The sequence below is a fragment of the Mytilus trossulus genome, chromosome 13 (genome assembly GCF_036588685.1).
Source record: "Mytilus trossulus isolate FHL-02 chromosome 13, PNRI_Mtr1.1.1.hap1, whole genome shotgun sequence".
Taxonomy (NCBI): domain Eukaryota; kingdom Metazoa; phylum Mollusca; class Bivalvia; order Mytilida; family Mytilidae; genus Mytilus; species Mytilus trossulus.
The window spans coordinates 35,428,035-35,500,123 of record NC_086385.1 but is presented as its reverse complement, the minus strand read 5'-3'; the positions used below and the strand labels follow the sequence as shown (position 1 = coordinate 35,500,123).

Below are 72,089 nucleotides of genomic sequence, written 5' to 3'. Positions count from 1 at the left end.
GTTGAAGAGCATTGAAGACCAGAAATTCCTAAAAGGTTTGCCAAATACATTGGAGGTAATATATTCCTAAGGTAGAAAAGCCTAAATATTTTTGAAATTCAAATATGATACGCATTAGTCATGCCGGAAGAATTAATAAATATCTTGACTTCACAATTAGACTAGTTATTGTAATAAGAAGGATCATGAATGAAATATTTGTTCAAACTTTTTTGAAGAATTATTCAAAATTCGTTGATACAAAAAATAGTGCTATATCAATATTGAAAGAAAACATTTGAAAGAAATGAGGATATAAATTTGAAATATCTGATGATTTGGAGAATCTTATAATAACCAATCAAAACGATTTATGAACATTTCTTTATAGAAACATTGATTCGAAAGTTATAAATAGAAAATGGTACATGTATGAGTGCCAATGAGACCACTCTCTATTGAAGTCACAATATGTAAAATGTAAACAATTAAAGGTAACACTGAAATGATTATTGCAAATACCGTCGCCTCTGCTCTTAGTTGACGACTAGACTAGGTTGGCTATTTTTCATGTACATGTGTATTTGGCACTAATGACAAATTGATGGTAATAGCTGACTGCTGAATTTGCAGAACAAATAAACGATGACCTCAGATAACCACTAGTTAGAAATTAACTAATCAATTTACTTATGTTTATCGATTTTGAAATCCTCCATACCACCATCCTCTATGTTAAATTGAAAACCCGTCTAATCTGAATAATACACAATGCTTTATTATGCAATATAAAACACAATGGCATATGCTATATTTACTTATTTGTAAGGAATACCATACGGCATATGCTGCTAATCGTAAAAAAAAGGTTACCATGCTATACTGAGGGAAAAGCCTTTGTATTCTGGAGTTCCTATTAACAACATATTTGTTGTTTTTGGCGGTGCACTTTTTTGCAAATTGTCGGATTTCATAGAGAAAAGCACTGGGAAAACTGAAAATTAAGAAAACCACGATATTGATTTCCTTACATTATTTTTAGACTTAAAACTCATATTTAACGTAGTAGGTTATTATCTGATTACAAAACTTTATTACAAACGAGTATAAGGGATATAAAAATCCCGACTCATTCGGTATTTCAAAGATTGAAGCTTCTACTCAGACTTTGTGAAACGTTCGAGTGTCCGAATGGAATAGGAATTGAATGCAACTGTCATAGACGTGAGATGTTTATAACTAGGTTTAAACCTACGTTTAATCCACCGTTTCTAAATAGGGAATTGTCTCTTACGTGTCAATCGCACAAAGTAATAAGCCTGGTACGTGTGGTAACTTGGTATTTTTTTCATCAAGCTACAATTAATTTTGCCGGTACTGTATTTTGCAAAATGTCATCTTTAACTCGGATATCAAGCACATGAAACGTTTGTCTACTGAAAGACCACATACTTTTCTTTTATTAAATAATTATTCTGATAAATCGAGTCGTAGTCAAATTAGATAGTACATATATGTATGAGTAGAGATTACTATCGAACACGTAAACGACGCAAAGGCTTTATTTCACTTTTTATACAAACTTTTTTTTAAAGTTGTGTGTTGAATAAAAGCTCAATATTTGTATTGCAATGTTTCATAGCCGGACAGCTGTACGATCCAGACACCCAGTGCAGACATATTCATAGAAACAGTTCTGGACTTTGCAGAGTAAGTAAAAAAAAACCTCTGTACAGTAATAATATTCAATAACATGATATTTATAGTTACAGACTGCTTTTCAGTGTCGTTCAAATAATATCGACGTACATATTTTTAAAATGTACCTTTCTGATACTTAACACGTTCATTAAAGAAACTATTCTGTGGATTCATTTTTTTTTCGTGGATATCAATTTTCTCGGATTGCTGAATACTTGATTTATCTGATATCGTGGTTTTGCCAATCGCTGTATACAAAGCCTATTGAAAATATAATATTCGTTGAACATTTGTATTCGTAGTTCACTTTTACCCACGAAACCAACGAAAATATGTATCCAACGAATAATAATGAATCCACAGTACATCAAATGTCCGTCCATATAACATTCATACATCTTTGGGATGGGATAAATGAAGCTACTGTTATGACTAATATATTGTATATTTCTTTTTTTAGTCAAATAGACACCATTTATCCTGTGCCTGCAAATATATAACTTCATCTTATTGAACTAATTAGGCTCATTTTGATATGTCCTTGTCGTTGTTTTGATAAATTTAGATAAGTGCACCTACAAGATACCAATGTTTAACATTTTGATGATATGATAAACAAAAAACAAATCAAAACAAGAAGCATATAAACATCTTTATAAACACATACAAATGTGAAAAGAAAATAATTTCAAGGAAAAAGAAAAGTACCAAATTACATGAACCGCATATCTTTATTCCAGATTTGTGTATGTTTGGGTAGGTGTCTCATTGTAACATATTGAACACTTTTTTTTAATTTGAAAGATATATAGTCAAAAGTCAAGTTTATCTGATCATAAATATATATTTATTCACCATAGGAAACAACAACAAGAGTGCAGTAACCCTTTGGCCCATCTGAATGCACAAGCGCCTTGAGTTTTAATTTGTATTTTTAATGCGTTGTTTGAAGCGACTTTTACGTTTAGTTACTTTTTTGTTTCTTTCTCTATTTGTAAAATTTTGTTTTACTCATGCACTAATATATACAATACCAGGTGTGTTTATCACATTTAGGGGGTGTATAAAGGAAATTTTACACCTATATGTGGGAAATTATACTGTACAGATCCAAGTAATCCAACTTCCTGCCCGGCAGAAATAGCTGAGGAAGGTACTCAGTGTGGGAACAAAAAGGTTAGTATTTTTTTTTAAAAGGTAACAGTTTTAAATAACATGTGAATGAATGTTTTGATTAGGGTATAAAATATTAGTTGTTTTCTCTTTGCATGACATAGAAGCACTACGAACAAAAATGTGCCCACAGTACTTGGATGCCTCACTCGCACTATCATTTTTTACGTTCAATGGAACTTAAAATTGGGGTAAAAATCTAATTTGGCATTTAAATTTAGACAGAGTATATCAAAGGGAACATGTGTAATAAGTTTCAAGTTGATTGGACCTCAACCTTATCAAAAACTACCTTGAACAAAAGCTTTAACCAAAAACTTTAACCTGAAACTTGCAATATCATTATCTATGTTTAGTGGACGTGAAATTGGGGTCAACAGTCTAATTTGTCATTGAAATTAGAAAAATTATATCATAGGGAATATGTGTTCTAAAATTAAAGTTGATTAAACCTCAACTTCGCCAAAAACTACCTTGACCAAAAACTGTAACCTGAAACGGGACGAACGGACGGACGCACGCACAGACGAACAAAGGGACCAACAGATCAGAAAACATAATTCCGTTTACTATCGTAGGTGGAGCATAAACTACTTTCCATACATTTGTTTCAATAGCACAAACAAACAAACGTGGGTATCATAGCAGTAGCTTTTATTGACAAATATGGTTACTTTTTTTTTGGAAGTGCTATTTCTGTGTTATTGTCAAAATTTGTCAAAGTTCTCTTCAAATTTTAATAGTTATAAATTATTTATTACTATGATTTGAAAGTCTAACCCCTCTTTCATATGTGACGTATTTGTTTATAAAGTTTTAAGCACGGACGAATAAAATCAAGTCGTGGCATACATAGTGTACAAGCTGTAATTATTGCACAATGTATAAGAATAAAAACAGTAGCAAAATAAAGTTTTGGTGATTTTAAAATCAAGAATGATAAGGATGTTACGTTTCCTTTATGTTTGCTCTCTTGGAATATTTTTTTTAAAATAGGTTAGTCAATTTAAAACATGTTACTTTTGTTTAGTGGTGTGTAGACGGAGCATGTACATCCGATGCAAAAGCACCAGCAGGCATTGGTAAGTAGTCAACATAAGTTCGAGACACAAGATTTGCTGAAATAAGTGTAGTGTTAAAATTCAACATTTGCCAAATTCGATAGATAAAATGATTGAAAAAAACCCTATTAAGATCTTTTTTTCAGATCATATGGCATCTCGAGATTTGCATTTCAAAAAGATATTGGAAAATTATTTCACCTTTTAACTTCAACTGAACAAAGGTCCGGTACGGGCCGATAATAGCCTCAAATTTCAGGTTCATCTAACGAAAGATTGTGGACACTTTTGAAACACTTGATTCAATTAGTTTATATATTTTTTTTTTAACTGATTAGGTAATTAAAAACGCTCCGATTCAAGCTTAAACATTAAATATCTATCAAGTATGCCAAAAAAAATGTCACTTTTCTGATGTTTTTTTGTCAAAAATGAAAGTGGCCCTATCCGTGTTCATCCTCAATCTTTATATATGCTATGTATTAGCATCAACTTATGTTTCAATATTATGAATGAACACAAAAGCGGGCTCGTTTAACACGGAAACCATCTAAAACGTAACTAAAATGCTAAAATTACGAAGATTTCAGTAATTTAACACGACTTAATGTTGCTGATACCAGATATTTGTGCATTGTATTGTCAAAAACAGCCCATATTTATGTAGCAGAAGCATTTCTATTTTCCAATAATTAGATTAAAGATTACATTTTCACAATCAATTTTTTAGGCCAAAAAGGGGTCTTACTGAACCTACTCCTTTCGCTTTGTTCGATCTCTGGTATTGTTAAATTTGATTTAAATTTGTAGACCGTTTTCGTCTAATATTATATAAAAAAAAACGTTTGCTAAAGGAGAAACAGAAACATATTATTTGAAGGATATACAAGTAATTATAACAAAACAGAACAAAAGGAATACAAAAACACCAAATTGACTCAAAATGGTTAGATATTTGTGATTACTGCTTTCAGTATACATGAAGCTCTTCTTTTGTATATAGATAATTGTCTGTTTGGCGATAAAAGAGGAAGTGTGTTCAGTAACGGATGGTCATGTGCAGACATGATGCGGATTGCTCCTAATAATTGTCCAGCCGTACCAATAGATTGCTGCGCTTCGTGTGCACCTCCAACCACAACTACTTCATCTTCGACAAGCCAATCACCGACAAAAAAAACAACCCTAACAACGACCACAACACCCTCTACGACCATAACACTTACAACGACCACAATACCGACAACTACGGAATTACCGACAACGACCTCAACACCTACAACGACCGCAATACCGACAACTACGAAATTATCGACAACGATCCCAACACCTTCAACGACAAAAATACCAACAACAATACCTACATCAGCCCAGATACCCACAATACCTACAACGACTACAATATCTTCAACAACTTTAACACCTACAACGACCAAAACCCCTACAACGAATACACCTTCAACAGCATCAAAAACCACGAAAACAAAAGTGGCTACTCCGATGACAAATTATTCAACGTTGAAGATAAACACTAACACAACGAGGAATATAGAAAATTACAGTCAACATGGTAAGGACATATCTGTATCTGGTAAACTCCTTAATCCTAAAGGTGTTTGATTTGAATCACTAAAATATATACTACAAACCTTTTAATTCAATTTGACAAGAAATTACTTGTATAGTATATTTGGCTTGACCTATGTTAAATATAGGTTATTTTTATTCAAAATTGAGTTCATATAGCTGTGCTTAACAGAGATAGGTACATGGATTTTTGCAAAATTTAAACCATTTTTACGTAAATCTCGTTTAACCTAGAATACAGTTATTATAGTGTAATAGATAAAACTAGAAAATTTAAATGGTTAAGTCATTATTTCAATATGAAATATAATCAATAATCAAATGTTATTCAACTATAAATTGATACTACAAAATGTGACGTTATTTGGATGCTACCAGTGCCATAATTATAGAGCCATCAGATGTTTAGAAAATTAATTTACTTTTCAGAAGGGATTTATTCTTAAATTGATTATTGTATCTTTTATTGCAAACAGCTAATTTTACGAATGAAAAAAAATATAACGTTCAATGAATTATATCGTGATTACACAGATATTGGATTAAAATTTAAGTTTGTCATCATATTTCATCCTTTGATGTACCTAACTCTTTATAAGTAATGATGGATCTTCCTCTTTAAGCATACACTATTGCACCTGTTGGTTTCACAAGTAAAACGTAATTAAAACACGTAATCACGAGTTAGACTCATGACCGGATTTGTATATAACATGAACATCATGACATGATCAAAATCTTGAGCAGGAATTGCCTACCTCTTTAAATTACTTGAATGCTGATACCTTGATTGTTTTAAATGTTAACTTATATGCGTTGAGATTTTAGACAACTTATTTTACATGAACTCATATTTAATTTGCATTACCTCTAGTATATATTAACACTTTTTCATGCTTTTCTTTCATTTTCAAAGGTACGATGCTGATAGCAGTAGGAACAGGTGTTGCAGTTTTGATATCACTCGTTTTTATTTTCATCGTAGTGTGCAGAAAAAAAATACGGAGGGCAAAAGTTGAAGATATAGAGGCAAAAAAGGTAAACAAGGGAATAAGAAAAGACTTTTATTTTGTAACATTAAAAGTAAAAAAAAAAACAATTAAAAATATCAAACTCTGGGAAAAAATCAAAATGGAAAGTCCCGAATCAAATGGCAAAATTAAAAGCTCAAGTACACCAATCCAATGGAAAACAACTGTCATATTCCTAACTTAGTACATACATTTTTTATGTGAAAATGGTGGATTCAACCTGGTGTTTTAGCTATCTAAAACTGTCATTTGTATAACAGTCGCATAATTCCAATAAATTGACAAAAATGTGTGAACAAAACAAACAGAAATAATAGGTAAAAATGTCAATGTCAGGTGTACAACAGTTAATTTTGTGTTATTATCATTGATTATAATTGTTCTTAATGTATCGTGAAAACTATTATATAACAGTTGAAAATGTTCGTTGATATCAAGTTAATTCCACTCATATATCTTTTTATATATTAACAAATGAATAATTCAAAATGATGTACGAACAATTGGTTTTAAGAATAAAATAAAGCGTCTATGTAATATCTATGTTATAAAATAAGAGAAGACTGTTAGTTTTCCTAATATGATCATTTATTTATGAGAATTTCCTATTATTTATCAGTTGTGGTCAAATAGTTCGTTTCTATGTATCATGAGTATGTTTGCGTTTGTTTTTGTAGCAGTTCAATGTTTCTGTTCTTCTGTTGTTTTCCTCTTATAGTTTATTTTTTTCCCCCGGTTTTGCTTTTTGCTGCATCGATAATTGACTATAAAATAGCGTTATACTTATAGTACCTTTATTTTACAGCAATCCAGAAGAATAAAAAGAGTTGAAGGAAAGGCGATTAGAGGAACCGTGAATAATAGAATGGTGTCAAGAAATACAACAACAATTCAAACACAACCAATGAAAATACGTTATTGATCATCAACTAAAGAAAATACTTATACATTTGCAATTTTTTTTGGCAGTTTTGTCAACTTGTACGTATAAACACAAATGTACAACAGCATTTGTTGCACAACTTATGATATAAATACTAATATTATCTTTTATGCATGTTATGTGTGTATTTATCTTCCGATTGTTATGTGAGCGTACGTCTTATAATTGTTATGTTTGCGTACATCTTATGATTATTATGTGTGAGTACGTCTTACGACCGTTGTGTAGGTATTTCCTATGATTGTTATGTGTGAGAACGTCTTACGCCGTTATGTTTGTCTTATGATTGTTATATGTTGGTACGTCTTACGACCGTAATGTATGCAAACGTACGTCTTTGAATTATTATGTGAAACAGTTTCATTTTTCCGTATCAGAAAGGAAACAAATACAAATAATTTTCAAGTATTTAATATAAATGAAATGTTCAATATATCTAAAACATAAGTTTGTTTGTACTTATTTATAATAGGCCGCTTGTTTCAGACAAATGTAGTGTACAAAAGTGTTTTCATTTATGCTTTACATATTTATTTAATTCTTAACATGTCAGAGAGAGCTATATCTCTTGCACGTTAAAGACACCCTTGTAGATTTCGAAAAAGAGTAGGCTATTGCCGCTACAAGGCAGCACTCGCACCAGCAAAGTGGAAAGGGATTAATATAAGTTGCAAAACTTCTTTCCCAATCCACTATAAATAAATATGTTTAAACTAACATGTCAATTTATTGGTGATGAAGAAATGTGATCAAGCCAGCAGACACTTAAAGCGAAAAAGCATACAGATTTGTTTGAACGATCAATAAAACATTTGTTTTTGTTTGTTTGTTTCTTTCTTGTATGTTTTGGTGTTTTTGTATATAGAAAAACGAATTACAGTGTACGTTATATCACTCAATAAGTTCTTTAAGAGCCAACGAGACAACTCTCCATTCAAGTCATAATGTAAGAACAGTAAACACTCACTTATAGATCAAATTTAGCAAATAGTCTCCCCTTCTCTACTTTGTAAGACTTTGAGGAGATGTGATATGTAAGCTAATGAGACAATGCAAGCAAATATAGGACACATTACGCTCTAAAAAAAAAACAATACCGAAAATAAGGTAAATGAAACAATTTTCAAGAAGGCCATTTCATGCACAAATGTATAATTAAATTTTGGATGTAACGCGTCTTCTGATTGGTTGACCTTATTTTGTTATGAGGCCATAGACATAATTTAGTCATGTGACCGTGAAGTCATCAACGTTTTTTCATGGTTTTCTTCGGTTTAAAATGAAATTTAGAATTAAATTATAAGAAATGACTGTAATATTTTTCTGTCTATTCGAAATAACATAAAAAATGGGGTGCACACTGTTAAATAACCCGCTACACGCGTTATTCAGCGTGCACCACATTGTTTATGTTATTTCTTTATAGACAGAAAAAATATCACAGTCATTCCTTAAATGAATGTTGGTAAACATTTGAAAATATAGAACTGCATAATTTGGTTGGTAGATGCCTCAAAACTGTCATACTAAACGGCGTATGTTCTTTATTCATTAATATTTCTGTACATATAAAAAAGGATAAAATATGATGGATTATGCAATATTTCAGTTTTCTGTTTGTTATCTGGAGTTATGTTAATCGAGTTATGAGATTGAACACACGATAACAGCTGTTGCCTTTTGTTATAAATAGTTAGATGAAAAACAAAAGCAAAAGTGACAATACTATTTTTAACAAAGTGATTCACGTTAACTGAATTAGGGTCGTTAATACATGTAACACTACATTCATAAAACTCTGTAAAAAAGCAGATGAACGTGTTAAGCATCTCAATGATACAAATTAGTGTTTGTCAAACATCCAATGATATTTCCCAAAAATTGTTTGATTCATGTTTTTTAAATTCAAATTTTTGTCAAAGGGTCAATGTAAATACTTTTTCACATTTTATGAAAATTAAACGTGCAAGATTATTTTTAGTATTTGGTACAACCTTAACAAAAACAACTGCTTTATGATTACATAGTTTTGATTTTAAAAAATCAAATGCTTTGAAGTCATCAATTAGACACAGTAATGATCAATACATTGTATTTCACTTTTGATGCCGTTATAAAGCTGGCACATGTATGCATACACTATATATATATAGCTATGATTAAAATCTAATACAAAGTTATTGCATGCGTTTTCTTTTTTAAATCAGATAAAAGTTGATAAATATTTTAACAAACTTTTATAAAATGAAATATTGATTTGAATTCAACAGCATTTGTTTCTTTTACAAAACTGAAAGGAAATATGTCAATTTATAAGCGATATTTATTGAGGGACATCAGCCATTTTGTTTGTCAGGTGAAACAAAACGATTCTCGAAAGAGTTAACTTGACTGGTACAGCATGCACAGTTGATTACTGACAAGTATGACCTCAGAGCACTGAGCGTGATTCATGCAGAGGATAATACAATCATGATAGTGTGTTACAATGTGAGACTCTAATTGTGACATCATCTCTGTTATCTTGTCTTCCTTCTTAAACAGTCCATGTGTCCCTGCTGTAAAGAAAGACATCAAAACCAAAATTAAGTATGAACTTCCAAGATGCATGCACAAGCTTTCATTCATACAAATAACAAATAATTGTAATACTTTATGTAAATTGTAAAAGTTTAATGTGGTACTTATCATGTGCCACTCAGTTTAATGTGGTACTTATCATGCGCCACTCAGTTTAATGTTGTACTTATCATGTGCCACTCAGTTTAATGTGGTACTTATCATGCGCCACTCAGTTTAATGTTGTACTTATCATGTGCCACTCAGTTTAATGTGGTACTTATCATGCGCCACTCAGTTTAATGTTGTACTTATCATGTGCCACTCAGTTTTATGTGATACTTACACAAATGTAATATGTGCCACTCAGTTTTATGTGGTACTTATCATGCGCCACTCAGTTTATTATGATATCTAAAATGTGCAACTCAGTTTTATGTGATACTTACAAAAATGTAATATATGCCACTCAGTTTTATGTGGTACTTAACATTCGCCACTCAGTTTATTATGATACCTAAAGTGCGCCACTCAGTTTTGTGTGATACTAAGCATGTACCACTGAGTTTTTTTAACTAAACATGTGCCAAACAGTTTTATATTGAACATAACATGTGCCACTCAGTTTAATGTGGAACTTATCATGTGTCACATAGTTATGTGTGAAAATTAAGATCAAGCAATCAGATTCATATGAACGTATTTAACATGTGTCACTCAGTTTAATGTGGAATTTAACATGCGCCACTCAGATTTTACTTGTACTTACCATATGCCAATCCGTTTTGAAGAATGTTTCCTACACGACTGATCATAGATGATTTGTACTTCAACAGTTCTGGACATTTAATATGACTATGATCACCAACATCAACAACGTTCACACTGTCATTCACTGAAATGAATAAGTATTATGAATACAATGAATAAGCGTTGACTCTTAAAAAAGAAACTATGAGCCCGGAGATTAAATTAAAATTTAATGCAGTTAGGCACATGAATATAAGTAAGTCCATTTCAAGGACAGACCAAAGAGTTGATTCTAGAAGAAGAATAAACGGTAAATGAATAGACTTACGTCACGACAAAAATTTAAAATAGGATTTCTATTTTTTCTATAGAAATAATTCATTGTTGAATTCAACGATTTGAATTTACATAAACAGCCTTGGTTGTATATTTTATTATGTGCTCGGTACAAAAGCAAGAGTCCTAGGTACTTTATTCATATGAATTACATCCCGATTTGATCAAATAATGCTCAAAGGTGTAACAGCAAAAATAGAAGAAAAAAATAGTATGTTGCGTTTTTCTGACTAAAAAAGTGGAATTTTAGAGATGTAAAAATAAAAACTTTACAACCCGGGGTCAGAATGATGTATCCGGATAATGGTATGATTTCCAGGGGACTGTGACCTTTTGAGCTAAGCCAAGTAGAATGTTTGTAAATTTCGGGATTAAAAAAATCGCAAACATACGTACTAATTTACCTACCGTAAATGTTATTTCTAATGACGATTATATCAAAACAAGTGTCCAGCAATTTGCGAGAATATAACATTTATTAATACAACCCTGTACTTTATTGTAATATACTGCCAGTAATTATTTTTATCGTCTTCGACTGAATTTCAAATTTAGTTATTTTCAAATCGCATCCAATGACAGGAACGTATGCAAACAATGCGTACAATTTCTTTTAATACAAACCCAAAAAGTTCGCATTCATGAGTCTTATGTAGATGAAACGCGCGTCTGGCGTACTAAATTGTAATCCTGCAGGGGCAATTTCAAGGAAAGTATCCTAGGATATGTCCTAAGATAGGTCTTAGGACATTATTTAGGATGGTCTTAGGACGTGTCTGAGACATGTCTTAGGGTGTAAAACAAAGTTATCTTAGGACAGTCCTAACTACGATGGTCCTAGGACCATCCTAACACATTTATTTAATTGAAACTAGAGGCTCTAAAGAGCCTGTATCGCTCACCTTGGTCTATGTGCATATTAAACAAAGGACACAAATGGATTCATGACAAAATTGTATTTTGGTGATGGTGATGTGTTTGAAGTTCTTACTTTACTGAACGATTTTGCTTCTTACAATTATATCTATCATGAACTTTGCCCATTAGTAACAGAGAACTATATTTGGTAAAAATTTACATAAATTTACCAAATATATGAAAATTGTTAAAAATTGACTATACAGGGCAATAACTCCTTAAGGGGTCAATTGACCATTTAGGTCATGTTGACTTATTTGTAGATCTTACTTTGCTGAACATTATTGTTGTTTACAGTTTATCGCTATCTATAATAGTATTCAAGATAACCAAAAACGGCAAAATTTCTTTAAAAATTACCAATTGGAGGGCAGCAACCCAACAATCAGTTGTCCAATTCATCTGAAAAATTCAGGGCAGATAGATTTTAACTTGATTAACAATTTAACTTCTTGTCAGATTTGCTCTAGATGCTTCAGTGGAGATTTTGTAAAAGATTACTTAGATTTATGAAAAATGGTTAAAGATTGACTATAAAGGGCAATAACTCCTAAAGGGGTCAACTGACCATTTTGGTCATGTTGACTTATTTGTAGATCTTACTTTGCTGACCATTATTGCTATTAACAGTTTATCTCTATCTATAATAATATTCAAGATAATAACCAAAAACAGCAAAATTTCCTCAAAATTACCAATTCAGGGGCAGCAACCCAACAACCGATTGACCGATTCATCTGAAAATTTCAGGGCAGATAGATCTTGACCTGATAAACATTTTTACACATGTCAAATTTGCTCTAAATGCTTTGGTTTTTGAGTTATAAGCCAAAAACTGCATTTTACCCCTATGTTCTATTTTTAGCCGTGGCGGCCATCTTGGTTGGTTGACCGGGTCACGCCACACATTTTTTTAAACTAGATACCCCAATGATGATTATGGCCAAGTTTAATTTGATTTGGCCCAGTAGTTTCAGAGGAGAAGATTTTTGTATAAGTTAACGACGACGGACGATGACGGACGACGGACGCCAAGTGATGAGAAAAGCTCACTTGGCCCTTCGGGCCAGGTGAGCTAAAAAAGGTGTAGGGAATTTAATGACAATTATTGTATTGTATTTCACTATATGTGTAAAGGTAAAAAGGATAACTCTTTTATGGTAAACAATGCAAAATAAAAGTTTTAACGTAATACTTGTAGATCTACGTTATTATAGACGATAAAAAAAAATGTATAAATAAATTGCATACAACAACAAAACTAAAAAGTGACACAACTTTATTAAATGAGATATTCGTGCAAGAATTTAATGTTAGCATGTAAATTGTTTTGTCTTTGGGTCCACTCGATTTCATTGCATGTATTGGATAAGAATTAAGTAAAAGGAAGTCATTTTTTCCCACATTTAAATAAACATTGCACCGTTTGGTTAGGTGCAAAAATGTTATTCATAATTATGATAGTATTTTTAAGCAAAAAGGACAAAAAAAAATGTATGAGCTTACGTTACTATATGACATCGTCAAACATACTTTTTGAAGATTTACTATTAATGTCCATTTCATATAGATTTATGTACAGAAAAGCAATTTTAGTTTATAATAATAGTATATCATGACTAGTCCGTAATATTTCAATATATTTAGATATGTACATCGAGTAAGTTCTAGCAAGCCCACACAAATATCTTGTAATCTGTTTATTATTCCAAAAACTCAAACTATATACTATGAACGTTTTTTTCTATATCTGGAAGTATTTTAAATATCACTGAATTTGTCTACAAATTGAAAATAATGTAACATAATCAAATCTGTTTTTTTTTTATAACATTATACTAATCTATTATTGTACTATTATTACTGAATTTATGCCATATTTGTTGTTTTTGTTTCATTTAAGTCATAGTAACTTTTAGGACTATCCTAAGACACCTATTTACATATCCTAACTTTAGGACCAAATTTAGGACATATCTTATTTAAGAACACCTTCGTTAACCTGACTTAGGACTAAGACGTGTCCTAAGACCATTCAAAGACATGTTCTAATCCTAGGACAGCTTCGTTGACACGGCCCCTGGTACCTTTGATTACTATTATGTGACAAGCTTCTGTATAAGTTGATTTGCAAATATACAGCTTTAATGAATTTATTTCGATGGTCATGCTTTCAATGATATTTTGTAACTGAACAATCCTGGTATCTTTGATGAGTTTATTTTCACTGATCTAAAGTGATTCAAAATACCCCCCAAAAATGTATGAAACATATTAGTCTTTTTCTTCGTTGTTTCGAAAAAAATATGTTTTCCTACATTCGACAAATAAGCCGATTATATTTAACAATTTCACAATAAGACCAAAATAAATTCTCATAAATCTAAATTTGCTTACATGAAAGATGAAATTAAAAACGGCTCAATAAAAAAACCTACGTGCTGTTCGACCTCTAATTGATTTGTATTAATGAGAGACACGTCTTGAAATTAGATATAATACGTATATGCTATTTTTTTTTATAAAATATATCTATCTAGTAGAACGCTTAGTACGTCACTTTCTCCTGCTGATGAAAATAAAAACAACATTGTCTACCATTAATGAATTTAGCGTGTAAACGAAGTAATGGTTAAGTGAATGTTTTAAATAATTTTTAATAACTTGTTTATTAAAATAAGACATAATCAATAATAGTGTCGGTTAATTGTCTAGATACTTTTCACGATTAAAAAAATCGTCATTAATGTCATAATAACCTTAATTTTGCATTACTTATAAATATGTCATACGACATTGAACGGTGGAACGTTTTAGTCAAATATGCAAGAAACAACTAATTAATTAAACGACAAAACTAAATCAGCTGTGAAATGAAAAATTTAAGAAAAAGTAAATCAAATAAATAGAAATGGAATATGAGAATAGTGATGAAACTAGCTACGTAATGATGTGTGATTAACCAGAAATACGGTAAACAAAAACTAGTTATACCCTTTCAATGTGTTGACAATAGTTTGGTTTGCTAAGAAAATATTGAAAATTTTCTCACAACAACTGAAATGCATTTTATTAATATTTTACAAATATTACCATTAATCATAACATATATAACATTGATGTGTATACAACGGTGTTTTAATCTTTAGTGGTTGTCGTTAGTTGATTATGGGTGACTTACTTTTGCTTTACACGTAATAATCGTCACTTTGATATTAACTAATCGGCAATCATATCACATCTTCTAATGTTATATTGATCATATACTTCATGCATCAATGGAGGGGCGAAAATTACCAAAGGGACAGACAAACTCATAGATCGAATATAAACTAGAAATGCCATGCCTAAAAAAAAGAAAAAGACAAACCGACAAATAATAGGAGACAATACACAACATAAAAAACTAAAGACTAACCAACACGAACCCCACCAAAATCTGGGGGTGATCTCGGGTGCTCCGGAAGGGTAGGCATATCTTGCTCCACATGTGGCACCCGTCGTGTTGCTAATGTTATTACAAATCCGGTAAATAATCTACATTTGTTTTTGTAATTCGGAAGGTCACATTCTTACAAAGGGGAAGGCATCAAAGCTGTTCCTTATTAATATTTTCAATCAAACGTATATTGTAAATTCAGAATTTTTAAACTGCGATGGTTGTCGAACCATTCCTATAATTAACTTTGCAATACTTTCTAAATTTACAACACACATTTACCAAAACTTTGTAGTGAATTAATATTCATATACAAATATTTTGTATAGTGCACTTTTTACTTGATAATATGATGGGCTACACAAGTTAAAAAATAAATACGTCTATTCATTTCATGTTTAACTGGTTCCTTCTAGTCATATACTGCACAGTCAAATAATCGTCAACAAAATAACATATACATTCACTTTATGTAATTAAAACAAACTTACCAAATGTTTGACAGATATAAGGCAATTTTTCATCACAATTTGCCAACTTCCATTTAAAGACCTCACTTAAGTCTCCTTTAACACATACAGATGAGTTGAACATTAAAGTTCCATTGGGGCCAGTATTTTCTGGAGGTAAATTCCCACTGTCCCAGTTTGTCCACGAAAATGGTTCAGTTTTAACATCGTAGACATCAGAAGTGTTGTTGTCACTGAACACACCTAACCAATAGGCTCCTGTTGTTCTGAATAAGAAAATTATCTAGTTTTAAACAAATATTTTGCAACAGCATACTGATATATTTTTTTTGTAACTTTTTCATTTCTTTATTTGTCTTTTTTTTATATTTTTGTTGTTGTCTTTTTTTTTTTTTAAATAATTACGTTTTGTCAATTCTGTCCATCTTTACAGTTTTGATGCATATTTTAATGTTAATCAAAAGTCTGTGACATGTGATGTATATCATGTATATGCTATATAACAGAGTGAATAAAGGCAATATTACATAATAGTTATCAAAGGTACCAGGATTATAATTTAGTACGCCAGACGCGCGTTTGCTCTTCATAAGACTCATCAGTGACGATCATATCAAAATATTTATAAAGCCAAATAAGGACAAAGTTGAAGAGCATTGAGGATCCAAAATTCCAAAAAGTGGTGCCAAATACGGCTAAGGTAATCTATGCCTGGGATAAGAAAATCCTTAGTTTTTGAAAAATTCAAAATTTTGTAAACAGGAAATTTATAAAAATGACCATACTATTGATATTCATGTCAACACCGAAGTGTTGACTACTGGGCTGGTGATACTATAACAATCAAATCGATGACATATCTTGACTGCACTTATTAAATGCATTTTGTTTAAGGAATGACTGTAATATTTTTTCTGTCTATGAAGAAATAACATAAAAAAATTGGTGCACACTGAATAACGCACGTACCGGGTTATTTAACAGTGTGCACCACATTTTTTATGTTATTTCGAATAGACAGTCATTTCTTATAATTTAATTCTAAATTCCATTTTAAACCGTAAAAAACCATGAAAAAACGTTGATGACGTCAAGGTCACATGTCTAAATTATGTCTATGGGCTGATAACAAAATAACGTCAATTAATCAGAAGACGCGTTACATCCAAAATTAAATTATTTACATATATAACATATAGAGTTAAAAATAAGTCGTCGACAAATGAGTTGAACCTGACCTTGGTGTTTTTGAATGATTTTTTTTTTACTCTAACTTAAAACAAAAGTTATTAATAAGACAAGATGATAAACACTGAACTTTCATTGAGTAGGCCAGGTTCCGATTTTCGACGAACCATTAATATGATTTTACAAAGGTGGAGGTGATATTAATCAGTATACTGTCAGTGTCTTCTTATTGAACTAATAAAATCTGTATTGCATTTGATCATTTGAAGGGTTCGGTACGTCCGGCAGTAAGTAGCTTTCTTAGGATTTGGGGTCTGTCCGTTTTGTAGGACATACATTGTAAATACGATATCCCCCGAATCGAGAGTGCAACGATCCCTGTTTGTATATACTTACCTTTTGCATTCAATATGTGAGTATCTATAATAGATTCTGTAGCTTGTTAAACAAGGCTATATATTTGCCATTACCAAACATATCGACGTAGAATCATATTCAAAACAGTGTGGTCCTGGCCATTGATTGACGACCTAAATTATCCCATTGACTGGGACAGATTAGGCGAACGTTTGTCTATAACGACCATTGCTCACTTCTTACTTATTATAGAATTTAAACTGTGGGGTCACCAAAGGTTCTTAACGCCTTTCATAATAAAATAATTCGAAAAAATATTCAGGAATAACCTTTATGTTTTGATTTATATTATTGATATAAATCAACACATCGTATTATTCCGGATTCGTTTTTCGAATTGCTTTATTTAGGTGTTGAGAACCTTTGGTGACCCCACAGATTCAGTGTCTTTAACAAGTACATAGTGAGCAGTGATTGTTACCGATAAACGTTCACCTAATCTGTCCCAGTCAATGGGATAATTTAGGACGTCAATCAATGGCCAGGACCACACTGTTTTGAATATGATTCTATGTTGATTTTTTTGTTGTTTGCTTTAAATTACAGTTTTACTTTATTCAAGGTGTGCTCTGTTTTTTGTATGCTTCAGTTAATGCATGTATAGTTGTGCTGAAATATTGCTTTGTATGTAATTAAATATACCGGTGCTTATCTATGCATGCTAAAATTCTTAATCTGCAGAATCTCTTTTTTATGTTACATGTATGTAAATTGTTTATGTTATTTATTTTCGGTAAAAGCTTTTAACAGCTTATATTTTGTATTGTAATAAATAAGGTAAATCACACTAAAACTTTCGTATTTGTATAACTTAATTTCAATCGTCATTAACCAGGCTCACGTTTCATTAATCTGTTTAAAATCGGTGGAGTGTTTAATTGGCTCCGATTATAGCGCAATACGTAGTAATGGAAACCAAACTCAATTTAATCAGATTATATATTCCTGTTCTGCATCATAAGCAAAAAATACAAAACATTTTAAGGATTATGACCCTTCTGTAGTCGTATGAATTACGAAATTTTCAACTGCAATAGTATCCAAACAGCAACGATAATGGATAATACAGATGGGCCATTTTATACATATACTCATAAATTTTAAACATAGATTACTTCCTTGTTTTTCTATGACGTGCTAGCGTTTATTGTTTACGAAAAGTCCTAAATAACCTTTAAATTCAAAAACACCTCGTGCTGAGTCACTAAACTCGAAGGTGTACTTGAATGGGTACATATTTATAATTGTTTTAACCAATATCTAGATTAATAAACTTGTTTTAAGGAAATTGTTACTAGCACTGCATGTAATAATCATTTATCAATCAATATCAAACACCAAATTTCCAAATAAGAGAGCTCTAAGGGAAAGGCTGTTCATTTTCTATAAAATGTGTATATGTTAAGCATTGAATCAACACGAGGGTACATAAGCCTTAAAAATGTTCGCTACTCTGTTTCAAAAATAATACTGTAAACCAACTTATTTTCGCGAGCGATTTATTTCGCGACTTTCGCGAGTAGAAAAATAACGCGAATATAAATCGTCGCGAAGATGTAAACCTTGGATCTATCCTTATTAAAATTCATCAAGTAAATCAGAAAATCGCTAAATTTAATAGCCGCGAAGTGGTCAAGAAAGGGTAAAACGCGAAAAAAAAAAGTATCCGCGAAAACAAGTTGGTTAAAAGAAAGCGATGTAAAAGTAAAAGACTGTTATCAATAAATAGTGTATAAATAGCAAACCTAATAATGCAAGACAAATGAAATAAATATGTCCTTAATTTTGATATATGAGATAAATGTTAATGTGGTGAGAAATAAATCTCTATTCAGTATGCATACCTTTAACATTGGTACCTTTTTCTTTCAAAAACAAATGTAAAAGAGTACAAGGATTTGATCAGATTTAAGAAAATAACTTTTAAAAAATTAGGTAAAGAAAAGTAGGGATTTACGGGAAAAGATATCACTACATGGATTTTTTTAGCTTTTCGGGGCTATTATTCAAAATTGATTTTATTTCAAAAAATAACACTATAAGGTATGTCGAAAACTAAAATCTGGATTCAGAATAATTGAATCTTTCATCTGTTTGACCACAATATTTTTTCTTCAAATTTGGAATCAGATATTTTTTTTAGAAATAACTATCCCCTCCTTTTCCCCCCCTTTTTAAGTTAAATGGTCTTTCCCTAAGTAAAATTCTTATGGTATCATTTACGTACCCTACAACTGGAAGCAGATTACTTTCCAGCCATGATTGCGTTGTTTGGTCTTTGACAGTCATTAGCGTCATGCCGTATTTATTACAGCAATATTGTGCTTCATCACGTGTTATCGCAAAATTACTGAAGATCAAAAAGCTACTCGTAGTTGATGTTGCTGAAATTAAAAAAAAAAATTGATATCGTTACATTAAAAATGAGGGTAGTAATTGGGGTACCTTCATGACGAATAACGGTAAAAATTCTTGCCAAATGACGTTACCGGTAATTTTTAATGCATGACGATAAAATGTACACTTTCTTTTAGACGATAACAAAATTGTCTGATTTTGACAAATCACGTTATTTATTTTCCCCAAAATTACGGTAACGATAATTATTTCAGTCCTCTGACAAATCACGATAAGAATATTTTGACGAATCATGGTAAAATTTTAACCAATCTAACGCTAACGGTAGCCGAAATTGACCGTTTGACGCCTAACGGTAAAGGGAATTACTACCCTCAAAAATAGGCTGGTAAACCAACACTTCACCACAAGTTAAGAAATACCCACAAAATCGTTCAAAATACAAAACCACGTTATACTGACAATAGAAATTGAGAATTAAAACGGGGAATGCGTCAAATAGTATCGACCAAAGAGCAGAAAATAGACGAAGGCCTTCAATGTGTCCTCAAATTCATGTGAAAATCCCGCAACCGGAGGCGTTCTTCAGCTGGCCTTTACGCAATAATGTATTCTCGTTCAGAAAATATGGACATCACACTACACTCTGAGACATATAAAATGAACCAACATTTAAAATAAAACCATAAAAGCCTATCAAAGGTCACAAAACAAGGTACAACAATGTATGCAAATACGGACTGTATGGAAGCAGCTTTTTTTTTGGAGTATAAGTTCAATAAAGTGAATTTTTAGTTCCTGAAAAAACAAGTTTAAGATAAATACAAATTCCTAAGTACTAGAAGTATTACAATTTAATGCAATCTCGGTACATAAAAGAAAAGTAAAATTAGCAAATAATAGATAAAAGATTAAACAATGCAAGTTAAAATATATCAATACATAAATGAATTTGCATCTGTTGTACTTTTAAAACAAGAATCAATTAAGAAAGAAAGAAAGAAAGAAAGAAAGAAAGAAAGAAAGAAAGAAAGAAAGAAAGAAAGAAAGAAAGAAAGAAAAAACCAAACGAAATTTACATACTGATACAGTGACAAATAAATAAATAAAAAAACACATGTACATACCGTTTTCAAATGTAAGAATGACCAATATTAAGCCGAAAAAAATCTGCAATATCATTTTATCAGACAGGAATTATTTCAATGTTTTAAAAGTATAAAATATCACTGTAGAATTGTTTAGTCCATGTATCATACTTGGCTATCCCGGTTTCAAAATACTTTGAATATTTTTTTTCGTTTCGACTTTTTATGTTGAGAATAGGGAAAATGAATGTAATTCTATCGTGTAAAACGCCCGATTAAACAAAATAAGAGACTGAACGATGCACATGGTGTTACGTTATAAGATCCAATATTTGTTCTCGTGATGGGCCAAGTAAAACGCTACTTCGTATATAATAACACAGTTAAACCTCGTGCAGCTAACGACCAATGCAACGCAGTTAAATATCGCGCAGCTACCGATCGATGCAACGCATTGTAGAAGCAAGACATATTGAATCAAATTAAAATCTAATAAGTGTAAATTGATAAATAACATGAACGCTTAATTGTTAAGACTGAAGGTACTAATATTGCAATAGCGTGACCATAGTGGAAATATTATTACGGTGCATTGATCTTTTAAAAAGAATGTTTTCTAACGATATGTTATTCATTTTCTTTTGTTTGATCGCATTTGCATTCGGGGTTAGAATGGATAAGTAAGAGAGAAGAAAGACAGAAAGTAAGAAAGAGAAAAAGAAAAAAAAAGAAAGAAAGAGAACGGAAAAAAGACCGAAGAAAAACAGAAAGAAACAGAGAGAATGGACGAAAGTACAAAAACAGAAAAAAGGAGAGCACAGAGAACACAATAAAGTACAAAGACAGAAAAAGAAAGAAAGAAGAAAAAAAGAAAAAACAGAGAAAGATAGAAGAAAAACTGAGGGAACGAAAGAATGAAAAGCATGCACAATTGATAATTGCAGATATAATGTTCTTGCAGATATTGGGCTCTTTATAGCTTTATAGCTTGCTCCGTGTTGAAGACCAGTGACCAATAATGGCATACTTTAAAATAATAATTTACAATAAATTACTTGAATGGAGAGTTGTCTCATACCACATCTTCTTATATCTATTTGACATAGAGTGTCAATGTAATAACTTGCCGATGTTGTAACTCTTGGTTGTCGACCAACCAATATGACCCATGCTGTCACTCATGAATGTAAATACTTTTAGAAAACAGAGTCCCCTTAATGTGAGGATCTTATTGAGGACGAAGTGCAGGTTTTATCAAAACACTTGTATTCTGTTGTTTAAATTTTAATGAAACTTCAGTTTTAATACTTCATATACCAACAAAAATTTAGTGTTTTTTATTCTCAGATGTAAATGTTATACATGTGTGTGCCAAAACCTGTACTTAAATTTTAAGAAGCTAACGTAGAAATTTCTTTTATCATAAATAGTACTTTTAATATTTCATATTGTTTTGCAATTTATAAATATCGATTGTAATTCTTGAGAGATGAGACTTTATTAAGATATAGACCGTTGGTTTTCACGTTTTAGCGGCCGTTATAGCTTGGTGTACGGTGTGCGCTAACTGAATGCTCCGTGTTGAAGACCATACTTTGACCTATAATAGTTTATTTATACAATGTAGTATAACTAACCCTCATTGCATGCATTATGCTTGCACTAAATGTCCTTATTAAAAAATAATTTTCGATTTAAAGACAATTCAACCTCTATCAAAGCATGTGAAGCATCATTCAGTCACCCCAGACTAATTGACCTTTAATTTTTTTTACAAGTAAATGTAATTAAAGAAGTGAATCGCTTTTTGTTTTCTTACGTAACTATGATTCAATTCAAAGCTTTACATAATATTGTAAAAATTAATATAACACTGGGGGTCACGTACGTGTACATTGTACCAAGATTTCAAAATGTTATTTTAATTCCATTATGATCTTCAACGCTGTGAACTGCTCTTTTTCAAAACATCAGAATGAAAAAGTTATTACGGAATTTATGTATTGAAATATTTGTTGCATATCACAAACTCTAAATGGATTTTCTCATTGCATTGTAGCATTCTAATTACATGTTTATTTACATTTAATGTAATAATTTCGCAATAAGTTAAGGTTAAACCCACACAATGCAAATGTAATCATAGCTTGTTTAATTTTTAATTGTCACTCATTATCCAGTTTTAAAAGACCAATAAATCAATAAATACGAAACTGCATGTTCAGGAGAAATTATTGTTCATATTTGAATGACAAACATGCAATTGTGAAATGGGTGGGGTTTCGACGACATTTCGACTCCTGATTAGTCCGATATCCAATGGGTCTCACACTTTATTAGTCTTACACCTTTAAATTGTACAAAAATATGAACCCCAACAAGCCTCACAAAATATTCGAAGATACATGTACTATATGGGCAATAAGCAGTCGGAATATCTCGTCAGATTCCGCCACCTTACGTCAAATCTGCCGAGTTATGCCAAATGGAATAGTTGGTTCTGAAAAGCCTCAGCAGTCATAATTAATATGTTCTCACTGACACAAATTAAAATAAAGTTTTTTATTTAAAATTGAGACAGCCTCACGACAATTCTACAATGTAACTCTATATTCCAAATTTAAATTACTATATATATATATATTTGTTTGTCATGTGCTGCTATTTATAGGCACTTATATATATAAAAATATATATATCTTAAGCATGATTATAAGCCACAGCATTTAGATCAAATATGCATTTTATTTATTGTTTTGACATTCAATAGTTTTGTATGCTTCTTTGTTTTAAATTTCGTCACATTTTATTTATTTTCATAATTACGTTTTGCATCATCTTTTAAAGGGTACACCAGTCGTAGCAGTAACATAAAGACATCGTATCAGCAAAATAGTCTCATCCCGTCACATCTTTATGTGCCTATCTCAAGTCAGGAGCCTGAAATTCAGTGGTTGTCGTATATATCATATTTGTTTTTCGTTCATTGTCTTGTACATATCTGAGGCCGTTAGTTTTTATGACTGAATTGTTCCACATTTTTCATTTCAGGGCCATTTATAGCTGACTATGCGGTTTTTTCTCATTGTTGAAGGCTGTATGGCAACCTACAGTAGTTATAAATTTCTGTGTCAAGTGGTTTTTGTGGAGAGTTGTTTCATTGGTAATCATTATACCACATCTTTTTTTTTATATTTACCCCGCCACATCTAGATGTGCCTTTCCCAATTTAGCAGCCTGTAATTTAGTGGCTGTCATTTTTTGCAATATACAATAAGGGAGCTACCATTTGATTTTTAGGGGGGGAGGGGGGGGGGCTAGGATGAAATTTTTTTTTGCAAGCGTCTCATCCTGCCTTTTTTTTTAACTCAAAACTCCTGTCCTGCCTATTTTTTTCATATTTCATCCTAGCCCCCCCATAAAAATCAAATGGTAGCTCCCTAATCATATGTTTTTCGTTTATTGATTTGTACATAAGACAGACCGTTAGTTTTTGTAGTTGTACCGTTTTCTATTTTTCATTTCGGGGCCATTTATAGCTGACTATGCTTTATAGGACGTTTTACTCATTGTCAAAGGCCGAACGGTGACCTATAGTTGTTAATGTCTGTGTCAAACGGTCTTTTTGGAGTGTTGTCTCATTGGCAATCATAGCACATTTTCTTTTTAATATTGGATGCAGAAAATTCTGACAAATTGACAGATGAAACATAGTTAATACTATCAACTGTCCTGGAAAAAAGGGGGGTCGCTGCCAAGTTGTGAGCTTTATATATCTATCAAGTAAATGTCGTGTTGTTCGTCCCTTTGTAAACAACTGTCATGTGTATTAAAAGTAATCATATTGAATATTCCAAATAAAGGAAACGAAGAGTACAAATCGGGGAAAATAGACATGAAAAAGTGCAGCTTTCTATTTCTGGATATCATATACATATAAGTCTACAACCTCCATTTTAGAATGAAAAACTTAAACGATTATCTTTTCATATTTACATGTTGTATCTCATGCTATGTACGCGAAACTAAAACTAATTGTGATTAAAAAGTGGCTAGGAAGTATTTATTGATGGCTAGGTTGTGCGTTTTGAGAAAATCAGCTTTTCAACATATCGCAAGTAAGCAATGATATACATTTAAGATACATTTATTATGAATTAACTGTTAACAAAAAGTTTTGTGAAATACTAAAGCTTTTCTACCTCGGGAATAGATTACCTAGCTGCATTTGGCAAAACTTTTAGGAATGTTCGGTCCTCAATGGCTCTTCAACTTTGTACTTTTTCTCTTTTTAACATTTTTTTATTCGACCGTCACTGGTGAGTCTTTTGTAGACGAAACGCGCGTCTGGTGTAAATAAACAAATTCAATCTCGTATCTATAATGAGTTTATTTGAAACAACATTCAATGAACATAATTGACTTAAGTCACTAACCGTTTATCTTTGCATGTTTTTTTTTATGGGACAAACATTTTTTTCTTTCTCCAAAAAAAAAAGTAAAATCACAAAAATACTGAACTCAGAGGAAAATCAATAAGGAAAGTCCATAATCACATGGCAAAATCAAATAACAAAACGCATCAAAAACGAATGTACAAGAACTGTCATATTCTGACTTGGTACAGGCATTTTCAAATGTAGAAAATAGTGGATTAATCCTGGTTCTATAGCGCTAACCCTCTCACTTTAATAACAGTCTCATCAAATTCCGTTATATTTACATGATGCGTTAAAGATATACAAACGTTAACTTTTTCAAGATATACAAACGTTAACTTTTTCAAGATATACAAACGTTAACTTTTTCAAGATATACAAACGTTAACTTTCTTAAGATATACAAACGTTAACTTTCTCAAGATATACAAACGTTAACTTTCTCAAGATATACAAACGTTAACTTTCTCAAGATATACAAACGTTAACTTTCTCAAGATATACAAACGTTAACTTTTTCAAGATATACAAACGTTAACTTTCTCAAGATATACAAACGTTAACTTTCTCAAGATATACAAACGTTAACTTTCTCAAGATATACAAACGTTAACTTTCTCAAGATATACAAACGTTAACTTTCTCAAGATATACAAACGTTAACTTTCTCAAGATATACAAACGTTAACATACATTTAGTCAACTATACCGTATTGGGATTTTTTCAAAAACTTAACAATATAAGTTATGGAGGAAATTAGGCATCAGATTATTTATTTTTTGTCTTCTGCCTGAACAGATTTTTTTTTTATCAAATTGGGGATTAAGATACTGTAGCCGGGTGAAATGTCGTTCCGGCTAAATGGTAAATCAAGAAGGAAGATTTCGCTCCTTAAACTATTATTTCAGCAGACCGGCAAGACCAAACAACAAACTCCAAAGTAAATGTAATGAAACATACATACAACAACAATATATATAAGCACAATCAATTAAAGGATTAAGAATATTAACAGATGACAAATTAGAAATAACAATAGATTTAAAGAGTATTATTAGTGTCCGACACGTATTTGTAAATTATAGTTTAAACTGTCACAGAGAATAAATAATGAAATAAATAGAGTAAATGCATTTAAGACCTTTGTCCAAGATTATGACACTTAATCCGTTGTTATATATCTGTAGTGTATGGTCGTATGTGTTTTGTAGTTTAGTCGTGAGAGTTGTGTCCCTTTGTATGATTATGATGCATATTTGTCATGTGATGTTATCTGTCTCTTTGAAATAAACGTGCTATGGAAATGGATGTGTTTTTATTGCTCTTAAGCAAATATAACTTTAGCGGCATGGGGAGGCAAGTATATGTCCCCCCCCCCCCCCCCCCATGTACGTAATATAGTTATATTTGCTTAAGAGCAATAAAAACACAATAGATGTGTTTTTATTGCTCTTAAGCAACTATAACGTTAGCGGCATGGGGAGGCAAGTATATGTCCCCCCCCCCCCCCCATGTACGTAATACCGTGTAAAACAAAGTCAAAGTCTAGAATAACAAAATAAATACAAAACCTAAATAAATATATACATTAAAACATTTGAATTACTAAAATGTAATTTGAAAAATAATTTCATTCCAGAGTCCAAATTGTCCGGTCATTATACTTTAAACGGAAAATCCAACCCTTTTGAAGTTAAATGGTCGTTCCATAGATAAATCTATTTTCGCAATGTGACCCCTTGACAGAGAAAATTTTGAACTCTGATCTACAGACGGTTGCTTCTATGTCAGTCTTTGTGTACAGTTAGATAACCAAAATCATCACCTGTTTTCATATCTCATTTATTTGCCCTCTACTAGGTTCACTATCATATAAACCCCGCATCTGTTCAATAATATCTTATTTGGTCCTTAATTTACAGATAATTATTTAATATTAGACCTCCATATCTCAATACAAATAAAGGTATCTTTCTGCCGAAGTGTATTTGTGGCCTTGACACAAACGTACACAAAATTAAAGTATTGGAACAGATAGTATTCATGTCTATCTTAAGTCAATATTTTTCAGAATTCTAATCATTTCTGGATTTAAACTAGACAAGGTAGGACATCTAGTACCCGGTCGCATCATGCAAAACAATTCAATTTTTCAAAGGGCAAAGGGCATCAAAGGCTTATTATGTCAGTCTTTGTGTACAGTTAGATAACCAAAATCAAAAATTAATATTGTTATGCTTTTACTTTTCTGCACTGGTTAGAGGTATAGGGGGAGGGTTGAGATCTCACAAACATGTTTAACCCCGCCGCATTTTTGCGCCTGTCCCAAATCAGGAGCCTCTGGCCTTTGTTAGTCTTGTATTATTTAAATTTTAGTTTCTTGTGTACAATTTGGAAATTAGTATGGCGTTCATTATCACTGAACTAGTATATATTTGTTTAGGGGCCAGCTGAAGGACGCCTCCGGGTGCGGGAATTTCTCGCTACATTGAAGACCTGTTGGTGACCTTCTGCTGTTGTGTTTTTTTTTTATTTTGGTCGGGTTGTTGTCTCTTTGACACATTCCCCATTTCCATTCTCAGTTTTATTTTTGGCCCGGGAGAAAACTATTTCAAATATCAAAATGACGGTATCAAGTTTTTAAACAATCACTACGTTGAATGATAACGAAAAACACCTCGCTTACAGCTTTTTTTTAGGCTCAAACTTTTTACTCGGGTACATGTACATGTATATCCTCCCTTCTGAAATTTCACAAACCCTAGTCATAGAACTGCTATATTAAAAAAATAATTAGATGTGTTATGAAAGGCATTGCGAACGGTTTAAATTAGAGTTTCCTCTAGTCTGTATTCGTTATCTTTTTAAGGTAGTTCAGGGCTATAATAGATAAAAATGACAGAATTTGCTTATACTTTGTGAAATTTAACTTTGAAGTATTGTAAATGAAAAAATGCAATTGTGGGTCACCGGCCATCTAAGAGATATTTTGACCTCTGAAAATGAGTGCAAATAGGTTTTTCTCTATATGACGTTAAGTACTTGCAGGTCATGAATAAGAAGGGTTGTAATGGTTGAATAAGTCTATTTATCCCAGGCTTAGTATATTTTTAGGATTTTGATTGGTTAACGCATGTCGTTACAAAACCCATAGCCCCTGACAGGTTTTTTTTAAAAGATTATTCGATGAAACCCCCTTATATAATGTGGGTGGGGAATAAAATCTCACGTCTATGTCCATCGTATATAATTTACAGTTTAAAGAATTTTGGACGCATTTTAATTTTCACCAGTGAAGGTAGGACTTTTTGCCCAATATATAGATTTTGTTTTTTATTGTCTGTTTTCTGTATGAGCATTTGCGAATACAGGGGTGGGTTATTTTTTTTTCGGATTATGTGAATGTTTTGTCTGTTTTATGTAGGCACATTTGAGAAGTACGGAAGCCGATAAGGGCCATTAAAAAAAATAAAAAAATATGTCGTTAAGGGAGCTACCATTTGATATTTATGGGGGGAGGGGGGGGGGGCTAGGATGAAAAATTTTGTCCTGCATTATTTTTTTAGCTGTAATCTCTGTCCTGCCTTTTTATTTTTCACTCTGTTCGGTTCTGCCTTTTTTTTTTAGTTTATCCTGACTTTTTTTACCTAAATTGTCGTCCTGACTTTTTTTTTTTGCAAGTGTCTCATCCTGCCTTTTTTTTTTACTCAAAACTCCTCTGTCCTGCCTATTTTTTCAAATTTAATCCTAGCCCCCCCCCCCCTAAAAATCAAATGGTAGCTCCCTAATTTCGACATAACTGTAACGACATCGCTATGTTATAATGCCGATATTATTCTTTTAGCACGCAAGAGTATGGAATAAGGTGTTCAAAGGAGAAATAAAAAGATTCAGGGTGTACATGTTGGTCTTTATAATAGTACTAAGAAGTGTCCATCTCAATTACTTAAATATTATGATAAAACTTAGTAATTGCTCACATTCTTCAATTGATATATACATGTTGTACCTTGGATGTCGGAACAGTATCCACGAAGTAAAAATACCGACAAGTAAATTGATGCTTTACTAATAGCTAATTGTCAATTATTTCACGAAAAACAAAGATGAGAATGATAAATTTGGAAATACACGTAGGGTTAAGTCAGGTTAATTTCTGTCTGACATTTTTTAGACTGGAACAATAAAAAACCAAGAACGACGGTGTTCTTTCAAAACAAAACAAAAATATCTCGGGAATAAAACAACATTATATGGACTTGATACATTGTATAGCAAAATCATTGAAACATTGCTAACACTATCATATTTTTATTTTATTTTTAAATTGCCAACATAAAGTCGTGTGACGCTTACGGTAAGATAAATTAAGATTGATATTTAGATAAGTATACTTATCGTACAAAAACGGCATAATTCAGAATACTGGTTAGCCCACTTGGTGACCAAGTTCATCTTTCAGCCGCTTTGCTGCCTAAAATGTTTTAACCTTTTTTTTTAACCTCAACATGTAATGCTTAAAACTGTTCGGAACTTGAATTGTTTGTTTGTTTCTTATTTCCTTAGTTTTTTTTGTAAGCATGAAACCTTCATCTACAAACCCTATTTTCCTGCTGCGAATGCATGTTGTATTTTGAAAACGTCATATCATTCAAACGTCACACACAAAACCATCGCACTTCAGCGAGAGGACCATCGTACTTCGGCGTGGACCATCGCACTTCAGCGTCCCCATCGCACCTCCGAGTCCTACATATGTATTTATGGTACTGAGTTACGATGCTAGATTAAAACTGTCGAGGAAGGTAACACCCAGCCAAGAAAAGCTTTATTTTGTAGAGCCGAGGTGGTCTAGTGGTTATATATATATATATATATAAGTAGCATGAGTTCGAATCCCGGCGAGGGAAAATAAAAAAAAATCCGAAAGCAAATTTACAGATATAATATTGTTTGGATCATGTTGGATGAATTATGTTTATAAATATATACAAAAACATGTTCATAAATCATAACCGTTTTTTTAATGTTTTTGTTATAATTATTTTCTTTTATTTCATTCTGTATAGTGTAGCATTAAATTTGAATGGAAATACGAGCATTTGTGATAATATTATTTTAGATCACCTTCGAGGTAGTCCTTTGTATGCCAAAGATAAACCTGAGATAGTTCTGAAGTTTTTTCTAAAGATATCTCTCTCTCGAAAACCTAGCTCTTTAGTCTTTGAGATAATCTTTAGTATTTATAACATAGATAAAGTATGAAAATACTTTTCGGCGAACAGATGGGAGAGTTTCTATGCGAAAACCTGCTTTTGAATGTCGAACGATAAAGTAAGCTACATGCGTCGTATTCACAATCCCGGCTTCTTTTTACCGGTAAAAGAACTCAACAGAGTCCAGCGCATAACATTATTCTTCATGCAAGATGCAAAAGCCTCAAGTTTTTATTCATGCAAGATGCAAAAGCCTTAAGTTTTTATTCATGCATGTGTCAAGGGACATCGTTGTTTTTCATACACTCGTCAAGAACCTAACATAGTCACCATGCATATGTCGAGAATCTAACGTAGTTATGTATGCAATCATGCATGTGACATTGACCAAATGACGACGAATTTTGCGTCTATTGGTAGGACCTTTAAAAATTAGTAAAGCCAATACCGAGGCTATTAAAGCCCCTAAAATATTGACAAATGTTCCTTCAACCAACATATGATACGTAATAAATCTCAAGACTTTATAATTAAATGAGGTTCCTTAAACCAACATATACGTAATAAATCTCAAGACTTTATAATTAAATGCGGTTCCTTCAACCAACATATACGTAATACATCTCAAGACTTTATAATTAAATGAGGTTCCTTAAACCAACATACGTAATAAATCTCAAGACTTTATAATTAAATGCGGTTCCTTCAATCAATATATACGTAATAAATCTCAAGACTTTATAATTAAATGAGGTTCCTTAAACCAACATATACGTAATACATCTCAAGACTTTATAATTAAATGAGGTTCCTTAAACCAACATGCGTAATAAATCTCAAGACTTTATAATTAAATGCGGTTCCTTCAACCAACATATACGTAATAAATCTCAAGACTTTATAATTAAATGCGGTTCCTTCAACCAACATATACGTAATAAATCTCAAGACTTTATAATTAAATGAGGTTCCTTCAACCAACATATACGTAATAAATCTCAAGACTTTATAATTAAATGCGGTTCCTTCAACCAACATATACGTAATAAATCTCAAGACTTTATAATTAAATGCGGTTCCTTAAACCAACATATACGTAATAAATCTCAAGACTTTATAATTAAATGCGGTTCCTTCCAACCAACATATACGTATTAAATCTCAAGACTTTATAATTAAATGCGGTTCCTTCAACCAACATACGAAATAAATCTCAAGACTTTATAATTAAATGCGGTTCCTTCAACCAACATACGTAATAAATCTCAAGACTTTATAATTAAATGCGGTTCCTTCAACCAACATACGTAATAAATAAAAGTATTTAGAAAAAACAGTTATCGATGCATTAGAATCATTTAACACACAAGAATATACGTTAACAATTCCCAACAAAAAAGATTTAACAGCATTTGTTAAATTAATACTAAGAAACAATGAATTTGCATTGAATTCAATGGACAATTCTACAAAAAAATTATAGGAGCTCCTATGGGTGGTATATTTACTCCGACATGCACAGATTCACATCAGTCTGTGCTATGAATAAATATTTTAGATAAGTTCCAATGGAGAGAAAACATTAAATTACACTGTCAATACAGAGATGACGATTTTATGGTCTTCTCAGGCACATCAAAACAAGATTTCTTTTACATAGCGAACAAAATTGACCCTCTACTTAAATTCACATTTGAGGTGATTAGTTCTTGTATGACCTATTTAGAAACCGAAGTGTAAAAAGGTGAAAGATTCCAGTGTAAAAAGGTGAAAGATTCCATAATAATAACATCCTTGATGTTAAATCACATATTAAAAAAACTGAAACGTATCAATATTTACCAATCACTAGTTCACACCCGAAAAACACATTCACAAGTATTACAGTGTGTGAATCTATACGTCATATTAGATTACTTAGTTATTGTCTTTATTTGTTTTTGTTGTTGTTATATTATGTCACAAACTGTAAAGTTTATATGACAATAAAACTTTGAATTTGAATTTGAATTTAAATTAAAACAAGATTTCTTTAACATAGCGAAAATAGACCCTCTACTTAAATTCACATTTGAGGTGATTAGTTCTTGTATGACCTATTTAGAAACCGAAGTGTAAAAAGGTGAAAAATTCCATAATAATAACATCCTTGATGTTAAATCACATATTAAAAAAACTGAAACGTATCAATATTTACCAATCACTATATAGTTCACATCCGAAACACACATTCACAAGTATTACAGTGTGTGAATCTATACGTCATATTAGAAATAATAGTGACATCAGTGAGTTAGATAGACATTTAACTAACTTACAAGATAAGTTAGTTGAAAGAGGATACTGTAAAAATAAAACAGAGAATGTTATTAGAAACGTAAACGTCAAAAATACCACAAGCAGAAAAGCAACCTTATTGAAGGCCGATAGGACAAAGAATCTCATTACTAAATATAATCCAATGGTAAAAAACCTTAATAAGGTTATAAGAAAACATTGGAGCAATCTGCAAAAAGACAAACAATGTAGTGCCTATCATAGCGTATAAACGTAACACAAATATCAAAGAATACCTTGCTAAATCAAGGAAATAGTTGGGAGACTTTTGCATTGCCAAAGGGACCCATGCTTTAATAGTACAAGCAAAAAAATCCCGAACACTGTTAGTTATTATTTTAATTATAGGCAACAAACTTTCATTAAATGAAATTTAAAAAAAACGCATTTAATTATGAATTATAGTCTATTGGTACGACCTTTCAAAATTAGTAAAACCAATACCGCGAATTACATACATTGTATACCGCGGCTAATAAAGCCCTTTAAATATTGACAAATGTAAAACGATTCAAACGAGAAAACTGTACAAAATATAATACAGCAACGACTGACTGAGAGGCTGCTGACTTGAGACAGCATGATTTTTATTTTTGCATGTATCAAGAGCCTAATTCACATTGGAAAATGATAAAAAAAAAAAGGGGTGGGGGGGGGGGGGACAATAAGCGTCCATTGTTCAGCGACGCTGAGGTTGTGATCTCGACTCCAACCTTTATTGACAAGGGCTGAAAAATTTTGTCCTGCATTTTTTTTAGCTGTTATCACTGTCCTGCCTTTTTATTTTTCACTCTGTTCGGTCCTGCCTTTTCTTTTTTAGTTTATCCTGACTTTTTTTTACCTAAATTGTCGTCCTGACTTTTTTTTTGCAAGTGTCTCCTCCTGCCTTTTTTTTTTTACTCAAAACTCCTGTCCTGCCTATTTTTTTCAAATTTCATCCTAGCCCCCCCCCCCCCCCCCCCCCCCCCATAAAAATCAAATGGTAGCTCCCTAAGATCGATGATTTTCTGCGGCCAGTACGGCTTCCTCTACCAATGCAAATTGTCTGCCATGAAATACATGTACATTATAGCATAATTGGGCCGGAAGTGGCGTTAAACACCAGTCGCCGATTAAGCAATAAATCCGGCCGTCATTAAAGTTAATAGTATTAATAAGATAACATATTGGAATGTGCATGTACGTTTAAGCTATAATACATCGAAAAGTTCATATTTTTTATTCTTGTTCAAATGTTTAAAAAAAATCTAGTGAATTTATTCATTAATCTTTGTATGATTTTGAATTTCAAAACTATTTCTTATTGGCGCCTAAAAAAAGTTTTACATTTACTGAAAGGAGGCACTAGATATAGAAAGATGTGGCGTGAATGCCAATGAGACAACGCTCCATCCAAATAACAATTTTAAAAAAATTAAACCATTATAGGTCAATGTACGGCCTTCAACACGGACCCTTGGCTCACACCGAACAACAAGCTATAAAGGGCCCAAACTTACTAGTGTCAAACCATTCAAACGGGAAAACCAACGGTTTAATCTATATAAAAAACGAGAAACGAGATCTAGACTGTATAGAACAACAACAAGATAAGTTCCTTAATAGAAAATTGGTATCTTAGTAACCCAGCATGACTAAGCTACATGTTATCAAAGACAAATATATGTATTTACACGGTGTCACCTGAGATTGGTAATTCGTTTTATCATGCTGATTTTGTCAATATTCAATTGACTGTAAATTTAAGGGGGAAAACTTAACGTCACCATTTTAGAGGCATATTTTTCAATTTAATTTTTTACCAAACTACACGGTTTGGTAAAAAAAAACAGATTTAAAAAAATACTAATATTTTAAACTATTGTTTTCGTGAGCTAAACAATATGAGTAATAAAAAGATAAAATGTATCTTTGATATCTTTGGTAGACGTCGAAGTAAACATCAACAGTTCTTTATTAAGCCAGAAGCAATCATATATTTAAATTTACAAAAATGGCTAAGAATTTCAGATCAATATCTTAATAAAAAAAAAGTATTAACAAAAATACAGCACTACAGTAAAGGTATAATACATATTAAAAAGAGGAAGAGGTCCACAAAATCAAACGTTGGCGTGAACCAACCAACGGATCGAATGGAAAATAACTGTCACATTTCTGATTTGAAACAGGCATTTCCGAGAGAAACAAATTGTGGTTGAACCTGGGTTTTTTTTTAGATAGCTTAACCGCCCACTTGTATTACATATAAATGTGACTTGCGTGATAAGATTAAATTTAGTAAATAATGAAATCAAATCTCTTTTAAAATTGTCTGGTTTAATAGGCACTATACCAGATATTAACTAATACTCTCTGAAAATTTGATATATTGTCCAAGCCATGCTCGGATCCAGTCATTTTGAAAATTTTAAAATCTAGAAATCACTTATTCTCAAATCACTAATTTTAAAATATTAAAATCACTTATTTTAAAATATAAAAATTACTAATTTTAAAATATAAAAATTACTAATTTTAAAATATGAAAATCACTAATTTTGAAATTTAAAAGGCACTAGTTTTGAAATATACAAATCCACCACTGCTGGCACACATTTGAAAAGAAGCTCTTGTAGACCTTTTAATCCTTCCCAAACGCTACGATCAAGCTAGCAACCACTCGCTAGTAGCCACTCCGATAGCAGCCAGTTTTCAGACATTTGTATAAACCCAAAAGTTACATATAGGACATAAAATTGAGAATGGAAATGGGGAATGTGTCAAAGAGACAACAACCCGACCACAGAAAAAACAACAGCAGAAGGTCACCAACAGGTCTTCAATGTAGCGAGAAATTCCCGTACCCGGAGGCGTCCTTCAGCTGGCCCTTGAACAAATATATACTAGCTCAGTGATAATGAACGCCATACTAATTTCCAAATTGTACACAAGAAACTAAAATTAAAATAATACAAGACTAACAAAGGCCAGAGGCTCCTGACTTGGGAGAGGCGCAAAAATGCGGCTGTGTTAGTGAATTATATAATAAAGGAGCAATATACTACAATGTATATATAAGGCTTTTTAATTTAGCAGTCGAAGCCATTTGTGTAATTCATAGGTGGATTCCTACACATATTCTTCAACAAATAAATAGTACTTCACATAGCATTCTTTCTTTTTCTATCATATTAATCTTTATTATTATAATGTGTTATTTTTTTTTTATTTTAGAAAATTTGAATATACGTGCAATGGATAACCAAAGTATCGAAAACAATTTACCATGGAAACATGAAAGCAAAACCAACGGTTCCAACAATAACCAGAACAATTCATCAACAAATTGGAACTCTTATTCCGCTGATAAAAACTCAAAAACAATATTTAATATTAACGGAAATGAAGAAAAAGCTACATTAGATTTCTATAAAAGTGACGAGAAAAAACTTATCCCAGATCTAAAAGGAAGTGACGTAAAACCTGATATAGACAAGGAGTGGGAGGAACAAAATCTCCGATACGGATGGTTCAACTATAAACCAAGGTAACAAAATGATATGAAGTAAGAAGATGACTTAACTTTTTTTGGTGTATGAATTTGAAAACTACCTACCCATCACAGAACAAATGCATATATTTTAGTAGCTATTCAACAATTCAACAATGATCAAGACATATATCGTAATATACTTAAGAAATAATTCCTACAAGCCATAGATTTGTGGTAAATTTTCACATGGCCTGGGCCGTTATATTCGAAGTTTATCTTGTAGTATTTTTTTAAATTTGATTTGAGAAGTAAATCTTTTAATAAATGGTGCATAATCCCAATTTAAGTGAAAGAAAAAAAGAGTAACAAACACACATACAAACAAACAAACAACACACACACTTATCTAATTTTGCACCTTTTTTCTTTCAGATGGGCACAAGTGTTTAATTCCATTCGTTGGTTTGTGTTCTGGACATGCGTGTTTAGTTTAGTGCAAGGTTTTATAGTGAACGGGGTCATCAATGCAGTTATAAGCACGTTAGAAAAACGATACGAGTTGCCAAGCTCAAAGTCGGGACTAATAGCAAGTTCCAATGACTTCTTTGCGTTTTTTCTTGTCCTAGCGATAAGTTATTATGGCGGGAAAAGGAACAAACCGAAACTGATTGGAATCGGGATTTTAACATTGGGAATAGGATCGATTGTGTTTTCTCTACCACAATTTTTGGCGGGAGAATATAATTTTGGATCAACTGGTAAGAATACAATATATTTAAATGAGCAATTATAATATTTCTTTTTTGTAAAAAGTAAAGTATATATATTTTTTTTACCGGAACACGTGTTGTATGAAGCGTGGAAGCATTCCAAACTATGTATGGTCAGGGGTTTTACTATAGGATCAAACACATTTTTTCTAGAGGTTATTGATGTGTAAACCGGGGCGATTAACTCACAAACTGAATAAAAGTCCGAAGGACTTTTATGTAAAGTTTGTGAGTAAGAGACCCGGTTTTTTACACATCAATAACCTCCAGAAAAAAAATGTGTTTAATCCTTATAATTCTTAAACCAAATATTCACAATTTTTAATAAACATTTTTTTGTGTAAAGGCTACTATAATTACCATCAAATGCACATTTGACAGGTCGTAACTAAGGAGTTGGCCGCCATATTGACTTTCTAAAATCTATAAATGTTCGATAAATGCAACGGAATATAAAAAAAAATAGAACCTACCTCCAAAACTTCATTTTAATAAGTAATTTTGCTAATTTGATGCGAACAAGTAACGAAATCACCATTCCCTTGAAAGTTTTCGTTCGTGTGACGTCGTGTTTTGCCATGACGTAAATTCGCCAAATCATTTATGAAATTTCGCGGAATTTTATTTAACTTTGAATTTTATACATTTTCGAAGCTTAGTGCATTTTTTTTTTTTTTTATTATAAATGCATTAGAATAGAAACAACTGTTATGCATTTGTTTTTTATTTCTTAATTTGCTGAAAATCCCGGTATCCCTATAAGCATGTGTATCGCGCATGAATAGATGACGAAAGTAGTTTCGGAAACATGGTTTATCGAAGTGTAAACCAAGAGAAAAAATCTAGCTGACCAATCCAGTTCAAGGATTTATTGATATGCAAATCATATAAAAATTATATTTCTATAAAAATACAACTAAGATATGTAGATATACAATATATGTATAACGCTTATGATCATACTAGACATTTCACGGCTCACACGGATCAACCAAAATCCCTGTACTATATCTTTTATTAAACGAGTTAAATTATTTTCTAGAAAGACGATTAACAGACAGAAAAATTTGACAAAAAAAAAAACCCAAACACAACTGTTCACGTATTAAAAACTCAAAGGACAAAAGGCCAAAGAGAAATACGGACAAAACCAGGACCAAAAAAGAAAAACAAACAAAACCAGGACAAAACAAAGCGACGAAAAGACAAGTCTACAAACCTCTATCGTATAAAAACTTAAAACCGAACAACTCTTACCACCCAAAAACTCGGCATTTTCTCAAGTTCGCCAGAAGTTTATTATAATCTGCTCAACTATTGACTCCTTTTTAACTTTGACAATATTAAAGTAAAACTTGCAAATTCTATTTTCATCTTCGTCATGAATATATAGTAAAAATCATCCGGACCACAAATTATATACCAATTAACCTTGGTCCAAAATAAATGCTCTTGTTTTAATCCTGTTATCATTGACCCTGGTCAGAGTCTAGATCTGGGTTGTCCTCAATGCTTATCACCGTTTACAGTCAAAATATTTACAAATTTATCTGTAAATTATATTGATATTTGAAATGACAGGTATTACTACATGTATGTGTATGCACCAAGGTTTTAGTGTCAGTTATCGCCACATGCATTTAGCTGAAATATATTTATTTATAGTGGATAGGGAAACAAGTTGTTGCATCTTAATTTATCTGTTTCCACTTTGCGGGTGCGAGTGCTGCCTTGTAGCGGCATTAGCCTACTCTTTTTCGAAACCTACAAGGGTGTATTTTACGTGTAAGAGACATGTCTCTCTATAAAATATGGGTCAGCCATTTATCGTTCCCTTCCGACGGACTATCATCGTTTCTCAAGACCGTACTCTTGACTGTCCTTAGTATACGTTCTTCCTAAAATTGGTTCTCTTACTTAAAATTTTATTATATATATATAGTTTGCTTGATCTAAATGTTATGAAAATTATACACAATACTTTTTATCATTACACCCAGATCAAGTTCGAATTTCGATAGTGTCTCTTTTACAGTTCTCTGTATAGCGTTATATGTAAGCGGTTACATACATGTAATCGGTGTACCATGGACACATTCTCCAATTATTCTTATATTTTAATCTATACTAATTTTTATATTGTAACTTTATACCAAGATATTCTGAAGCAGGTGTTGGTACATATTTAACTAAACAATAAAACAATATAGCGTTGTATAAACTCATGAATATTAGATTTTAACTTTTTAAAATTCAAATATTTCGTCTGCCATTTTAGAATACGTTGCGCAGTCTCACTGTGATCATTTTTCTTTACACGAATAATTCAGCACCCTCTATCCACTACTGCGTTTCCCCGAGTTAATGAAGTGACAGTAGTGGTCGGAATATAACGACTGGATAAAGGATTACATTTTCCTAAAATGATTTTCCCTTTTTTTTTCCTCAAAAAATAATTTTTCCATAAATGAACACAATCTCCGGCCTGCATTATATTTATTCATACTTAAGTCTTGTTGGATGGAGATTGGCACTCACACCACATCTTCCTATATCTATTGTTATAATTAGTTTGGAATTTTATCTTATTTTATGCAATATTGGTCAAGTTTTATTTGGTCCTTGATAAGTCTATACATTCATTTGTTATTATGTACGTAAGAATGCAGATAAAAATATTTTTAATCGGCTACACATGTACATACCTAAATATACGGGTTACAGAGCTAATATCGTCACCTACATGTATTATAGTAAATAATATCTCGGTGAATGATATCTTAAACATTTTAAAATTGAAATGGTTATCTCATTTAAACTATAAATCAATTTAAAATGATTGAAGAGCCTCTTGTATAATGGTCTTCTTTTAATGGAAATGTTATTTAGTTGTTTTTTTCTTGTTCTTGTGTTTTGTTCATATTCTTTAAATGAAAAATAGATCTTCATAAATCCGAAATTAATAATTGCCAGAGGATGAAGGCAAAGGTAAAACGTGTTTTTTTTTAATTGTCTGTGCGTCCGTTCGTCAGTCTGTTCGTTCGTTAGTCTAGTTAGGCTAGGATGAATTTTGAAAAAAAATAGGCAGGACAGGAGTTTTGAGTAAAAAAAAGGCAGGATGAGACACTTGCCAAAAAAAAAAGTCAGGACGACAATTTATGTAAAATAAAGTCAGGATATACTAAATTAAAAAAAGGCAGGACCGAACAGAGTGAAAAATAAAAAGGCAGGACAGAGATTACAGCTAAAAAAAATGCAGGACACAATTTTTCATCCTAGCCCCCCCCCCCCCCCCTAAAAATCAAATGGCAGCTCCCTTAGGGTTTTTTTCTGCTAAGATAGGCATATGTTGGGATCACATACATATTAAAGTGTTGGTTAAAGCAGGATGTTGGAAAACTAAGGTGTTGGATGAAGCAGGCTACACTGTATATAATATAGTTCACACTTTCATACACACTCATATTTTTCAATCCTGTTAATTTCATACGAAGAGATACATGAAAAACTAAACAATTTGCTATGTATTCATTTTCAGATCTCAATCAATTTGAAAATGTGTGTAGAAATACAACAGAATCTTGTGAGGGGTCACAGGAAAAGAAATCTCATTTACAGAAATATTTATATGTGTTTATGCTGGGAAATGCCTTACACGGAGCAGGTTCAACTCCGATGTTTACTCTCGGGACAACATTCATTGACGAAAATACAAAAGCGGAAATGACATCACTATATCTCGGTATGTATGGTTTATGCAAAAAAAAACAATTATTGGCAGATACACTGCGTTTAAAAATCCCATTGAGCATGCACGCTCATCTAATCATTTTGGGATAACAATTGGAACTAAAAATACTCCGGGTACAGGATTTTTTTTCACTGTGTTGAAGAGCGAGTTTGGGGACCTCCGCTGTTTTCTGCTTTTTGATACATTCCCCATTTTCATTCTGAGTTTTATTCAAAACAGCTCAATTATTGTTTTTTACCCTTTTTATTCTAGAGTTACCCATCTTTTAATGGTATTGATAGATTGAACAACATGATAAATCATAAAACTAGAATCATTAGGAAAAAGAAATGGTGAAATAACATAAACTAAATGGCGCTGTTTAATTATTCAAAAGTACATGACTGTACAATGTATCTTATAGATACATATAAATGGGACGAAGAGAACAAGAAATGTGTATAATCAAGTTCTAGTCATATATCAAGTTTTGTCCCGTTGAACGTATACATGTGTGTCTGTGAAAAAAAGTTTACAAAAACGTTCCACACAGTTATTACAAGAATGCAATTATCTTATCAATAAATACAAAATATAAAGTTTCATAATATAAAATGATCGCTGTAAAAGATTGATTTTCTATGTTTTACAACAAGTATACATTGATTTTAACTTGCAACATATTTGTTATAAATATTACAAGTGTGGACACAGATCAGTGTGGATAGTATGTTTGAATGTTTGACAGTATTTTCTGACAAAAAAGTTATAAATATAATTACAAAAATAACAACATCAACATGTATTGTAGGACTTATATATGCTGCTGCATCTATTGGGGTTGCTGCCGGTTATATGGGAGGAGGACAAACTCTCTGGCTCTTTACAGACTTCTACAGAACAGATCCTTCTGAGTAAGTCTTCTATATAGACGATCCTCGAAACAGTTAATAGTTTTTAATTTTGTGTATATTTTGGAGTTTACTTATGCTGTCTATTATCACTAAACGAGTATACATTTTTGTTTAGGGGCCTGCTGAAGCACGCCTCCAGGTGCGGGAGTTTCCCGCTGCATTGAAATCCCATTGGTAGCCTTCGGCTGTTGTCTGCTCTTTTGTCGTAATGTTGTCTCTTTGACATATTCCCTATTTCCATTTCCATTTTATTTATAGTATATATTATCAATATATATTTTTTCGTGGATAACCATATCATACACTAGTGTATGTTTTTTTTCCTTCTTATTGTTGCAGGATGTGTGTTAGTCTATTATTGCTTATATCCTCTTCATTTGAACTCTAGTGGATAGTTGATTGATTTACTATCAAACCACATCTTTATATTTTTATACAGTTTTTTGTTTTATTTTCTTGTCCAATTTAATCGTGTGTTTTTGTAAAATGATGTATTTTATACTCTCTGAGTACCTGGAGTTGTATTTACTCTAGCTTGAAAACGAAATGATTTAAATAAATAAGTAATCATGTATTTTAATCTATATATAAAAAGAACATGAAGAAGTACACGTGTACCCATTCCCTCCAATATAAAAGACCTTGAAAATAAACAATTAGCCATCGGTATAAATAAGTCATATCAATAATATTTGAATGAAATATTTCATAATTGTTCTCTAATTATTCTAAATTAATTAATCATAGCAACGTTATTATAAAGTTTCCAACAATTAAATATCAAATTGATTCTCTTTCCGTTGCGTTTGCTAAAACTTGATGACTTAAAAAATGTCGTTTTCCTTTGATAAATATCAAATCTGCGCAATCTCATGATTTAGATTTGCAACTCGTATTTCTTGGAAATATCAAGTTGAACCGACCAAAGACTTTTGAGTAAAATATTATATCGTTAGTCAGAATATTAATATAAGATTTCAATTTGCGCCATAACACACTTTGTTGCATTTGCAATTTGGAAATAACGTGAAAAAAAGGATAACGATACACAAACAGACACACGTTAACACGTAATTCGAATCGTTTTACATGCAAACGTAAATTATAATTCGAATTGCAATGCGCGTCAAATTTGCGTTACTCTCCGAAAGACGTTTATTTTAATTCGTATCAACTTAAACGGATTTCTAATGCGAATTGGTTATTGCGAATCAGCAAATTCGAGTTTATTCGAATTTAAAAAGGGAGAGTGTGTGACAGGATAAGCGAATTCCATTCGAATTCAAATCGAATTAAATGTACGTGGGAGTTCATAAATCGCACTAACACAGATACGTCCTAAATTAATTTGACGTTAAACATCCTTCTATCAATCAATCTCCCCGAGAGGAGTACATCATGACCTTTATTGGTAACTCAATTTCTATCTCATCTGTAAATCTGTTATTTTTCAATAGAATATCCATGAGGGTTTAGATGGGGTTAAATGATTAAAGAATAATGCCCTTAAAAAATGAAGATTAGAGAATAATGGGCAAAAAAAAATAAAGATTAGATAAATGCGTGGTTTAATTTTTTAATGATTAGAGAAAAAAAGGGGTTAATTTTTTCGAAGATTAAAGAAAAAGGGGTGAAAATTAAATGTTTACAGAATAATAGACCCCCCCCCCAATCCAGACCCTCATTCATAACACCCGTCTGAATATGCATTGAATTTGCTAGGATGTATTTGATCTACAGTTATTACTTAATTTCAATCTATAATTTTATATTGATACATTTTCTAATTTTCTTTCTTTTTTTTACTTTTCAATAGGATATCTATAACACCCGCTGATCCCCGCTGGGTAGGAGCCTGGTGGATAAGTTTCCTTGCCAGTGGTGCTATTATGTTCATTGTTGCTATACCAATGATCGCATACCCAAAACAGTTACCAGGTAATGAAATCACTATGATAAGCAATCTTGCTAAAGGGGCATTAGCTGTAAAAGTTTGACTCAAATTCATGCGTAGCTTATTTCTCGAAAAAGGATTATTTGAGGTCACATGCATATGTATACAATGTGGAGGAATTATGCACTTGATGATGTATTCACTTGCAAGTGAATAATTCATTAGCCATGTTTCATATTAGCATAATTTCACAAAATTGAACCAAACTCGATGCTAAAAGCGAATTGTTATTTCACTATTTCACCTTCATTATTCAAAGTATTGATAAAAGAAAATCATGTAATATATTTGTTTTAACTCGTAGATGATGCCACTTTAAAAACCGATCTCACATTGCTCCAATTTTCTGATACGTTGCGTGGGAGCTCAAACACCCTATGTCAGAAGACGGGGGGCGATGCGAAGTGGGATTTTAACTAAATTGTAGTATAAGGTAATTTAAAAGTTAAGGAAACACAGTATGTGTTTGTTTTGATCATCATCATACATGGAATATCAAGTTTAATTAAAAAATATCTTAGAAAGGAAACAGCGAACGAAATATAATAGTTGATTATTTGGTTTGGAAACATCTGAACTATTCAAAACCAGGTGTGTCTAAAACCTTTAGTAAATTAACACAAACAAAAAGACTCAATTCGAGAAACTCATTAATTACAACTTTTCGTATTTCATTTTAATACTGAATTTCAAAATTCTATATAAAAACTGACCGTCAAGAAAAAAAAATGTAATATGCCAAAAAGGTAGTAGTGCGGTAGTTATATTTCAGCATATTACATTTTTTTAAGAGGAATTCTTAATAATCTTAAATAATGGAAAAGAGGGAATCTGGTATTTATTTAAGATGAGGTTGTGAGTTCAAATACTCCGCAGATGCTCGACTCCAATCTTAATTGGCCGTTTAAAAATCTAAAGGATTATGGGTAATTGCATCGTTCGTACCCAAAAATGAAAATAACGTCACGCCATTTGTTGAATTTCCATTGATTATGACATTTTTAACCAATCACGACGTATTTGGGTACACTTTTGAAATTATTACCCATGAAACATTAGATTCTAAAACGGTGAATTGATAATAAGGATTTTCAGTTTCCCTCTCGAAGCACGGTGGTTCTTTCAGGGCAGTTTGGATTTTACCCATCATTAAAAACTGACCGCTACGAAATATCAGCTAGACAATAGTGCTGATGATGCATTACATGTAAACACAAATCGAGCAATCAATAGCCTTTTGCATTGAGTGTGTAGACAAAGGTAGTTTCTTTGGTTTATAGCTTGCGTGCTAGCTTAGCCGTGAAGTCAATATAAGGTTAAGTAAACAACCCTCTTTTAAGAGTAGACTAGTCCGACAGATACATAATCTATCTGTCTGATGGATTCGGCTACTTCGAAAGGAGGGTATAGTATACCTTATCTAATTCTGTATGGCTGCACGGTTCAGCTAGCAAACAAGCATACCAAAGATATTACTTTTGCCTACACACTCAACGCAATCGGCTGTAATTAAAGACATATAACATACACAACATGATAACCTCAAAAGCAAGTGAAAGATTTTGAAATTGCTGTTGCTCTTCTTGCAGCATCAATGAGTGCTAAACATAGTAAAAGCAAATGCTCATCGCAAAGTCAAAACGTTCCAGAAGACCTGTGTTTATGTATATAAATATATAATGGATATCTCTATTAGATATTATTTGCGTACAGTGGCGGATGTAGAAATTTTCATAAGTGGGGTCCCACTGGCTGCCTAATAGGGGGGTCGCTCCCGTCACGCTTCAGTGATTCCTTATATAATCAACCAAATTTTTTTCTCAAAAGGAGGGCCTGCCCAATCCCTCCTTAAATCCGCATCTGGCGTATAAATGGACATCTCTGTAAGATATTACTTGCGTTTGAATGGATTCCTAATGACATAATCAAATGTAATTATTTATTCAGGTAGCGCTGCAATTCAAGCAAAACGAAAGTCAGAAGCCTATCAAGGGAAACAAGCCAAGAAAGTTAAAGACGATAATTTTGGGAAATCATGGAAGGATTTTCCTATAGCCATGTGGAATTTAGTAGGTACATGTACATGCAGGAATCATTGGTGTAAATATAGAAATGAGAAGATGTAGTATGATTGCTAATGAGATACAAGTAACTCTGCAACAGAGACCAAATGGCATAAAAAGTTAGCAACTATAATAGGTCGTTGTACAGCCTTCAACAATAAGTGTAAAAAATCATACCGCATCGCAAGCTATTTAAGGTACCGACATGACTTTTTTCTTCTTGTTTTGTCTTCCCCGAGGGTATCACCAGCCCAGTAGTCAACACTTCGGTGTTGACATGAATATCAATATTGTGGTATTTTTTACAAATTTCCTGTTAACAAAACTTTGAATTTTTCGAAAAACTAAGGATTTTCTTATTCCAGGCATAGATTACCTTAGCCGTATTTGGCATAACTTTTTGGAATTTTTGATCCTCAATGCTCTTCAACTTTTTACTTGTTTGGCTTAATAAATATTTTGATATGAGCGTCACTGATGAGTCTTATGTAGACGAAAGGCGCGTCTGGCGTACTAAATTATAATTCTGGTACCTTTGATAACTATTTATGTGATATTTGAGATAAATATTTTTAACACATAGCATGCCAACAATGGTAGTATGATTTCTGGTTATTTATTTATATTAACTGAGCAAAATAATTTAAGAAAAAAATGGAAAATGTCTATCAGCTGCAGATGCCCCCGTTTCAAATCGATAATAAATCATAAATTGTCTGCATTAATTTTGAAAATGCCTTTTACCAAGTTAGGGACGACATCAAAAGTTCAATGTAGGATACAAAACTTAATTCACATAGTCCCCCCCCCCCCCTCTTAACTTTATTTAGGAAAAATTGATTGACCAATAGGGATATATGTAAAAATCGATTTTATATATACAAAACTTTCAAAATCTTAACCCCAACCCCAAACTATTTGATTTAAGTTTTTTTTTTATCCTACATCGATCTTTTGATGTCGTCCCTTAGGAATATGACAGTTGTTTGATGTGTTTCGTTATTTGATTCGGCCATTTGATTACGGATTTTCCGTTCTGAATTTGTCGGATTTTACTATTCACATTGTATTTATTCATAGTCAGTCATCTATAAATTATACATATAATTTACAGGTTTTAAATCCTACATTTTTGTTCATGTCTTTGGGAGCTTGTACGGACGGAGCCATTATCAGTGGAGTTGCAACCTTTGGACCCAAGTTTTTTGCCGAGAAATTTAACTTACCACCCGCCTTTGCTGGTTTGATAATGGGTACTGTAACTTCAAAAATTATTGAGTGCATTTATTATTGCGAATTTTAATAGTGGATAAAAAAATATAGATTGATAAATGCGTGCATTTATTATTGCGGTTTTTTTTTAGGAATGGACATAAATGCGAGGTTAATTATTGCGATTTCAGGAAAATATTGATACATTTATGCATGTATGTATCGGATATCAGATTGCGTTTTGTCGGATAATTCGCATTAAAAACCCTCGCAAATAATTACTGGGTTTATTCAAAATAATAATTTAATTAAGTAAACATAAAATAAAAGAGAGTTACTAGTAGAGGTCGCCATAAGGTCTTGCGGTCATAAAACTTTCGAGCATGATTTTTGTACTCAGACTCAAGAATCAACTAATCAAAATACTGGGTTTTGTGTTTCGAGCACTTATATTGTACTCGAAGTCTGAGTAAAGTTTTATGACCGAGAGCCAAGGTCTTCATCAATGAGCAAAATCCATGCTGCACAGCAAGCTACTATATGATATATCTCCTTCAAGTGGGAAAAATATTTCTCATTTATAATGAGGAGACCGAAGAAACAAAAGAGCCAATCTAAACTCAGGCGTCGAGAAAAACCGATAAAAGTATAGCAACAACGACAAAAAGGCAAAACAATAGACTTCAAAAACTATAATAGAAAATAAACATTGAGCTAACCAAACCCTACCAAAAAAACAAACCGGCAAGTACATGATTTCGTGTGATAACAGAAACCGATGATCCGGACTTTTTTTTAATTAAAAGTGTGCACCGTTGTACTTTCGTTACCAACATATAAATATTTATGCGCGATACAAACCAACTTAACCGTTCTGCACTCTATTTATGGAATCTGTAAAATTTAATTTGAAAACAAATTAGCAGAAGATAAGAAATTACAAGGATTAAACGTACTTCTTCTGGAGATCATTGATGTGTAGACTTAAACCAATTAAATAATAATCGAATAAGATTGTTATGTTATAACTGTTTGTGAGTAAGCTGGTGCAGTTACACGCTAAATGGCTCTGAAAATTGTTTTTAATTCTACAGTGAATGAAATTAAATTTCACTTCCGTATAGGCTATATATATACGTTAAACTAGAAATGAAACCTTAAGCTTTTTAAGTTTCATATGACAGAAACTGTATAAAGCTTATGGATAAGTTTTACTACTAACAAACAATCGTCTCAGTATCATTATAATATCATTCGTGTTTTTGTTGTATGGAAATTATATCTTTTTGTCACGATATGTGTCTTTGTTTTTTGTTTTTATAAGACTTCATTAGTTATCGCAAGTGCGAGAAACTGTGAGTTCGATGCTCGACTGAGTGATTGACACCTAACAGCATTTTGTTTTCATTTTCGGAACTTCTTCATTAATATGATGGGTCCTTAGATAAAAAAAATCTCTATCATACCAGACTAAGGGAGCTACCATTTGATTTTTATGGGGGGGGGGGGGGGGGGGGGGGGGGGCTAGTTCGAAATTTGAAAAAAATAGGCAGGAGTTTTGAGTAAAAAAAAGGCAGGATGAGACACTTGTTAAAAAAAAAAGACAGGACCGAACAGAGTGAAAAATAAAAAGGCAAGACAGAGATTACAGCTAAAAAAATAATGCAGGACAATATTTTTCACCCCCCCCCCACCACCACCCCATAAAAATCAAACGGTAGCTCCCTAACAAAGGCCAAAGGCTCCTGAATTGGGACAGGCGAAAAATTGCAGCGGGGTTAAACATGTTTTTTTTTTGTAATCTCAACCCTCCCCTATACCTCTAGCCAATATAGATAAACAAACGCACAACAATACGCACAGTAAAACTCAGTTAAAGAGAAGCCCGAGTCCGATGTCAGAATATGAAACAGAAGAAAATAAACAAAATGACAATAATATATAAATAACAACAGAATACTAGCAGTAACTGACATGCCAGCTCCAGACCTCAATTAAACTGATTGAAAAATTATGTCTTCATCATAGGAATATCAGGCACAATCCCTCATGTTAGGGGTTTAGTATTATACCATCATGAAAATATATGAGAAAAAATTATCCTGAAACCATTAAACACAACCTATAATAATACAGAATTATGAAATAAACTATACATCACCGGATTTTGGAACCGTTACACAAACCTATAATAATACGGAATAATAAAACAAACTATGCATCACCGCATCCTGGAACGGTTATGTATAGTCTGTTTCAGTATTCCGTTTTATTACAGGTTTTGCTTATTATGGTTCCAGGATCCGGTGATGTATACTAAAAGTATGTTTTATTATTCTGTTTAATTGTAAGTTGTTTAACGGTTTTAGGATACGGTGATGTACAATAGTTTGTTTCATTATTCCGTATTATTGTAGGTTGTGTAACGATACGACGATCCGGAGGTGTTATAGTCTATATCATTATTCTGTATTATTGTAGGTTGTGTCACAGTTCCAGGAGCCGGAGGTGGTATGTTTGTTGGGGGATATGTTGTTAAGAAGAAGAAACTGAAGTGTCGCAGTATCATCCGCTTTAACTTAGCACTTAGTTGCATCGCTTTATTCTTTGGTTGCTTATTTCTGATTGAATGTCCAACCCAACGCATTAGTGGTGTTACTATAGAATATAAAACACACATGTAAGTTAAACGTCTAAATACATGTACTTCCATGTATAATGAAGTATTAACTGTTATAGAATTACAATTTTAATATTTTTTGATAAGAAGAAATTTATTATTTAAACTATCCAATATTTCACAACAACGGGTGTCAGTAGTGGAGCAGAAATGTATTGATCCTACCTATGACGTTCTTAATAGGGTTCTTGCAGTCCATCATTTAGTCTTTTTGAGAAGTGTTTATTGGAGTACTGTTTGACTACTTTTTTTTTTTCTTTTTTTTTTAAATAATAGTGTTAACATAATTATCACTACAATTTTGTAGCTTTTTACTTTTTTTGAAAGTTGCAATATTGTTTCTTTTGAAAAATATTCGATTAAATGTAATGAAATATACACAGGTATGATTTAATTATAAAATTACAAAACATGGCTGCCAATAGTAAAACAGAAAAAAATGGATGTTCTTTATCGGAAATACACAAGGGTGACTGGGGAATAGAAATATGGTCACTCGGTCTGCTCCAGACCGGCAGTAAAACGATTACCGAAGTGGAGCGTCCGTTTGGCCGGTATGTATCAAGTTCGCAGTAACATCCGGTCAGATTGGGATGTTAAATCCGGTGCTTCGTGTAAGGAGAGTGCCACGATCTTTGCACGTTAAGAACCGTTGCAACAACTCTTTGAGGGGTCCGTAGGTGGCCTGTTGCAAGGCAAAATTTCTGTCCCTATCCAATATACCATCATTTTCCAGTGGCAGCCCAATTTCCCAGATCATTATCCCAGATGGCCTCTATTATTGCAAGACCTACCTATAGTATTCATTGTTAACTTGTTCTCGTCCTGAATATGCATGAAATGTTTGCCACTGGACGTTTAGCAACCAACAATCAATCAATCAATCGGAAATACATGATACGACACTGGTTTCTATCGGGCTCATGCATTTATACTTTTTTGTGTTGTCTTCCCTTCTTTCAACCATATGACCCTTTGTTTTAAGTATATTTTTTTCATTATTTTGGAAATCTGCAACATTTAAATTGTCTTTATTACTAAATGTATCAATATTTGCCAGTTTTCCTTCATGATATTATTTCCTTCTTTGCGAAAAGTACGTCTTACTCCAAATTAAATTATATAGCAAATGCATAGCCATGAAAGAAAATTATATTGATCAATTCGATAATAAAATTGCCATTTTTTTTTTATTAATAATGACATGATGACACGATCTCAAAATTTCAAATCCACATTAAGAAACATATTAAATAGTTAAAGATTTAATCGCTGCATTGAAGGAATGATGCAATTCGGTTATCATATTACAAATATTTTTATGAGAAAATTCACATTAGATTTGCATTTTAAGAAATATTATTCATCAAATTTAGACTTTAATCATGTTGTTTTCCAATCAAATTCAATTAAGACCTTGAGAAAGTATGTCTTTAAACAAATCTGACTTTAAAAATAGTTTTCAATTACTTGTAATGAAGCATTTTATGTGGAAGCATGAATTACCAGGAAAGTACATTTTAAGGATGTTCGAATCTCTTGTCTTGTATTTTACCAGATATTCGGAATCTTCTTGTTTTATCCATGTGGTGCCTTGAAAAAAAATCACCGCTAACCCCTACTTTTTTTCTATAATTTTATTACACATAGTTTAAAAATTCATATTAGAAAATGATATACAATCCTGGTTATTTTTTCAAGACTTTTAAAAGAAATATATAGGGACCCAAAATCAAATGTAGAAAAAGTCCAGAGAGAACAACGTCCTTACACATTTTCGATGACTTTTTTTTGTCGCTTTTTTTTTATTTCACCATTTCTTTTTTTGTCTACAGTAACAGAGATGCTGAGCACAACTTAGGGGCAACATGTAATGCGGATTGTGGATGTTCAGCTATGGTATATGAACCCGTATGTGGATTGGACGGCTCACAGTATTTTTCACCATGTCACGCTGGTTGTTCGTCTAAGCATTCCTTTATAAAATCACCAATGGGACCTATCAAGGTAACAAAAAGAGTTGGAAAGAAAACGAAAGAGTAATTCAAAAATCATAAGTCGAATGGAAACTGGCAACGCAATTGAAAAAACTGAAGAAAAAAAAACCGATTAGACATGTCACAAACTCCACAAACATTATAAAAGATAAAAAAAAAATCCAACGACTAAGCAACACAAAGCAACACAAAGCAACAAAGGATTTCAGAAGCCCCCAAAAGGTACGAAGATCATGGCAACAACCAATTGCAATTTGTTAAGCGTTAAATGACATGTACATGAAGTTCTGTATAACAATATAAAGTATAGTAGCCTCACAATTTAATTGTTTAAGTTAATTTTGTGGATATAGAATAAACAACGTGTTCATACTAAGAGTAGTATGACAACAAACTTAACATGTTATTTAAGAATTGAATGCTTCTTTTTGAAACTTTATTGGGGTGTAAAAGCGTTGACCGAAGTAACGTCGATTTTTTATGAAGCGCGGACAAATGTGCGCACGGTCAACGCTTTTACACCCCAGTAAAGTTTCAAAAAGAAGCATTCAATACTTATAATTACATTTTTTAGTTATGATCATGAAAACACGAATTTTATAATTGTTTTATTTAATTCACCTATGCACTTTATTGTGGGACCACGTGTTATCATGAATGAAAAGTTTTATTGAGAAATGCAATTGCTTAAGGAATAACACGTGATGTGCAGTTAGCTAATTACAATTAAGTATCATAATGAAACATACATGTACATCTAATGTAATTATATCAAATATACTGCAGTTAGAGATCAACAGTCATGTTATAGCTTATAGTTACAAATTATATTATGTAATACTGATAATATAGGTACTTAGTACCCATTCTGTTTTCTCTGTAAATTAAGATTTATAAAAAATGAAAAGAAATATTTGAAAAAAAACGTCTTGATAGACAAATTAAAGTTTATCTTCAAAGAAAGAAAAAATGAATTGTGTCCAACAATTGCCCAACTTTTATTCACAGGCGCTTGGGTATATGATACAGATTTTTTTGGGATTTTTTTTTGCTGATTAAAATATTCAATTTTCTATATTGATAATACATATCTATCACTTCTGTGCATGTCTCACCTAGTTCGAAGTGATATATGTATTGTGAATATAAAAAATTGAATATTTTAATCAGCAAAAAAAGATAAAAAAAAAAAAACTGTATCATATACCCAAGCGCCTGTGCTTTTATAATAGAGGCCCCTCATGGGGGGTCCTAGTAATCACATAATCACCATTTTTTTGCCAATATAATCACATAATCATTAAATATTTGCTTATCTTTAGTAATCAAATAATCATAAACTAAAAATACAGTCCTAGGTTATCAAATAATCATGAAATATTTGGCTTAATAATCAAATAATCATTAAAAAAACGGCCAAGTAATCACATAATCAAAAACCCCATGAGGGCCCTCATAATATCAACGATCTTGATGTGCTCTGTTGTAGATGTATCTGGATTGTGATTGTGTTGAAGAAAGCATAACATATAAGATGAACAACTCTATGAATAAACAATTAGAACAAACAGACGCAATGAGAACTACAACAATGCCATCAATTGACTTCTCTAAAACTACAAACTATCTGTCGTCAAATTCATCAAACATGACTGGACCAAGGGGTCCTCCAATGGGAGCATACCAAGGAATTTGTATGACCGACTGTATTTTGATGTATGTTGTGGCGCCATTATTGTTCATCGGAATGTTTCTGACTTTTTCAACAGTATCACCATGCCAGACTGCCACAATGAGGTATGACACTCAACATAAATAACTTAAGATACACAAGTATATAAAAAATCTTAACGATAAGTTCTATATGTGGCTGTGTATTCATACATCTTACACTGCAAAACAAACGCACTTTTGTAGCCGAAGTTACATGTTCAATGGAATGACTGGTCTTCGGTAACCGTATTACATTTATTTGTTCTCATTTAGATCATGTGCGATTTATAGTTCACTTATTCAGATACTAAGGTTCCAACTCCCCTCAGGCAAATTTGATCTTAACATCTTACGTGAATTTGGCTTTTATGTCTAGTTCCTTTTCGACATATCTGTAGTTTGGCTTTTATGTCTAGTTCCTTTTCGACATATCTGTAGGTCTTAACGCTGAAGAGAATTAACAATTATATAGCTTGAAAATTGTTAGGCTTGAGCGAACTGAATGATGGTCTACATTTTGTATTTGTGTCATTAGTTATTTGTGTCATTAGGTTAATAGCCTCTCTTTGATTCATCATAGGTCTCTTATTATTCCCTTTAAAAAATCTCCCTTGAAGACACTTTTATGTTTTTATATATAAAATTTCAATGATTATTGGGATATCTTGCAACATTATTAACTTTCTTTCAATACAAAGAAATGACGTAAAAGCATCTAATAGTCAGCAAAACTAAATCCAATAACATATGACCTCCGGGGCACATTTTTTGTTTCTCTTTATATCCTGATAATTTCTTTTTCCTTATTTACTATTTGTTATTTTCTTTTATTTACTTGCTATGTTCGCTATATATATCGAAAACTAAAAATATAAGATTACAGTATACAAACATTATAAAAAGTTATACAATGTACCGTTTGGAAGGACTAAAGAATGCAATAAAACGTGGGATTTACTTTAAACTATAAACAGTAAATTATTTATCAACCTTTTGATAAAACCAGATGTATTTCACTACAACCTCCAACTGTAAGATATGTCACATTCAATTGAAAAAGAGAACTAACAAATCGGCAATCATCGTATAGATCTGCTACCGAACTGAATCGACCGAGTATAGACGAATGAAAAACTTCCCGTCCCAGAGGCTGTCAGTGTGCTAATAACGATTTCTCCTGTTCTTAATTTTGGAATTCTAAACGTTAGTTTTATAAAGCGTTCGTGAAATTTGATCTTTTGTAGCTGACAGAACCTTTATAGTTTTGTTCTTGGGGAAATTCCTACCATTGTTAAAGCTTATTTATGAAGATTTTTTTTAAAACCAATTGAAAGCTAAAATCTTTATGTTTAAAAAAAACTAACTTTTCATCTGTTTTGGGCCAATTGAGCACAATGATTTCCTTCTATGTTATAGATCCACCTGCTTATCCCCAAAATTGAAGTCAAGAGTTATCGTATTTCAACTGGACAATTGAAATGACTAAAAATTTGCACGTCATTTATCTTTAATTGCAGATGCGTTCCCCAATCTGAAAGAGCTCTAGCAATAGGATTCCAGTGGCTGTTGTTGCGATTATTAGGTCTGTATATTGAAACTTTTAATGGCTTTTTGGCAAAATTTTGTTTCATTTCATGAACGAAATTTAGGTAAAGGTGTATATATTATATAGACTCACATGATACTTAATATATCATGATAGCCACATAATAGTTTTTAATTAAACTATGAATGTATACATTAAAATCCAAAATTCACGGATTGAATTCTAAAAAACACTAAAAATTGATTCATAACAACGACAAATGGATAAGTTGAAAATTGAGAAAATATTGATTATGATATATCTTTACAGGAACGACCCCTGGTCCAGTTATGCTTGGTGCTATTATTGACAGTGCTTGTAAAGTATGGCAGAATATTTGTGGGGAGACGGGTAACTGCTGGATATATCAAAAGACAGACATGGGAATCAAAATATTTATATGGTGGTGTTTAATGAAAGGTTTAGCTGTACTGTTTTATTTCCTAGCTCAATATTTTTACAAGGCACCACCGGAAGACAATGATACAGAGGGCGCTGAAAAACTAATGCATCCAGTTGAAAAATTAGAAACACGAGAGAGTGTCTTATGAAAAAGCTGTGGACTTGATAATTGCATAATCATCATATTTCATTTCTAGACATATCATTACAGTTGGACAATACCGGTAGTTTTATCAGGGATACAATTCATTTTATCATCATTATGTTCAATCGAATACATGTTATGTTTATAAATATATATCGTATGATTCAAACGTGAAAACGTGTTTACGAAGAGCCATCAAAAATCCATTTCAGAACGACAAGGTCTTGATCGAAGCAATCAACGTTCTGACAAAATACATATTGTATATGTTCTATACTATATATTAAAGCTTACCTATATTTCTTTAACGTGTTTTAGTTGTTTTTTTTGTGTCTACCTTTTATTTTTGTTAAAGATGACCTATTATAAAAACAAGTTGATGTGGTATAATTGCCAATGAAACTACTCTCCACAAGCGAAAAAAATACATAGACATTAACAACTATCGATCACTGTACGACCTTCAACAATGTGCAAAACCCATATCGCATAGTACATCTATTACGAAATTTTGACTTTTTTTTTATTGTTTTATATAAAAAATGAAGATGTGGTATAATTGCCAATGAGACAACTGTCCACAAGAGACCAAACAGATTGAGACTTTCTTATGAGATAATGAAGATGTATACTTGAATGCTTTAAGGGAGTTTGCTTCTCAGTTTCAAAGTAATTAATCAAAACACTTATTTATATTGATAGGGGATTAATATTTTAAAAAGGAATCCACAGAGCAAAAAAAATATAAAGGTCACCGTGCTTGTTTTCGAGAAAATAGCCATTGAAATTTTGGCGGGAAAATATTCTCTCTTGACTTTTCGTAACTTTATCCTTGTCAAGTTTAAGTTCTCAAAAACTTAAAAAGTAATTAAAATTTTATAACACTTTTACAGATGGCTTATCATTATACATGTAAAAGATTTACCAAAAAAAAGTGGGGGTCACCGGGCAAATTTTTTCAAGGCATTGAAATGGATAAAACAAGAGGATTCCGAAAATCTGACAAAAAATCCAAAACATGACAAGCCAGCTTCCTTAAAACTAGTGATAGTGATGGGAAAATAAAAAAAACAATACAGCAAATTATTCTTCAACTCTATATGGGTATTTCAGAGTCTACAAATAAATTAACTGAAACTTAATAATTTATATACATATACTGCTTCTCTGTCCTATATTTTCTCCCATAATTTGTATTGTAGTCCTGTCATGTAAATAATGTTGTCATTATAATGGTATAGCTAACATTGCGGGAGGTTTGGCATGCCACAAAACCAGGCTCAACACATCATGTTTTACTTTAAGTTAGAATGACCTGTACCAAGTCAGGAAAATTGCCATTGTTATATTATCGCTCGTTTCTGTGTGTGTTACATTTTAATGTTGTGTTTCTGTTGTGTCATAGTTCACTTATATTTGATAAGTTTCCCTCAGTTTTAGTTTGTAACCCGGATTTTTTTTTCTCTACCGATAAATGAATTTCGAACAGCGGTATACTGCTGTTGTCTTTGTTTACTTTATTCAACATAAGTTTGTCCACAATAGTGGGATGTTGGTACCAAATGAGAAAACGCACATATAATTCTTACATGCATGATATTTCCTAACCCCTCATTTGGGCGGAAACTAGAAAAGAAATGAGAAGAAAGTTAAGAGAATCAAAGGAATACATGGCAAAACTAATTAAGAAATAAATGATGCAAGCTATACTTTATTGTAGCTTTAACATGGTTAGTCGTTATATTCGTGTTTGTTTTTACCAGAGCGATAGTGAGGGCTAAAATAACATGAATATATTGCCTATCCACTTTAAAACTACAATAAAGTATAGCTTGCATCAATCATTTTTATTCTGATTAGGACAATTAAGTTAATTTCTATGTCCAATGTGTATAAATGTAGAGTGTTTTTTGTAGGCTCTTCCGTGAACCTCCCTTTCTGTTAATTAACAAGCAAACGACTGACAATGTGATTTTTCAGAGGGAGGAGTTTTGCACAGGGCATGAACAGATGTCGTATCTAGGTCAAGTATGTCAATTTCGAACTGCAACACATTAGGTCCGAGACCACCATTGTCGTCCCTTGATTATAGTCCCTAGTGTTGACAGTGGGTTACTTGCCATTAATTTTTATACCCCTTCCAAATTTATTTCTCCATGTTCACTGCCTCAAATTGCAAGAAGGGGGATGAAATTACACTGTAAAAAAATTTGGGTCCAGAATTTTAAAGGAAAGTAGTGATTTGGTCCAGCTGAAAAAGGTTGAAAATGAGCACTTCGGAAGCTGTCAAAAGATTTCAAGACGCCCTTAACATAAAATTGTCCATATTTTGAGTTAGAGACGATGAAGTTTTCTATAAATTTGATATAATTTGTCCCAAAAGTAGTACAACACACTGTCAAAGTTTCTTTGAGAAAGCGCAGGTGGGATTTTTTTTATTTTCATTTATGTTCTAAAAGAAATGCACTACGAATTAATTGTGTTCTCGGACCTAAGAGGTGAAATCTGTAAATATAGAATTTGTACTCTGGCAACTTCCCTAAATGATTTGATGGTGTCAACTTGTCAAATAGCATGAAACTAAAGGATTTAAACTTTTATTTTATAGAATTTCTGCAAAAATGACCAATTTTGGCATTTTATGGTCAAAATAGGCATTTTATAACTTTTTCAATATTGATGCATAAATGGCATCCTGACTTTCTATCCGACAGGTTTTTATGGGTCAATATTTGTGTTTCTATGCCTTTACCTGCTTCTTTTACTTATTTATGAACTCTGAATCTACAGAAAAGAAGTCTATCTCAGATAAAATGTGCAAAATTTGTTGTATAAATGACCCTTGTCTAACGCCTTGTTTGGATGAAGGCAATAGTGGGGAGCTTGGTATATAAAATTTGATGTCCATATTACAGACCTCACTAAATTTGTATCAAATGCACTTTACAATGTCTATTGTACCTGTTCCATTTCACATAATAAATTTCTTTTCTTCTGTAGGATAGCAAGTGGTTTAAATATAAGCCTGTTGAGAATAAATTGCATGCAAGTTTTTCCCTAAAAAGGCAAAAATCTTTGTTTCAGCCCATACTGCTTGTAAGAAAAGTTAATTGCAAGAGTCTTTTTGTGCTCAGATTTGTTGTATCATGTCACATGAGTATAGAAATGATAAAAAAGACACAAATTTTTATTTCTTATAGCCTCAATATGCATTTTTTAATGTAAATATGTAGCACGGCCTTAATTGACCCTAAATTTTTTCCAGTCTTACTTGGCCTAAGACCCTTTTAAACTAATATGATATGTTATTTGTAACTTTTCTTTCCATTTAAAGTACTTTAAATACATATGTAAGGATTATTTATAACTAAAAAGCTTCACAAATTAAAAATTGCTGGAAAATATTACATCTTCATGTAAGGCTCCCCTTCATTGAAAAACCTGAATTTTTAGGCACAGGCTCATATAAATTTGACTTTTGAATAATTATGCCAAGTCTGATAAATCAAATGAGTACTCTATTGCTTTTAGTACATGATAAGTTATATGTTAAGGCATTTAAAAAGTATTTTTTTGCAATATTTTAATTTTTAAAGCCCCAAATGTTGATAGTTGAAATTTTTCAATTTTAACGTCAAAATTTTACACGTAAAGATGAGTATAGAACTTAACTTAATGTCTATAATGTTCATCCTATTGTCATGAAACTTTGTAAGCAGTGTTATAATACATTAAGCTTTGTTCATACCAAGTTTTTTTAAGATTTGTCAACTCTTTCTACCCTATTAGGTCCGAGACCACCATTGTCGTCCCTTGATTTTCGTTGTTCACAAATATAGTCCCTAGTGTTGACAGTGGGTTACTTGCCATTAATTTTTATACCCCTTCCAAATTTATTTCTCCATGTTCACTGCCTCAAATTGCAAGAAGGGGGATGAAATTACACTGTAAAAAAATTTGGGTCCAGAATTTTAAAGGAAAGTAGTGATTTGGTCCAGCTGAAAAAGGTTGAAAATGAGCACTTCGGAAGCTGTCAAAAGATTTCAAGACGCCCTTAACATAAAATTGTCCATATTTTGAGTTAGAGACGATGAAGTTTTCTATAAATTTGATATAATTTGTCCCAAAAGTAGTACAACACACTGTCAAAGTTTCTTTGAGAAAGCGCAGGTGGGATTTTTTTTATTTTCATTTATGTTCTAAAAGAAATGCACTACGAATTAATTGTGTTCTCGGACCTAAGAGGTGAAATCTGTAAATATAGAATTTGTACTCTGGCAACTTCCCTAAATGATTTGATGGTGTCAACTTGTCAAATAGCATGAAACTAAAGGATTTAAACTTTTATTTTATAGAATTTCTGCAAAAATGACCAATTTTGGCATTTTATGGTCAAAATAGGCATTTTATAACTTTTTCAATATTGATGCATAAATGGCATCCTGACTTTCTATCCGACAGGTTTTTATGGGTCAATATTTGTGTTTCTATGCCTTTACCTGCTTCTTTTACTTATTTATGAACTCTGAATCTACAGAAAAGAAGTCTATCTCAGATAAAATGTGCAAAATTTGTTGTATAAATGACCCTTGTCTAACGCCTTGTTTGGATGAAGGCAATAGTGGGGAGCTTGGTATATAAAATTTGATGTCCATATTACAGACCTCACTAAATTTGTATCAAATGCACTTTACAATGTCTATTGTACCTGTTCCATTTCACATAATAAATTTCTTTTCTTCTGTAGGATAGCAAGTGGTTTAAATATAAGCCTGTTGAGAATAAATTGCATGCAAGTTTTTCCCTAAAAAGGCAAAAATCTTTGTTTCAGCCCATACTGCTTGTAAGAAAAGTTAATTGCAAGAGTCTTTTTGTGCTCAGATTTGTTGTATCATGTCACATGAGTATAGAAATGATAAAAAAGACACAAATTTTTATTTCTTATAGCCTCAATATGCATTTTTTAATGTAAATATGTAGCACGGCCTTAATTGACCCTAAATTTTTTCCAGTCTTACTTGGCCTAAGACCCTTTTAAACTAATATGATATGTTATTTGTAACTTTTCTTTCCATTTAAAGTACTTTAAATACATATGTAAGGATTATTTATAACTAAAAAGCTTCACAAATTAAAAATTGCTGGAAAATATTACATCTTCATGTAAGGCTCCCCTTCATTGAAAAACCTGAATTTTTAGGCACAGGCTCATATAAATTTGACTTTTGAATAATTATGCCAAGTCTGATAAATCAAATGAGTACTCTATTGCTTTTAGTACATGATAAGTTATATGTTAAGGCATTTAAAAAGTATTTTTTTGCAATATTTTAATTTTTAAAGCCCCAAATGTTGATAGTTGAAATTTTTCAATTTTAACGTCAAAATTTTACACGTAAAGATGAGTATAGAACTTAACTTAATGTCTATAATGTTCATCCTATTGTCATGAAACTTTGTAAGCAGTGTTATAATACATTAAGCTTTGTTCATACCAAGTTTTTTTAAGATTTGTCAACTCTTTCTACCCTATTAGGTCCGAGACCACCATTGTCGTCCCTTGATTTTCGTTGTTCACAAATATAGTCCCTAGTGTTGACAGTGGGTTACTTGCCATTAATTTTTATACCACTTCCAAATTTATTTCTCCATGTTCACTGCCTCAAATTGCAAGAAGGGGGATGAAATTACACTGTAAAAAAATTTGGGTCCAGAATTTTAAAGGAAAGTAGTGATTTGGTCCAGCTGAAAAAGGTTGAAAATGAGCACTTCGGAAGCTGTCAAAAGATTTCAAGACGCCCTTAACATAAAATTGTCCATATTTTGAGTTAGAGACGATGAAGTTTTCTATAAATTTGATATAATTTGTCCCAAAAGTAGTACAACACACTGTCAAAGTTTCTTTGAGAAAGCGCAGGTGGGATTTTTTTTATTTTCATTTATGTTCTAAAAGAAATGCACTACGAATTAATTGTGTTCTCGGACCTAAGAGGTGAAATCTGTAAATATAGAATTTGTACTCTGGCAACTTCCCTAAATGATTTGATGGTGTCAACTTGTCAAATAGCATGAAACTAAAGGATTTAAACTTTTATTTTATAGAATTTCTGCAAAAATGACCAATTTTGGCATTTTATGGTCAAAATAGGCATTTTATAACTTTTTCAATATTGATGCATAAATGGCATCCTGACTTTCTATCCGACAGGTTTTTATGGGTCAATATTTGTGTTTCTATGCCTTTACCTGCTTCTTTTACTTATTTATGAACTCTGAATCTACAGAAAAGAAGTCTATCTCAGATAAAATGTGCAAAATTTGTTGTATAAATGACCCTTGTCTAACGCCTTGTTTGGATGAAGGCAATAGTGGGGAGCTTGGTATATAAAATTTGATGTCCATATTACAGACCTCACTAAATTTGTATCAAATGCACTTTACAATGTCTATTGTACCTGTTCCATTTCACATAATAAATTTCTTTTCTTCTGTAGGATAGCAAGTGGTTTAAATATAAGCCTGTTGAGAATAAATTGCATGCAAGTTTTTCCCTAAAAAGGCAAAAATCTTTGTTTCAGCCCATACTGCTTGTAAGAAAAGTTAATTGCAAGAGTCTTTTTGTGCTCAGATTTGTTGTATCATGTCACATGAGTATAGAAATGATAAAAAAGACACAAATTTTTATTTCTTATAGCCTCAATATGCATTTTTTAATGTAAATATGTAGCACGGCCTTAATTGACCCTAAATTTTTTCCAGTCTTACTTGGCCTAAGACCCTTTTAAACTAATATGATATGTTATTTGTAACTTTTCTTTCCATTTAAAGTACTTTAAATACATATGTAAGGATTATTTATAACTAAAAAGCTTCACAAATTAAAAATTGCTGGAAAATATTACATCTTCATGTAAGGCTCCCCTTCATTGAAAAACCTGAATTTTTAGGCACAGGCTCATATAAATTTGACTTTTGAATAATTATGCCAAGTCTGATAAATCAAATGAGTACTCTATTGCTTTTAGTACATGATAAGTTATATGTTAAGGCATTTAAAAAGTATTTTTTTGCAATATTTTAATTTTTAAAGCCCCAAATGTTGATAGTTGAAATTTTTCAATTTTAACGTCAAAATTTTACACGTAAAGATGAGTATAGAACTTAACTTAATGTCTATAATGTTCATCCTATTGTCATGAAACTTTGTAAGCAGTGTTATAATACATTAAGCTTTGTTCATACCAAGTTTTTTTAAGATTTGTCAACTCTTTCTACCCTATTAGGTCCGAGACCACCATTGTCGTCCCTTGATTTTCGTTGTTCACAAATATAGTCCCTAGTGTTGACAGTGGGTTACTTGCCATTAATTTTTATACCCCTTCCAAATTTATTTCTCCATGTTCACTGCCTCAAATTGCAAGAAGGGGGATGAAATTACACTGTAAAAAAATTTGGGTCCAGAATTTTAAAGGAAAGTAGTGATTTGGTCCAGCTGAAAAAGGTTGAAAATGAGCACTTCGGAAGCTGTCAAAAGATTTCAAGACGCCCTTAACATAAAATTGTCCATATTTTGAGTTAGAGACGATGAAGTTTTCTATAAATTTGATATAATTTGTCCCAAAAGTAGTACAACACACTGTCAAAGTTTCTTTGAGAAAGCGCAGGTGGGATTTTTTTTATTTTCATTTATGTTCTAAAAGAAATGCACTACGAATTAATTGTGTTCTCGGACCTAAGAGGTGAAATCTGTAAATATAGAATTTGTACTCTGGCAACTTCCCTAAATGATTTGATGGTGTCAACTTGTCAAATAGCATGAAACTAAAGGATTTAAACTTTTATTTTATAGAATTTCTGCAAAAATGACCAATTTTGGCATTTTATGGTCAAAATAGGCATTTTATAACTTTTTCAATATTGATGCATAAATGGCATCCTGACTTTCTATCCGACAGGTTTTTATGGGTCAATATTTGTGTTTCTATGCCTTTACCTGCTTCTTTTACTTATTTATGAACTCTGAATCTACAGAAAAGAAGTCTATCTCAGATAAAATGTGCAAAATTTGTTGTATAAATGACCCTTGTCTAACGCCTTGTTTGGATGAAGGCAATAGTGGGGAGCTTGGTATATAAAATTTGATGTCCATATTACAGACCTCACTAAATTTGTATCAAATGCACTTTACAATGTCTATTGTACCTGTTCCATTTCACATAATAAATTTCTTTTCTTCTGTAGGATAGCAAGTGGTTTAAATATAAGCCTGTTGAGAATAAATTGCATGCAAGTTTTTCCCTAAAAAGGCAAAAATCTTTGTTTCAGCCCATACTGCTTGTAAGAAAAGTTAATTGCAAGAGTCTTTTTGTGCTCAGATTTGTTGTATCATGTCACATGAGTATAGAAATGATAAAAAAGACACAAATTTTTATTTCTTATAGCCTCAATATGCATTTTTTAATGTAAATATGTAGCACGGCCTTAATTGACCCTAAATTTTTTCCAGTCTTACTTGGCCTAAGACCCTTTTAAACTAATATGATATGTTATTTGTAACTTTTCTTTCCATTTAAAGTACTTTAAATACATATGTAAGGATTATTTATAACTAAAAAGCTTCACAAATTAAAAATTGCTGGAAAATATTACATCTTCATGTAAGGCTCCCCTTCATTGAAAAACCTGAATTTTTAGGCACAGGCTCATATAAATTTGACTTTTGAATAATTATGCCAAGTCTGATAAATCAAATGAGTACTCTATTGCTTTTAGTACATGATAAGTTATATGTTAAGGCATTTAAAAAGTATTTTTTTGCAATATTTTAATTTTTAAAGCCCCAAATGTTGATAGTTGAAATTTTTCAATTTTAACGTCAAAATTTTACACGTAAAGATGAGTATAGAACTTAACTTAATGTCTATAATGTTCATCCTATTGTCATGAAACTTTGTAAGCAGTGTTATAATACATTAAGCTTTGTTCATACCAAGTTTTTTTAAGATTTGTCAACTCTTTCTACCCTATTAGGTGAAATCTGTAAATATAGAATTTGTACTCTGGCAACTTCCCTAAATGATTTGATGGTGTCAACTTGTCAAATAGCATGAAACTAAAGGATTTAAACTTTTATTTTATAGAATTTCTGCAAAAATGACCAATTTTGGCATTTTATGGTCAAAATAGGCATTTTATAACTTTTTCAATATTGATGCATAAATGGCATCCTGACTTTCTATCCGACAGGTTTTTATGGGTCAATATTTGTGTTTCTATGCCTTTACCTGCTTCTTTTACTTATTTATGAACTCTGAATCTACAGAAAAGAAGTCTATCTCAGATAAAATGTGCAAAATTTGTTGTATAAATGACCCTTGTCTAACGCCTTGTTTGGATGAAGGCAATAGTGGGGAGCTTGGTATATAAAATTTGATGTCCATATTACAGACCTCACTAAATTTGTATCAAATGCACTTTACAATGTCTATTGTACCTGTTCCATTTCACATAATAAATTTCTTTTCTTCTGTAGGATAGCAAGTGGTTTAAATATAAGCCTGTTGAGAATAAATTGCATGCAAGTTTTTCCCTAAAAAGGCAAAAATCTTTGTTTCAGCCCATACTGCTTGTAAGAAAAGTTAATTGCAAGAGTCTTTTTGTGCTCAGATTTGTTGTATCATGTCACATGAGTATAGAAATGATAAAAAAGACACAAATTTTTATTTCTTATAGCCTCAATATGCATTTTTTAATGTAAATATGTAGCACGGCCTTAATTGACCCTAAATTTTTTCCAGTCTTACTTGGCCTAAGACCCTTTTAAACTAATATGATATGTTATTTGTAACTTTTCTTTCCATTTAAAGTACTTTAAATACATATGTAAGGATTATTTATAACTAAAAAGCTTCACAAATTAAAAATTGCTGGAAAATATTACATCTTCATGTAAGGCTCCCCTTCATTGAAAAACCTGAATTTTTAGGCACAGGCTCATATAAATTTGACTTTTGAATAATTATGCCAAGTCTGATAAATCAAATGAGTACTCTATTGCTTTTAGTACATGATAAGTTATATGTTAAGGCATTTAAAAAGTATTTTTTTGCAATATTTTAATTTTTAAAGCCCCAAATGTTGATAGTTGAAATTTTTCAATTTTAACGTCAAAATTTTACACGTAAAGATGAGTATAGAACTTAACTTAATGTCTATAATGTTCATCCTATTGTCATGAAACTTTGTAAGCAGTGTTATAATACATTAAGCTTTGTTCATACCAAGTTTTTTAAGATTTGTCAACTCTTTCTACCCTATTAGGTCCGAGACCACCATTGTCGTCCCTTGATTTTCGTTGTTCACAAATATAGTCCCTAGTGTTGACAGTGGGTTACTTGCCATTAATTTTTATACCACTTCCAAATTTATTTCTCCATGTTCACTGCCTCAAATTGCAAGAAGGGGGATGAAATTACACTGTAAAAAAATTTGGGTCCAGAATTTTAAAGGAAAGTAGTGATTTGGTCCAGCTGAAAAAGGTTGAAAATGAGCACTTCGGAAGCTGTCAAAAGATTTCAAGACGCCCTTAACATAAAATTGTCCATATTTTGAGTTAGAGACGATGAAGTTTTCTATAAATTTGATATAATTTGTCCCAAAAGTAGTACAACACACTGTCAAAGTTTCTTTGAGAAAGCGCAGGTGGGATTTTTTTTATTTTCATTTATGTTCTAAAAGAAATGCACTACGAATTAATTGTGTTCTCGGACCTAAGAGGTGAAATCTGTAAATATAGAATTTGTACTCTGGCAACTTCCCTAAATGATTTGATGGTGTCAACTTGTCAAATAGCATGAAACTAAAGGATTTAAACTTTTATTTTATAGAATTTCTGCAAAAATGACCAATTTTGGCATTTTATGGTCAAAATAGGCATTTTATAACTTTTTCAATATTGATGCATAAATGGCATCCTGACTTTCTATCCGACAGGTTTTTATGGGTCAATATTTGTGTTTCTATGCCTTTACCTGCTTCTTTTACTTATTTATGAACTCTGAATCTACAGAAAAGAAGTCTATCTCAGATAAAATGTGCAAAATTTGTTGTATAAATGACCCTTGTCTAACGCCTTGTTTGGATGAAGGCAATAGTGGGGAGCTTGGTATATAAAATTTGATGTCCATATTACAGACCTCACTAAATTTGTATCAAATGCACTTTACAATGTCTATTGTACCTGTTCCATTTCACATAATAAATTTCTTTTCTTCTGTAGGATAGCAAGTGGTTTAAATATAAGCCTGTTGAGAATAAATTGCATGCAAGTTTTTCCCTAAAAAGGCAAAAATCTTTGTTTCAGCCCATACTGCTTGTAAGAAAAGTTAATTGCAAGAGTCTTTTTGTGCTCAGATTTGTTGTATCATGTCACATGAGTATAGAAATGATAAAAAAGACACAAATTTTTATTTCTTATAGCCTCAATATGCATTTTTTAATGTAAATATGTAGCACGGCCTTAATTGACCCTAAATTTTTTCCAGTCTTACTTGGCCTAAGACCCTTTTAAACTAATATGATATGTTATTTGTAACTTTTCTTTCCATTTAAAGTACTTTAAATACATATGTAAGGATTATTTATAACTAAAAAGCTTCACAAATTAAAAATTGCTGGAAAATATTACATCTTCATGTAAGGCTCCCCTTCATTGAAAAACCTGAATTTTTAGGCACAGGCTCATATAAATTTGACTTTTGAATAATTATGCCAAGTCTGATAAATCAAATGAGTACTCTATTGCTTTTAGTACATGATAAGTTATATGTTAAGGCATTTAAAAAGTATTTTTTTGCAATATTTTAATTTTTAAAGCCCCAAATGTTGATAGTTGAAATTTTTCAATTTTAACGTCAAAATTTTACACGTAAAGATGAGTATAGAACTTAACTTAATGTCTATAATGTTCATCCTATTGTCATGAAACTTTGTAAGCAGTGTTATAATACATTAAGCTTTGTTCATACCAAGTTTTTTTAAGATTTGTCAACTCTTTCTACCCTATTAGGTCCGAGACCACCATTGTCGTCCCTTGATTTTCGTTGTTCACAAATATAGTCCCTAGTGTTGACAGTGGGTTACTTGCCATTAATTTTTATACCCCTTCCAAATTTATTTCTCCATGTTCACTGCCTCAAATTGCAAGAAGGGGGATGAAATTACACTGTAAAAAAATTTGGGTCCAGAATTTTAAAGGAAAGTAGTGATTTGGTCCAGCTGAAAAAGGTTGAAAATGAGCACTTCGGAAGCTGTCAAAAGATTTCAAGACGCCCTTAACATAAAATTGTCCATATTTTGAGTTAGAGACGATGAAGTTTTCTATAAATTTGATATAATTTGTCCCAAAAGTAGTACAACACACTGTCAAAGTTTCTTTGAGAAAGCGCAGGTGGGATTTTTTTTATTTTCATTTATGTTCTAAAAGAAATGCACTACGAATTAATTGTGTTCTCGGACCTAAGAGGTGAAATCTGTAAATATAGAATTTGTACTCTGGCAACTTCCCTAAATGATTTGATGGTGTCAACTTGTCAAATAGCATGAAACTAAAGGATTTAAACTTTTATTTTATAGAATTTCTGCAAAAATGACCAATTTTGGCATTTTATGGTCAAAATAGGCATTTTATAACTTTTTCAATATTGATGCATAAATGGCATCCTGACTTTCTATCCGACAGGTTTTTATGGGTCAATATTTGTGTTTCTATGCCTTTACCTGCTTCTTTTACTTATTTATGAACTCTGAATCTACAGAAAAGAAGTCTATCTCAGATAAAATGTGCAAAATTTGTTGTATAAATGACCCTTGTCTAACGCCTTGTTTGGATGAAGGCAATAGTGGGGAGCTTGGTATATAAAATTTGATGTCCATATTACAGACCTCACTAAATTTGTATCAAATGCACTTTACAATGTCTATTGTACCTGTTCCATTTCACATAATAAATTTCTTTTCTTCTGTAGGATAGCAAGTGGTTTAAATATAAGCCTGTTGAGAATAAATTGCATGCAAGTTTTTCCCTAAAAAGGCAAAAATCTTTGTTTCAGCCCATACTGCTTGTAAGAAAAGTTAATTGCAAGAGTCTTTTTGTGCTCAGATTTGTTGTATCATGTCACATGAGTATAGAAATGATAAAAAAGACACAAATTTTTATTTCTTATAGCCTCAATATGCATTTTTTAATGTAAATATGTAGCACGGCCTTAATTGACCCTAAATTTTTTCCAGTCTTACTTGGCCTAAGACCCTTTTAAACTAATATGATATGTTATTTGTAACTTTTCTTTCCATTTAAAGTACTTTAAATACATATGTAAGGATTATTTATAACTAAAAAGCTTCACAAATTAAAAATTGCTGGAAAATATTACATCTTCATGTAAGGCTCCCCTTCATTGAAAAACCTGAATTTTTAGGCACAGGCTCATATAAATTTGACTTTTGAATAATTATGCCAAGTCTGATAAATCAAATGAGTACTCTATTGCTTTTAGTACATGATAAGTTATATGTTAAGGCATTTAAAAAGTATTTTTTTGCAATATTTTAATTTTTAAAGCCCCAAATGTTGATAGTTGAAATTTTTCAATTTTAACGTCAAAATTTTACACGTAAAGATGAGTATAGAACTTAACTTAATGTCTATAATGTTCATCCTATTGTCATGAAACTTTGTAAGCAGTGTTATAATACATTAAGCTTTGTTCATACCAAGTTTTTTTAAGATTTGTCAACTCTTTCTACCCTAAGAGGTGAAATCTGTAAATATAGAATTTGTACTCTGGCAACTTCCCTAAATGATTTGATGGTGTCAACTTGTCAAATAGCATGAAACTAAAGGATTTAAACTTTTATTTTATAGAATTTCTGCAAAAATGACCAATTTTGGCATTTTATGGTCAAAATAGGCATTTTATAACTTTTTCAATATTGATGCATAAATGGCATCCTGACTTTCTATCCGACAGGTTTTTATGGGTCAATATTTGTGTTTCTATGCCTTTACCTGCTTCTTTTACTTATTTATGAACTCTGAATCTACAGAAAAGAAGTCTATCTCAGATAAAATGTGCAAAATTTGTTGTATAAATGACCCTTGTCTAACGCCTTGTTTGGATGAAGGCAATAGTGGGGAGCTTGGTATATAAAATTTGATGTCCATATTACAGACCTCACTAAATTTGTATCAAATGCACTTTACAATGTCTATTGTACCTGTTCCATTTCACATAATAAATTTCTTTTCTTCTGTAGGATAGCAAGTGGTTTAAATATAAGCCTGTTGAGAATAAATTGCATGCAAGTTTTTCCCTAAAAAGGCAAAAATCTTTGTTTCAGCCCATACTGCTTGTAAGAAAAGTTAATTGCAAGAGTCTTTTTGTGCTCAGATTTGTTGTATCATGTCACATGAGTATAGAAATGATAAAAAAGACACAAATTTTTATTTCTTATAGCCTCAATATGCATTTTTTAATGTAAATATGTAGCACGGCCTTAATTGACCCTAAATTTTTTCCAGTCTTACTTGGCCTAAGACCCTTTTAAACTAATATGATATGTTATTTGTAACTTTTCTTTCCATTTAAAGTACTTTAAATACATATGTAAGGATTATTTATAACTAAAAAGCTTCACAAATTAAAAATTGCTGGAAAATATTACATCTTCATGTAAGGCTCCCCTTCATTGAAAAACCTGAATTTTTAGGCACAGGCTCATATAAATTTGACTTTTGAATAATTATGCCAAGTCTGATAAATCAAATGAGTACTCTATTGCTTTTAGTACATGATAAGTTATATGTTAAGGCATTTAAAAAGTATTTTTTTGCAATATTTTAATTTTTAAAGCCCCAAATGTTGATAGTTGAAATTTTTCAATTTTAACGTCAAAATTTTACACGTAAAGATGAGTATAGAACTTAACTTAATGTCTATAATGTTCATCCTATTGTCATGAAACTTTGTAAGCAGTGTTATAATACATTAAGCTTTGTTCATACCAAGTTTTTTTAAGATTTGTCAACTCTTTCTACCCTATTAGGTGAAATCTGTAAATATAGAATTTGTACTCTGGCAACTTCCCTAAATGATTTGATGGTGTCAACTTGTCAAATAGCATGAAACTAAAGGATTTAAACTTTTATTTTATAGAATTTCTGCAAAAATGACCAATTTTGGCATTTTATGGTCAAAATAGGCATTTTATAACTTTTTCAATATTGATGCATAAATGGCATCCTGACTTTCTATCCGACAGGTTTTTATGGGTCAATATTTGTGTTTCTATGCCTTTACCTGCTTCTTTTACTTATTTATGAACTCTGAATCTACAGAAAAGAAGTCTATCTCAGATAAAATGTGCAAAATTTGTTGTATAAATGACCCTTGTCTAACGCCTTGTTTGGATGAAGGCAATAGTGGGGAGCTTGGTATATAAAATTTGATGTCCATATTACAGACCTCACTAAATTTGTATCAAATGCACTTTACAATGTCTATTGTACCTGTTCCATTTCACATAATAAATTTCTTTTCTTCTGTAGGATAGCAAGTGGTTTAAATATAAGCCTGTTGAGAATAAATTGCATGCAAGTTTTTCCCTAAAAAGGCAAAAATCTTTGTTTCAGCCCATACTGCTTGTAAGAAAAGTTAATTGCAAGAGTCTTTTTGTGCTCAGATTTGTTGTATCATGTCACATGAGTATAGAAATGATAAAAAAGACACAAATTTTTATTTCTTATAGCCTCAATATGCATTTTTTAATGTAAATATGTAGCACGGCCTTAATTGACCCTAAATTTTTTCCAGTCTTACTTGGCCTAAGACCCTTTTAAACTAATATGATATGTTATTTGTAACTTTTCTTTCCATTTAAAGTACTTTAAATACATATGTAAGGATTATTTATAACTAAAAAGCTTCACAAATTAAAAATTGCTGGAAAATATTACATCTTCATGTAAGGCTCCCCTTCATTGAAAAACCTGAATTTTTAGGCACAGGCTCATATAAATTTGACTTTTGAATAATTATGCCAAGTCTGATAAATCAAATGAGTACTCTATTGCTTTTAGTACATGATAAGTTATATGTTAAGGCATTTAAAAAGTATTTTTTTGCAATATTTTAATTTTTAAAGCCCCAAATGTTGATAGTTGAAATTTTTCAATTTTAACGTCAAAATTTTACACGTAAAGATGAGTATAGAACTTAACTTAATGTCTATAATGTTCATCCTATTGTCATGAAACTTTGTAAGCAGTGTTATAATACATTAAGCTTTGTTCATACCAAGTTTTTTTAAGATTTGTCAACTCTTTCTACCCTATTAGGTCCGAGACCACCATTGTCGTCCCTTGATTTTCGTTGTTCACAAATATAGTCCCTAGTGTTG

At 31.8% G+C, this 72,089-nt stretch overlaps 2 protein-coding genes across 4 annotated transcripts; one reads left to right on the top strand and one right to left on the bottom strand.

Moving 5' to 3' along the window:
- Positions 1–9,748: 9,748 nt before the first annotated feature.
- LOC134695150 (uncharacterized) lies at positions 9,749–21,325 on the bottom strand. Its single transcript, XM_063556349.1, has 5 exons — positions 21,038–21,325; positions 19,780–19,936; positions 15,969–16,213; positions 10,804–10,929; positions 9,749–10,033 (listed from the first exon to the last, which is right to left on the bottom strand). The coding sequence occupies exons 1-5, from the start codon at positions 21,090–21,092 to the stop codon at positions 9,858–9,860; spliced, it is 759 nt and encodes a 252-aa protein (XP_063412419.1). The 5' UTR covers positions 21,093–21,325; the 3' UTR covers positions 9,749–9,857.
- Positions 21,326–25,028: 3,703 nt separating this feature from the next.
- Positions 25,029–55,934, top strand: LOC134694789 (solute carrier organic anion transporter family member 4A1-like). 3 transcript variants are annotated; one of them, XM_063555842.1, is made up of 13 exons: positions 25,029–25,116; positions 36,208–36,520; positions 36,899–37,224; positions 40,775–40,978; positions 41,778–41,880; positions 43,697–43,818; positions 45,782–45,903; positions 47,012–47,150; positions 49,591–49,789; positions 51,625–51,796; positions 53,276–53,583; positions 55,017–55,081; positions 55,355–55,934. In XM_063555842.1, exons 1-13 carry the CDS (start codon positions 25,068–25,070, stop codon positions 55,633–55,635), a joined length of 2,403 nt encoding a protein of 800 aa, XP_063411912.1. In that variant the 5' UTR covers positions 25,029–25,067; the 3' UTR covers positions 55,636–55,934. The 3 variants fall into 3 exon arrangements, with proteins under 3 accessions (XP_063411912.1, XP_063411913.1, XP_063411910.1); XM_063555843.1 differs by lacking the exon at positions 25,029–25,116 and adding an exon at positions 27,436–27,543; XM_063555840.1 differs by lacking the exon at positions 25,029–25,116 and adding an exon at positions 28,629–28,736.
- Positions 55,935–72,089: the final 16,155 nt, after the last annotated feature.

What these genes read in the sequence shown, in the direction of transcription:
- LOC134695150 (XM_063556349.1), bottom strand. Translation starts at nt 21,092, where the DNA reads ATGATATTGCAGATTTTTTTCGGCTTAATATTGGTCATTCTTACATTT. An exon ending in AATCTGCTTCCAGTTGTAGG is followed by an intron (nt 16,214 to 19,779) that starts GTACGTAAATGA and finishes TTTCTTATTCAG; the next exon opens with AACAACAGGAGCCTATTGGT. An exon ending in TCAAAACGGATTGGCATATG is followed by an intron (nt 10,034 to 10,803) that starts GTAAGTACAAGT and finishes CTTTCTTTACAG; the next exon opens with CAGGGACACATGGACTGTTT.
- LOC134694789 (XM_063555840.1), top strand. Translation starts at nt 28,643, where the DNA reads ATGTGGGTGGGGAATAAAATCTCACGTCTATGTCCATCGTATATAATT. An exon ending in AATGACATCACTATATCTCG is followed by an intron (nt 40,979 to 41,777) that starts GTATGTATGGTT and finishes CATGTATTGTAG; the next exon opens with GACTTATATATGCTGCTGCA. An exon ending in ATACCCAAAACAGTTACCAG is followed by an intron (nt 43,819 to 45,781) that starts GTAATGAAATCA and finishes TTATTTATTCAG; the next exon opens with GTAGCGCTGCAATTCAAGCA.